General features: G+C 38.3%; 1 protein-coding gene across 1 annotated transcript; it reads right to left on the bottom strand.

The window, feature by feature from the left end:
- Positions 1-35,113: 35,113 nt before the first annotated feature.
- LOC123879921 (ras-related protein Rab-11A-like) lies at positions 35,114-49,173 on the bottom strand. The gene is made up of 6 exons (XM_045927780.1): positions 48,885-49,173; positions 48,321-48,442; positions 36,930-37,162; positions 36,383-36,498; positions 35,911-36,047; positions 35,114-35,362 (listed from the first exon to the last, which is right to left on the bottom strand). The coding sequence occupies exons 1-5, from the start codon at positions 48,922-48,924 to the stop codon at positions 35,917-35,919; spliced, it is 642 nt and encodes a 213-aa protein (XP_045783736.1). The 5' UTR covers positions 48,925-49,173; the 3' UTR covers positions 35,114-35,362; positions 35,911-35,916.
- Positions 49,174-67,868: the final 18,695 nt, after the last annotated feature.

Genomic DNA, 67,868 nt, shown 5'->3' with positions numbered 1-67,868 from the left:
GCCGGGCTCACTCGCCGGCGCGGTCTCCATGGGTTCCGGAGACAGGGCCGGCATATTTGGTGGAGTGAAGGCCGGTGTTTTCTCTCCTCTCCTTTGCGGCGGAGAGGGAAAACGGCCCACAGCGATGTTGTGCTGTGGGGCCGGGAAGCGCGGCGCGCGCGGCGACGGAGAAAGAGTCGCCGGCGCGGCGGGTTGGAGCGATGCGCGCGGCGCGGCGGTCGGTGTGGTCGCGGGCGCGGGCGCGGGTGCGGCGCGCGGGGCGGCGCTCGCGTCAGCGCGGGACGCGGCCGCTCCCGGGTCGGCGCGGGACGGCGCAGTGCGGGACTCGGCAGACGGCGCGGCTGCGCGCGGGTCGGGGCAAGGCGCCACGGCGCGGAGATCGGCGCGGGGCGCGGAAGCGCGCGGGTCGGCGGCGCGCGGATCGGCGGCGCGCGGGTCGGCTGAGCTAGCCGGCCAGGAGATGGCCGGCAGCGATGAGGCCGGGGAGGAAGGAGCCGGCGAAAGTGCGAGTGGGCTCGCGGCGAAGGACTCTTCGCCGGCGCCCACTGCCGGGCTGTGCAGGGCTGCTGCGGCGCGGGCGGCGAGAGTCGCCTGGCCCGACGCGATAATAGCCTCTAGGGTGTCCGATGATCGGACGAACACCCTGCGGCGGATGGGGCGCGGGCGCGTCGCGCGGCGCTGCGGAAGCGGCGGTGGCGGCATGAAGCACTTTCCGCGCGTTACCACCGGCTTCTTGAACGCATGCGCACAGCGCGAGTCGCGGACGCGAGAGCGCTATCGGAGCGCTGGCGGACGAAACGGTGGCGGTCCTTGCCTGGCGTGAGCCCGAGACAAGGGTGTCGGCACGTCGACCCCACCGGCCCAGCTCCCGGGGCTTGCCGCTTGTGGCAGACCGGGAGACTAGACCGGGAAGCACGAACGCGTGATTCCGAACCACCCCCGCTGGACGCAGTGAGTTTCGGACAGGCAAGTCGCGAAAATGGTCCGAAAGACTGTAAGCGGGCTCCGAACGCCGGTGCGCAAACGATTCGAGCGCACTCGACGGCAGACGGGCTCGTCATCGTCGGGCAGATTGAAAAATTATGTGCACGACGGAGCCGCGTTCCGCTGCAAGACTGGCGAAGTAACTACATGAGCGAGCAGAAAAGCGCTCTCGACCAATCAAGAGCGAGCATTCTAGGGTGAAAATTAGTTTTAACTTATGTTTTTATCTTATAAGAATTTGGCAAATTAATAAAGAATACATTGATTTAAAGTATAAGTATAGGTAGATAACTAAGAAAACTATGTAAAACCAATAATAAATAGAATCTAGGTCTAGTATTTGCGGAAATATAACTCGATATAGTTATTAAGGAAAAATGTAAATAACTTAGAAAGTATTGAATAATTGTAAATGTTTTTTGTTTATACGAATAAAGATTAGCGCGATCCCTAATCTGGGAAAAAACAGTACACCTAGGTTTTAGGCAAAAGGCTAAAACCTAGGACTTAAGGTTGTATAATTTCTTTAATCCATTACCCATAGATTAAATAGAAAACAGGAAAATAATATGTTGTAAACGATTCATTTGATCAAGATCTAGCCTTTTAAAACCAAAGACTGCAAATATAAGAAGTAAAGACCTAGGAAATCTAGATTCAAACACTAGAATTAATTTATGTAATTATTTAGTAAAGTAACATATGTAGAACATTTATTATAGGTAGTCTAGATAAATCTAGACGTCTAGCATACCAAATTGTACTTGTAACATGCATACTTTCGCTGCAACCGCGTCTCGCGAAATGAATGCGGGGACCTGGCGCGGGTGATATTTATAGCCTCGGTGGTGCGGGGCAGGGTCATATAAATATGCAAAATCCGAAATTCCGCCGTTATTCGGAAAATAGATGTCGCAGAGTAAGCATGCATGATTCTAGGTATTGTAAATAAACTAGACTAAGTATTAGTTAAGGAATCAACATAATATGTAAATAAAAAATGGGAAAAATAAAGGCTTAACCACAGAGGGGGTGAGGCAGCGAATATTCCAGATAATTGGGCAAAAATATATATAAACGCGGGGGTGTCTCGACTGGACATTCCACTGATCACCGTACAAGAGTCAGCGACAAGAAAATCGGAAAACTGGGAAAATCGCTGCCTCACTACGCCTGGCTGGAGACTGCAGAACGACATAACGCATTTTCAATGCACCCGCGCACATTTTCTGGTCCTTCGAGCCGGATCAAGGAAAATTCTACAGAACCAAGTGCGGGTCATCGAAAATCAAGAAAATGCCTACAAAGCGGTCTCAAGCCAACGCGTCGGAAAATATTGTTCCAGTCAGTGAGAATCATCCCGGCGGTGTGAGAAGTACCACTTCAAGACCTACTGCCACCAGCGGTGTGAGGGACTCCGTCTCAAGACCTACTGCTGCATCAAGCCGCGACACGTCAGCGGCCACATCGGAGAGTGCAGAACGCACCACAACCTCCGAGGGTACAGATCGTACCACCACAAGTGGATCAACCACGTCCACGGAAAATTCCACGGAAAACACGACATCTTCTAACGTCACGGCAAAACCAACAGGGGACTCCGGGCGCGCCATGCCGACGAAGTCACATCGCTCCGGATCAAGAAAGCTGAAAGAAGCTGAATTGAAGGAAAAACTGGCCGCCCTGAAGTTAGAAGAGATCCGAGCATCTATCGCTCTCGCTCAAGCACAATTGGAAAAGCATCACGCTGCCGCTACGGACGAAGAGGACCTGGCGTCAGCATCGGAAAATGAAGATGAAGGAAAAGAGGAACGTTCTAGCCACGTTCAAGAATGGCTGGAGGGAAAATCAGAAAAGGTGAACAATGAAGGACGAGGACAGGGCGCTCGCAGTCGACACGACGACGGGAAATGCGAACACCGGGAAGAAGAAAACCGGCCTGCGCGTCAGCCACTCAACGTGGATGTTACCTCACTGGCAACAGCTCTCAGTCAAGCAGTACGGACGACGAGAGACGCACCGAAGTACCTCCAGGAGCTGCCGGTGTTCAATGGGCAATCCGGTAGTTGGCTAACGTTTCGCGCTGCTTATGAAGAAACCAAGGGGTTATTTTCAAAAACGGAAAATGTATCAAGACTGCGCCGCAGCGTCAAGGGGGCGGCGCATGAAGCTATCAGCAGTCTACTCATCAGCTCACCAGATCCCAAGAATATCATGGAAGCTCTGGAAAGAAGATTTGGGAGACCTGATGCATTGGCAATAAGCGAAATACAGAAAATAAAATCGCTTGGAAAATTAAGTGATAGCCCACGTGACCTATGTATATTTGCAAATAAAGTATCGAATATAATAGCTACATTGGAAGCCTTGAAGAAAATTCAATATATGTACAATCCAGAGTTAGTGAAGGCCACGATAGAAAAATTAACGCCGATTTTACGAAAAGCGTGGTATGACTATGCTGCGAAGGAAAAGGAGGACATTCCTGATTTGAAGAAACTCGCGACATTTTTAAATGAAGAGGCGGACGAGTGCGGAGCGTACGCGCAACCTGAAGACATCTCAGGGTATAATGAGAGGTATACGAAGAAGAGGATCGAGCACACCTACTCCACGAAAGAGCAGAATACCAAGAAGGAACAATGTCCTGTTTGCAAATTAGACCACCAGTTACCCGAGTGCAAATGCTTCCGTGACGTCAACACGAATGAACGCTGGGAAATTGTAAAGAAGCATCGTATCTGTTTCCTATGTCTAAGAAGCCCGCATCGTCGGTCTACGTGCAGGGCCAAGAAGTGTGGTCACGACGGCTGCAGTATGTCGCATCATCGACTTCTCCATCACAAGAAAAGAGAGGCTTCACCGTCGCCGTCATCGCCGGTCGTCGCTGAAGTAACGTCTACGGTGGAAATCGTGAAAAACGCCAGCAATAGAAGCCGACAAGCATACTTGAAGATTGCACCGGTCACGCTGACGGGACCCACCGGTGCCCGCGTCGATACCTACGCCCTTATGGACGACGGCAGCACTATCACGTTGATCGACGAAAACCTGGCGGAAATATTGGAGCTCGATGGGCCGCGGGATCCTATGTGGGTACAAGGCCTTAATGAAACAGTGAGGCACGAAAACAGCCGACGCGTCGACGTCAAGATACGAGGACGGTTCAATGAAGAAGAGTTTACGTTACGAAACGCCCGCACAGTACAACGCCTTATGTTTACGAAACAGAATATCGAACAAAGAGAACTAAGGGACTGCGTCCACCTACAGGAAATTGAAGATAAATTGATATACAAGAACGCGAGCCCGAAGATACTTATCGGTCAAGATAACTGGGAGTTATTGTTGGCATTGGAGATCCGTACCGGTCGTCGAGATCAACCAGTGGCTTCAAATACACGACTAGGATGGGTTTTACACGGATGTCGCACGTCATATCACGAGAATGTCGCCTTCTGTGGTCACATTATACTCAAGGAACAAGATAACAAAATGGAAAATATGAGGAAGGAGTTCTTCAACATGGAAGCTCTCGGTATCGGTCCCAGAAGACAGAAGAGTGATCCAGAAGAACGCGCGATGAAAATTCAAAAGGAAAATAGTAGAAGATTGCCCGATGGCCGCTTCGAAACTTCGTTGCTATGGAAACAAGATGACTTCGTTGTACCTAACAACTACGATGACGCCTTCAAGCAATTGAAGACTTTAGAAAAAAAGTTAGACCGCGATCCGGTTCTCAAGGAAAAATACGACGCAACGAAAAGAAAACGTACGAAACCGAATCCCGCAGAAGATCCTAACTGGACAAGGGGCCGAAAAATTGAAAAGGACTCAAGTACAAGTGTGAAAAGAAGAGAAAAAAGAAAATTCGTGCATTTGGAATCAGATTACATTCTAAAAGCGGAAAAACTATGGGTGCGAGAAGTGCAAGCACAATCATACGCGAGTGAAAGAGAACGCATCATACGGGGAAACGCCCCCGGCCCACGTGACAAGCTCGCAAGTCTGAGTGTTTACCTGGAAAATGATGGGCTAATTCGTCTACGGGGAAGAATCAAAGCGACTACGGAAATCACCATGGAAACGGTCAACCCTGCTCTGCTAGATGGAAAACATAAATATACAAAAATGTATATTCAATATGTACACGAAAAAATGCATCACGGCGGCGTCGAGTTGACTGTGAACGAGTTACGACAACGATACTGGATCACGCGAATACGACCTACGGTGAAAAGTGTTATAAGGAGCTGTCCGATATGCAAATTAAAAAAAGCGAAGCCGATGACACCGTCGACGGGGGACCTACCACCGGCGCGCCTCACAGCATCTGGCGGACGAGTTTTGGAGACGTTGGGTGAAGGAGTACCTTCCCCAGCTACAACAGCGGCGGGAGCCCTACCATACCGGCTCTCACCCCAAAGTCGGCGATCTAGTCATCATCTGCGATCCAAATCTACCCAGGAACGTATGGCCACGAGGACGAGTATCTCGAGTATATCCAGGGCCGGACAACGAAGTACGCGTCGTGGACGTGACGACGAGCAACAGGCACGTGCTGAAAAGACCAAGCAAGAGGATCGTCGTGCTACCAGTATTAGAGCCGCATGCTGCGACCGGCGGGAGAAATGTGCACGACGAACCGCGCTCCGATGCAAAACCGGTGAAATAGCTACAGGAGCGAGCAGAAAGGCGCTCTCGACCAATCAGGAGCGAGCATTCTAAGATTGAAAATTATGTGCACGACGGAGCCGCGTTCCGCTGCAAGACTGGCGAAGTAACTACATGAGCGAGCAGAAAAGCGCTCTCGACCAATCAGGAGCGAGCATTCTAGGGTGAAAATTAGTTTTAACTTATGTTTTTATCTTATAAGAATTTGGCAAATTAATAAAGAATACATTGATTTAAAGTATAAGTATAGGTAGATAACTAAGAAAACTATGTAAAACCAATAATAAATAGAATCTAGGTCTAGTATTTGCGGAAATATAACTCGATATAGTTATTAAGGAAAAATGTAAATAACTTAGAAAGTATTGAATAATTGTAAATGTTTTTTGTTTATACGAATAAAGATTAGCGCGATCCCTAATCTGGGAAAAAACAGTACACCTAGGTTTTAGGCAAAAGGCTAAAACCTAGGACTTAAGGTTGTATAATTTCTTTAATCCATTACCCATAGATTAAATAGAAAACAGGAAAATAATATGTTGTAAACGATTCATTTGATCAAGATCTAGCCTTTTAAAACCAAAGACTGCAAATATAAGAAGTAAAGACCTAGGAAATCTAGATTCAAACACTAGAATTAATTTATGTAATTATTTAGTAAAGTAACATATGTAGAACATTTATTATAGGTAGTCTAGATAAATCTAGACGTCTAGCATACCAAATTGTACTTGTAACATGCATACTTTCGCTGCAACCGCGTCTCGCGAAATGAATGCGGGGACCTGGCGCGGGTGATATTTATAGCCTCGGTGGTGCGGGGCAGGGTCATATAAATATGCAAAATCCGAAATTCCGCCGTTATTCGGAAAATAGATGTCGCAGAGTAAGCATGCATGATTCTAGGTATTGTAAATAAACTAGACTAAGTATTAGTTAAGGAATCAACATAATATGTAAATAGAAAATGGGAAAAATAAAGGCTTAACCACAGAGGGGGTGAGGCAGCGAATATTCTAGATAATTGGGCAAAAATATATATAAACGCGGGGGTGTCTCGACTGGACATTCCACTGATCACCGAACAAGAGTCAGCGACAAGAAAATCGGAAAACTGGGAAAATCGCTGCCTCACTACGCCTGGCTGGAGACTGCAGAACGACATAGCGCATTTTTATTGCACCTCGGGGTTGGGGGCGAGGTTCGATACCCGGGGAAAGCTACCCCCCACAGATCCGAATATAAGATCACATTTGATCCTGATGACAGACAAGGGAAGAATGTTAACTGGATTAACAGACTCATGCCATTTATTTGCTTCAAGTTTTACATTTGGGAAACCAAGTAAGCGTCCTAAACTGTTTTCTACGTCAAAATGTACAGTTTTGGAACAAAAAAGCGAGCATGTTAAAGTATTATTATTTGGTTTTATTTCAATTTCACAGTTGTCTAACTTACTCGCAAGATATTCTCTTATGTCATATAAATCATAAGTACCATATGGAATTTTTAAATATTTACATTCATCACCATATGCAAATATGTTATTGCTATGATTTATGTTTGGTATTGAGTTCAGAGCAGAAAAATATAATAAACCGCATTCATATTCACCATCGAGAATAAGAGGAGGTTGAAAAAATGATTCCAACACAGATTTGTGCCCGGTAATAGTGATTGTTACAGACATGATCGTAAACTAAATATTTACTGATTTTACTGAACTATTTATACATTTTATTTTGTGTATTCCAAAAACTTCTTAAAAACTTTATACATAGATGACCACAGTTATAAGGATGACTACCTTGAAAATTTTTGTAATTATAACTCATACCAGTTCCTAAATATTGAATTAACTCTTTAGGTGGTTTTAAATTTCCATAGCTGTCAAAGTATTGAATTTCATTATTTACTTTTGCATAGGCTACCCAATGAGAGCCAGGATTATTGGAGCTATCCAAATTAACTATACCACATTCTTTTCGAAAAGGATGTTTTGGCATCTCATCTCTCATAAATACCCCTCGAAAGTAAGGAATGTCTTGCGAATGGTTGATGATGTCAATATTGGTGAGCGCTCGTTTGGGTAGCCTTTCTCTTAGTTTTTTCATTTGAAATGTAAATTCCTAAACTACCTCTATGCGGTTTGATATGCAAACCTTTGCCTATATGGAGGGTTTCCATTTTTTCATGATGCCTCTTTAATTCTGTAAAACGTTTTTTAGCGTCTTTCAAATCATTTATAACTTTAGCGATTCCTGCAGCACCACCAGCTAAGCTACCCGCAGCAGATAATCCGGCAAAAATAGGTATCAAAGGAAGTACTCCACCAGTTTTTGGAATTGGTATAATTCGAGGAAGTTTTATTGACGAGTCTTTAGTCAATTCTTTAGCTGCTGCTATGGCTAATTCTATAGCCATTTTCTTACATTTGGGTTTCATTTTTTGCACATGCTTTTTTGCATGAGCAACAACATGTTTAAAGTGTTTTTTCAAACCAGTGCCTGAAGCGGATTTTTTTGGCGACACTGTTTTAGAATTGTTGGCTTTACTAGTCAGTCCCGACCCGGTATACAATTTAGCTATCATAGCTTTATTAACTAAATTTGCTGCTATCTTTTCTCCCAAAGTTGCATCAGATGCTAAAGCACGTTGCTTAGCCCTTTTCATCAATATTTTATCAGCCTTATGACGATCACTTAATGAAGTTGACAAGTCGTATGCAATATCGTGTTGTTTACAATATTCATCCAATTTATTTACACCTTGATCTCCCCGTGCAAGCCTTTTATACAATTTTGTACCAGCACCACAGTAATTATATCCAGGTAGATGAAGTTCAAATGGTAAATGATTTATAAACCAATTCAGAATACTGCTCTCTTTCATTACTTTTATTACAATGAATGAAAAATAACTATACTATCACTTAAATAACAATAAATAAATTGGGAACTGGTTAGTTATAAAATATTCGTTCTATCTATCCAACTATTTTCACTCGATGGAAATCCTAACCACTTTACAAATATCTTGTTTCCTTTTCTTTTTAAAACTTTTTCAATAAGATAGACATTAGGATTTTCTGTTTTTTGAAGTTCTTCTTCATAAAATGAGCCCAAAATTGGCTGATGTTTAGCATCTTCTATAAGGTAAGTAACAGGATTCGTTTTCTGTACTTTTTTAATTTGGAATATTTCGGTGGACCAATTAGGAGTATAACCTTTTTCAAAAACACCTTTATACTTACTAATGCGCACAAAATCTCCAACTTTTAAATTTCTCTTCTTCAGGATTTTTAACTGTTTTCCTACATTAAATCTTTGAAGTATAAGTTTCTTATTATTTTCATTAACTTCGTTAGGAGATAAACCGATCGTTCTGTGTTTAGAGGTGTTATAATTTTCAACTATTTCTTCTAGCACACCTTTAGTCCAAGTGTAGTTTCCTTGGAAACTGAATTGTTTATACATTTTATTTTTTAAAGTTCTTATAAGTCTTTCAACTATAGAAGCTTTTTTAGTGGAATATGTAGAATAATGATTGATGTTAAATTTTTTGACTATCTTTTTAAAATTTTCGTTGTAAAACTCAGTTCCAAAATCTGTTTGAAGGTTTTTTGGAATACGTCCTTTCTTTAATATAGATTCAAACGCTTTAGAGACCTGATCTTTATTTTTAAACTTTAGTGGAAATGCCCAAGCATATTTTGAGAATGTATCAATTATAACTAAAATATATTTATAACCTGAATTTTGTTTCGAAAGAGATTTCATATCAATCAAGTCAGCTTGCCATAAATCGTCTATATCTCTCATGACAACATGTCGACGAGGAAAGTTTACTCTTGCATTTTTATGTATTTCATTTACGACGCTGTTTTTGCTCATGTTTTACTTTACTAGCCTCGGTGATTTCGATCAAATTACTTACTTTAATATTTATTTCTGTAATAAACTGATTAATTGATGATATTTTTTTTTGAAAGATTGTCTGCCAAAACATCAACGTATTCTTTTGTTACACAATCGTTAGAATCTACCGGTTGCGCAAGATTTTTTACTCTTTTATGCTGAGCATCCAAATTATTGTTTGTACACTTCAAAGCGCATTCTAATAACACTCCTTTCATTCTTCGCATCTTATTAACATGATGTCCAAACTTATCAACTTTCATGTTCAACCTGCTTATCAATACTGAACACGCTCCATAAATGTGCTTTCTTTTATTCTTTTATTATACCCGCTTCTTTTAACTCTTCAATAATCGAAAGAATTTCATTATCATGATTAGTGTTGCCAGCGTCTCTGGACGCAATAATCAATCTTAATCTTTCAATTAACTCATTAGGATCATCCCAATAGATGAGATCAGTATCAGTTTTGTATTTCTTTAAAACTGGTAGCCTACCACCGTACTTTAATTTGTTTGTTTCACACATATCCTTTTCATAAAATAATGGTTTGATGATTTGAGAATATTTTTTTCCTTTGTCACCTTTAATTTGATTAGCAGGATTGTAATCCCTTTTATGAGCACTAGTACTAATTAAGATATCTTTATATGTGATTTTATCACTTTCGGTTACTTTATTCAAGTTTGGTTTATTTCTTAATAAAAGTTCTATTAAACCAGCAGTTAGTTCATAACTTTTATCATCAATAGTAATAAAAGTCAATTTGTTTGAAGACATATCATCTACAGTTGAAAATTTGACGGGGGTATTTCCTATCATCAATTTTTTGTTAATGCGACGTATACCAAATGGTATAGATACATTGCTTTGCTCGCCAAACAGATCATTGTCTGCCAGTATTTCGGAAATGTTGACTTCATCACTTAGAAATTCCAAAGGTTCAGACATTTCCTCTTGTTTTTTCGGATTTTCTTCAAAGTTATTATCGTTGTGACTAATTTCAATATCACCATCTTGTTTTGAGTTTATATTTGGAATTTCAGGCGATTGATTATTTCCAACACTTGCGTTGTTACAATTAGTTTCGTGATAAGATTTGTTTGTAGCATATTTACTTAGTGTAACAATTGCTTTCAAAGGATCAGACAGTGGTTTAAATATTTTTTTCCGCCTCAGTTCTAACTCTTCATCTTCATCACGTAATCTTTTTACTTTACTTTTAATAGCCTTTACTGATTTAATTAACTCTTTTTTCAAACTTGTTTCCATTTCTTTTTTTAATTATTTTACACAACCATTGAACTATGTAGTAAAAATTAAAATGAAACTAATTTTAAATTACAATCTGTTTAAATCATTTCATTCAAAATTTTACAAAAACGTCGAAAGATTTTCTATATCTACCGTTATTTAATTCACAATCTTTGTTAATTATTAAACATGTGTATGGATCTTTCCATATATCTGAACATAATTTTTTGAAGTCTGACCAAGTCATGTCAGAATTGACATGTTCGTTATAGATGTGTTTCAAATTTATATCATCTTGTTTAAAAATTATTAAAAAATTTACGTTATCTCGAATTAATTGTTTTGGTATCTTAGAATATGTTTGAGTCAAATAAAAACAGTCGATGTTCTTATGTCTACCCATTGAAAAATAATCTCGGATATTTACTTGGTTCTCGCAAGTAACATCATCAAAAATAAATACAGAATTTTTCAAGGCTTCAGTAGGAGGAATAACCTCTTTATCATCTTTGAAGGTAAAGAGCTTAACAGCTGGAACCATGCTTAAAACTTTATTTAAAAAACAATATTTTGGTTGAAATGTTGTTTTAGAATATAGGTAAACATTTTGAAACTTGAGTCCATTTTGATGTAGTAATAAGCTTAACATTGTGTTTGTTTTGCCACAATTTGACGGTCCACATATTATACAGCGAATCGTATCGGGCAACAGCAAACTATGCCTTTTTTGGATTGATGACGCTTCTATATTTAAATTGTTAATTTCCAATGTTACTGGTTGTTTGATCAACTTCATTGTGTTTTCTGTTAAAAAAGATAAAATCCTGTTATAAAGTCTTCACATTATATTCTATATAATTTTATAACTAAAATGTAACATAATGTTAATAACCAATTTAAAGAAATGACACCATACACGTGTAAACTCGGAATGCGTTGCTGTGTCACTAAAGATTTGTTTTCACTTTGCTCAAATTACCCATTTGAGAATACAAGATTATATAAGATTTTACTATCGATGCATGTTCATTCCTGTTACAGCTCTCGGGAAAAACTTGGAATGTGATGCTGTGTCACTAAAGCATTATGTTTTCGTTTTGCTCAAATTACATCGTTTTAGATCGCAAGACAGTATTAGATTAATTATTATTTATTAAAGCTTCATTCCTGCTACAGCTCCCGAAGAAAACAGTAGCCGCGCTCATAATTTTATCATAATAAATATCGAGTATTTTACTTGGTAAGTTATTATAATTATTTTATAACAATGTGCTGACTTTTAATAAAGCATGTATTTTTTTACCGTTATTTATTAATTATTTTTCTTTTTGTTTCAGAATTATGTCGACTCCTATCTTACCCAACGAAAATCTAACAAATCCTTTTTACTACGCACAAGATGTAAACGGGTTCGCGGAAACTGAATTTCAGAGACTTTGCGAGGATTTAGCTCAAAAACAAGCAGCAGAACCAGTTCAAGCATCTAGTAAGGAGATGAAAAAAAGGAAAAAATGCAGTTTATCACTATTGAAGCCTGTTTCACCCCCGACTTCTACATCAACATCCTATGTTATTCGCAAAGCAACTGGAAGACGGCTTCATTTAATAAAAATAAATATTTATGGACTAAATGGAGGAGAACAAGATGAAAATATAAATGGTGATACTCCTAGTGTTAGTGCACAGTATGTAGTCAAGGATAATTACGATGAAGTTATGGATGCTACAGAAAATTTGATAGGTAAAATAATGTCAAAAATTACTCACTCCATATAAATGTGAACTAATGTTGAAATGTAATTTGCTTATTTTTAAATATCATCATATTTTTTGTTTATAAAAATAGTGTTTTTTAGAGTAAGGAGCTGTACTAGCATGAATTCATTATATTATGAAATAAACGTGGTTTAAAGAATAAAATTGATTTTTTTTTTAATTTATAAATTATTAATTGAAAACATTATGATTGTACTAAGTACCTAATAATATTAACGTATTCCATGTAAATATTAGGTAGTACAATCAAGTTTTTTCAAATATTTCAAGGGTTCGATTCCCTTAAATGTAAAGGTTTTTAATTTTGCTTAATGTTTGCTTACTGCATTTTCATTTCTTGACCAAGGTGATAAGGATATAATGTTGAAATTGAAGGTCTATATAAACAAACGTAAAGGTCAGTAAGCAAACATTATCACCTGCTATGATATCACTATAACTCAAGTTATTGATCTCGATAAATATAAAAATAAAAAACTAAAAGGTAAAATAATAAAATGTAAGTGATGATGAGTAGTAAATATTTATTTCAATATTTGCATGCATACATGAACAATCAAAATTGCACAGTAATGAATAACATAAAATCTAGTACAAATTAACAACTAAAAAATTGTACTGTAGTGCCCCCACGGCAACGTTTTAAATTGCTTCTTTAAAATTTGTCTTTTATCATCTTCACTATTTAAAACTAACTTATTAATTTTTTGGGTATATACATTATGATTTTTAGATCTAATAACACACATATTCTTTCTGACTGATTGATTGTAGTATAACACATTTTTGTATTTATCTATATCCAACCTTTTGGTAACAGATGTTGTCACTCCTTTTGCCTTTTTAATAGACATTATTTGTGATTCAATACAATACAATTTTGCTCGTAAGCCAACAAATTCAACAATAACATCTCCACCCATCTCATCTTTAAAAAACCCCGGAATTTTCATATTTGCTTGAGGGATATTGTAAACATTTTTATCGCTAAAATTGCTGGTATCGAAAAACTTAATATTCTTTTTCATGTCTGAATAAAAATCATCAGTATATATGCGATATAGTAAGCTATCAGTATCAGTATAACAAAGTTCAATATTTTCTTTATATAATGGTTTCATTATAGAATAGTGAAAGTTATATAAATGTGTTTTAGCTAACTCTAAAACAGTAAACCCCACATAAATTGGTCTATCCAAAATTAATTTCGTTTGTTCTAATTGGATTGCCACCAAATTATCTGTAAATATCGACAAACATTTAAAGTTAGGCGCACTTACATACTTTTCTGCTCCAATAATCCTGTTTGTCTTATTATTCTTATCTGTCCATGTATTAACAAGTTTTACATTTACTTGTTTTCTTTTATTTTCTATGGTTTTACCAAAAATAGCATTATTTTGTTTTTTGAAAAAGTCTTTTTCAAATTCAGACTCTGCTTTTTGCCTCAAAGAGGTATTCAATTCAATATATGGTTTCAAAAATTCTTTTTGTTCAAATGATAGAATTCTATGAATTTTTAACAATTTTAGACCGTTTTTAAGACATTCTTTTAAATGGATGTAGTGAATAACATAGGAACATTTGTCGTATAAATTTGCAATAAGCTTGGCATTTCTATGACCAAAAGGTGTAAATTTTTCAGCAGCAAATGGTAAATCTGAGTGAGCGTCATGTATTTCAGATGGATAACTAAGATCTACTTCAAGTATATAACCAATGTTACTATCAACAGTAATAGAATCAATTTCAAATGTCTCAATTTGGTCTTTGTTCAAAAATTTAAAATTACTTGTAGGAAGTTTCATCATCATTGCATAACCATACAGGTTCACACAGTCTAAATATACCAAAAAGCTACTTGATTTGTTGATATCATAGTCAGACATATATTTATTGTTAGCTTTAGCATATCTTAAAGAACACTGAGCTAGACCACCTCGTATACCTTTTTCAATCATTTGATACATCTCCACATCAGTTATAAGGTCTAATTTTACATTGGTATGCAAAAGCATTGCATCCCAACTTAAAGAAGGTGAAGAAACATAATAGCACGGATCTAAGCAATAGGTTGCTAAGCTAATTTTCCTGAATTTTTCGAAACTATCTGCTAGTAATAGTACATCACATTTTAAATATAAATCTGTATATTCGCCTAAATTTTTTATTTTAAAAGTTTTCCAAACTTTCATTGCATGTTTATAATCTTCTTCCGAAATAAGTTCTGCAGTAAGTTTATTAAAAAAATGTTTTCGTTTTGGTAACTCAGTTTCATCGTAACGTTTTAAAGAGTCTATATAATCATAGCAGTAGACACCCTTTCTGCAAATCAAATCAAATAAATACTGATCACTGTAATACCTACGCAAGTTTACGAAGTCGTCTTGATGTAAAGATCTAGCTAATTTATCTAAGCTACAACTGAGAAAATTAAAAGAATCGATGAATTTCAATTGAGCAGCAGTTTTTGAATCAACTGATATAAATTTTGTGAACGATATGTATTTTTCTTTATTTTTTGGAATAATATTTATACGACCGTTAATACTCGCTAACTCTTTAATAAAAAGATGGCAATCGTAATTACTTAAATTATGAAATATAATAGGTATAAAAGGACATTTCTTTGCACTCAAGTTGCAAATGTTGTGAGCCGCGCCTCTATATTCCCCTGTAAAATGATCATGATCTGCTACAATTTTATCTGTGGATGTAAATTTTTGTTTACATATACAGCAAACTTTTGCATTATGAAAACATTTCTTTTCAGTTTCAGTAAGTAGTTTCATGGGATTATTTTCTAACAAAATTGCATGTAATCGTTTGACATCATTTGAAATTGTTTCTACAAATTTTTGAGCACAGTTAGCTCCTATGTATGAAACCAGTTCATTAAGTTCAGGTTTAGACTCACAACAAATATAGTACGCGAAAGATGTGGCTTCATGAACCTGTATGGTTTCAGTATGCCCAGATTTACTTTTATCAGAATATTCTCTTAATAAACTTTCAAAATCACCATAAATCACAATTGGTATTCTTTGAGTTCTTTCATAATTATCAAAATATAATTTACTATTTTTCTCTGGAAGAACAGTTTTAATTCTAGCACAATTATGTTTGCATAATTTTTCTTCTGAATTGAAATAAATGAAGCACTCCTCACATAAAAAAATTTTAGACTTATTTTTAGTAAGTTGACTATGAACCAACCGTTCAAAGTTTCTTATCAAACAAAAATGTCTTTTATTGTTTTTAGTAATGTAAAGCAAATTAACATGAGCAAGTTTACGCTTGCTGGTTTTGTACAGAGGTCCATTAATATCACCATTTTTTTCTAAACTGTATATATTAACACTTATGTCAGAATTATTATTTTCAAATAATGTGATATCCTCAAAAGATGGTGGAAACGACATACCATCTATTTTTAAAACTTTTGAATAATGAGGATATGAAGATACTCTATTACAGTTTTTATTGGTGGGATACATATGTGCTAATATACTCCACAGAAAACACTTATCATCACTATTTTTAATATTTACACAAGATCTAGTTTTCAGAATTTTTATTGGTAGTGGAATATAGGAGCCTGTCCTTAAAGGATTGTATTTATTAATGTTTACTTCTAAATTATTCAAAGAGTCAAAAGACCAGCCTGATTCTGAATGTTCAAACTCTGATAATTTGTTAAGCAGGCTTTTTACACACTCTAAATATATATATTTTTTATGTTTGTGGATTGAAAAATTTGTACATATTTAGTATTAAACGACTTCAAAGATTTTTCATTATTTTTTGGCAAAGTAAAAGTCGCAAATAGTTCAAAATTTATTTTAAGAGCATTATGTTTCTCAAGACTTCTTTTTACTAAATTACATATCGTATTTACAACTTCAGATAAAAATTGCTCAGGTAACAAAAATTTTTTTGATGGACATACACGATAGCTTAGTATTCTGTTCTTAAAAGCAGTTCCAATTATTTGAACATTATCGAATTCTGTGCGAAGTAAACAATTAGACTTATGAATATAACTTTTTTTGTGTGAAAAGTATTTTGGCACTGTTATATTACAAATATCACAAAAAGTCATTATGAGATTATACTAAGTAAGAGTACTTATTATTTGAAGTTAGTAAAATACAGTTAAAATTTTCATGCTGGGTATAGTGTAGGTTTAACCCCTTTAAAATCTTCCTTAGCAGCAGCGACCAAGCGATTCGTTGCCTGCCAAATTTCTGAGTTGGTATCCATACATGACTTATAAGTAAAAAGGGCGTGACGCCATCGATTACCCGGGCTTATCTTTGATGCTTCAGCAGCGTTATAGATGCGGAGTTCTAAGTAATAATCGCCTTCCGTTATTAATTTCTCTGGTTTTCGCTGGGTAGAATACCCTGATGCTATTTTCTTGGTGATAAAATTTTTAAGTGGTTCAAGCTTTTGCACCACTTCTTCTTCGTACTGAAAAGACAAAAATAATATTTTTAGTTATTAAAAAATATTAACTCACTTAATAAAATGTTTATAGGTTTCCATCAATAAATTCAACAACCCAGAGTTGAGTTGCGAAACCTCTCCTAAAGCTAACAATTTATTTGATCCAGCTCAAGAATCGAACTTTAGACCTTAGGCTCCATATTCAAACGTGCGAAACTAATATTAACTAATAATTAAATATAATGATGTAAAAAACCATTAATATCTTCTCAAAGAGTTTAGTTGATGCTTATATTCAGTCAGAATTCTAATATTTCTTGAAAACAATTGTAATAATATTAAAATTTTACCTTGAAATAAAATTTCTATTATGTTTCCTAAGACGTCCGAAGTCCATTTAAGAAGAGTACATCGCTCCTTCCACGCGCTTTCGCTAGATCTCGTTGATTTCCGTCACGGAACCCGTGCCTTCAACGCCGCCAACAGCCGTTCTGTGAACTAACTAACACAAGCCACAACAAGCCACCATATTTCGTCATTGTTCGGTTCATAATGATTAATGATGTGTACGGTAAGATATAATAGTAGCACCAGGAAGACATCATCTGGACTTCGGACGTCTTAGGAAACATAATAGAAATTTTATTTCAAGGTAAAATTTTAATATTATGTGTTCCGTTTGACGTCCGAAGTCCATTTATGAAGAGACCTGTTTGTTATCTCCTGGTGGCTTGTGAAAAGGAAAAACGCAACAATGTGATAACTTTATGTTATGTAAATTAAAAACGTTAGTATTAGATATTTAAATAACCATATAGGTATGTAAGTAATCCTTAACCGACAACTGTTAATGGATGATAACAGTAACAGAAAATTGACAGTAAAATTTTCTTGATACTGGAAAATATTGAATATCTACACTATTCGCCTTATTATTCGATTTCGCACTCCTATAATTCATGATAACAGAGAACTGAAAATTGGTAGTAAAACTTTACTCGATATTAGAAAACATTGAATAAGGAACTTAGATTTGAAATCTGTCTTTTTATGATAATGTATTCTTTACCACCAACTTGCTTTAGAATAATTAATAGAATAAACTTAAGCCCAAAGGAGGGCATTGTGGATTGAAAGCTATTTGATTTAGTCTGTAGCAGCTTCGGAAAATAGATTCTAAACCCAACTTAGTTATGTTAAATATTAGCATAATATATAACTTAGCTAAATAATAGCTGAACTATCTGGCCTGTATGTCTCTCAAGCTAATAAGTTAGTTGGAGATCATCTAAATTTGTTAAAAACAAATATTAAAATAAAAAGATTAATCAGGAGAAGGTCAGCTCAGATTCAAAATTATTATAAAATTATCTCCATTTATAATACCAAAAGTAGGATTCTTATATCAACTTTTTTATTTGATTCCTGTTACCTGCAAGTATGTACCTACAGAATATCCTTGCATCCCATATAAGAAGTTTAGGTGGAATCAGTTCAGCTAAAGCCACTGCTTTTATGGTATGAATAACCGTATAAAATTTTAACATTCGAACCTGTCTCACAAATAGAAGCTATCGCTGATTTAGGTTCATAATATTATACAAGTATGGTATTATGTACACTAGCCGTTTATATATTTCTTTATCTGTTACAACGTAATCCAAAAGATACCTATTGAGGTGAACTGAGACCGTCGGAAAACAGATTCTCTAGCCACTATACAAGCTCGGCTCGCACTCTTTCAGAAAATGATGTTTGGTTTTGCTAGCATGCTTCCGAACACAATTTCAGTGACTTAGAAACGTACGGCAAGCAACCTTCCCCGGTGGGTGATGAAGGTCGCAAAGTTGAGATACCCTAAAAGGCGTTGCGCCTGTTTGAGGGTCCCACTGCCGGTTTCTAAGAGAGACCACAGACTCTGACCAACTTTTGTTATCCCGTCTGGGGGTGGGGACTCCTGTTGAGGTGGGTGTCCGATTTTACTCCCCAATACTCGCGGTTGAAAGCGATCTCCTTTGCGTCGTGATCGATTATTCGACATTGAAACCTAGGCTGGTTAAGAGTGATAGCCAGTAAGGTTATGAGCTTTCAAAATTTTCATGGACTGGTGACAATGTGAAGTCGTCCAAATACACCAGTAGGCGAAAGCATTTGTCGCGCAATACTTGAGCAACCCAATTTGACACAAAGGCGAACAACTTTTGGTGCGGTCGCCAGACATAAGGATAAGAAAGTTATGTTTCAAAACCAACATACCGATTTGGTGATTTATGTTTTAGGCGCAATAATAAGCCAGACTTTTGAGCATAGAGTCGTCCGTTTAAAAACTGGCATTTGAATGGTCAAGAAAACCAAACGCATGAATATGTATCGGTTGCAATATTCTTGGGTATCAGTCCATTCAGTCAGTTTAGTTGGTTACGTGACCTGGTACACATATCTATGGCGGCGCCTCCACCTGAACCAATTTTATCTCTTAAGAGAGAGAGAGAGAGAGAGAGAGAGAAATATCAAGGACAAGAGCGAATTACACTTTAGGCCGTAGGGCTACGCGAGCCAAATTGCACTTTATTTGCATTGTGACGAGTCATTATTTATTGTAAGGTTAATTTTTTTTTAAATTGATTTGAACTGTCAACAATAATATAAAACTATTAATTAATCCAATGAAGGCAGTTTGATAAAATCTATATTTGGCTCCTTTAACGTCCTACAATCCGTTGCTAGAAGGTCAACAAGACTGAACCTGCATGAATACGGGTGTTTAGAAGGTTTCAGTCCAGTCTCCATCCGAGACTCGGAGCGACATCGCACCCCCTCGGCACTTGGACTGCGAACTGGACAACTAGATGTTGTGACAGCAATTCCGCTCCAATTAAATTAGTCTTTTTAAATTAAAACTCTCTGACAACCTCCACGCATTGAACCAATGTTCCATGCGAAGGTTTTGGGAGGACATTCCAATAATTCGATAAAAACATTCAAATAATACCCGCTTTTCTGAGTGACGCCAATATTATTAAAACGTATTTGCAGAGTGAGCGTTCTGTAAGGTACTAAGTAAATGTTGTCACGCTTGACCACAATAACACCCGATGGAAAGAGATGATGCGGTCCAAGATGGGACGCGTTCATATAGAAAATGCTCATTCACTCTTATTCTAAGGACACCCGAACTACAATTTGGCAGGAAATACAGATCGCGGAAAAGTATTCCAAACCTTAGTCAAGTATCTTGAACAGCGATGAAATAGACGATGTAGTTTGCAAGGCTGGTTTTAGTAGATACCTGATTTTATCAAAACCCCGAATTTGTAAGGTAATGCTGCGAAAGGACGGTACTTTGATACTCTTTTAGAAATTTTTAAAGTTGAAGGAACCAATGGAGATTGATTTAAAAGAATTCGGGCTTAGTTACGTAGGTAGTTCGTAAAAGGTGTATACTTACCTGTCTTAATACTGTTTGAGACAGTCGCCCGAAACAACTTTTTAGAGTAATTTTCATGATTTTTATTTTATAAACTGTTTTCATATGGCTCCCCCTTTTTCTTTCCATCAGAGAAGTCACTTTGTTGACGATAAAAGGTATTTCCTAAGATATAGATAGTGTTGAAAAACTTTGGACATACCTACCCTCAATTTTTTGATATTTTTCTATACAACTTACATTCAATATTATTCTTATTGTTAAATATTGTGAAATTGTATTTCGAAGAAGAGAGTAGTTCTAAAATTCTTACGAAAGTGCTAGACACTTTAAAAGTTATTGATTCGTCCATATAATCTGAAGAATTGAACTTATTTGACAATGCCGCACACTACGTCACATATTTTGAAACCACGAAATATTACCAATATTTTGCCTGGGGCGTAAAAAAGGGAACCCGTTAAACACTAGTAGTTGCTTCAGTAAGAAAATATGAAGCCTAGTAGGTAGTTGAATTTAGTAAATTCGGTTCGGGCATTGGTAATTTAGCACAAAATATTTCAATTTGACTCACCCTTTGGAAGGTAACTCAAACCTTAGTTTCAACTTTTACGAGGCACAATGTGCTCTGAGCTGCTACGGCGCCCTGATTGACTGCGGCGCCCCACGCAGCTGCGGTGCCTTGAGCGATGCGGCGGCTGCCGCGCTCCGAGCGGCTGCGGTGACCTGAGCCACTACGGCGTTCTTGACGAATTTTCACTTCCCACTCACACATTTCACACTTCACACACCACACGATGACGAGTTTTCTGGCCGAACTATTTTGTCGGCCTCGGACGGCACGGAAATTTCACCATTTTTAAAGATCACTACTTCTCGATGAGAGAAAGGGATCAAAAAAAAAAAATATATATATAACGGAGGCCGAGGGTGTTATCAGGTTATCGTGGGCATATTTTCACTTTTTTATTACTTTGTAGGCGCTTCTAATGATTATTAAGATTGAAGCATGATCTAACCACTAGTAAACCTGGATAATAACTAAGCGGATATGTCAGGATAGCAACCTTTAGATTAACCGAGCCTTCGTGGGCGTACTAACGATATTCTTGGACTATCAAGTGATATTGAACTACCTTCGACTACAACCATGATAACTCTCACTTACTGCATGTCACAACTACCAGCGTAACTAGGTAAACCTAACCTAACCTACCTAGACCGGCTCCTTCCACCCCTACACCGGTCCCAAACCAACCATCTAACCTAATCACCACAATAACAACTCGTTCAACCACCAGCACCACTTTAGGTAACCTCTACTCTAAAACCTACAGTACGACACTCACACACCGTATCTACTGAGAAGTGTCCTCGGCAACAACCGGACGAATAATAATGAATCGCCAATCGCTACGCTAATATTCTGATAATAAAATGCTCAATTTCTGATAATAAAATGCGAGAGTGAATTCTGAACACAGCAACGCGTGCCGATCAAAATCCAACTCTGACAGTGACAGCTAAAAACAAATATGGCTGCGTTCTTCACGTAACGTTACTTTTCACGGAGTCTATGACATTAAAACCTCTTTTTAATATTGACTCTACGACACGGCCATTCTGACCGGCGTACGTCCTCGTACGCTAAATGTCACAAAGCATGTGAGGACAAAACCATAACCACAAATCATTATACCGCTCGTTCATCCTGACTAGCAGTTAACTGTCAATCAACATCTTTCTCATTCTAAACCTGGACATCAATGTCCCCTCAACCACTCAATTCTAGTGGACCGGACATCAGTGTCCCCTCAGTCACTAAACCTCCGTAAACCAGAAACATTACAATAATTAACGTACAATGCTATTGGTTATGATTCTGACCATCACGGCTTTTTCTAGGGCTCTTTGGCTTGACTAATTCATCACATCTCAACACTTAGGAAGTTGACACAACCAACCTAGGTTAAGGAATCACTTTCAACTGATCATCTGTCTAAAACATAGGCTAACACTGCGAGAAGAACCAAAACCTAATTACAAGAACCTATCTACTGACATGTCGCGACGCGAAATTTAGTTGAACCGATTCTAAACTACAGTTCATATGATTAGAGCGCAATTGCTATTGCAACTCTTAATCAATCATGATCTAAACATTATTCAAAACGAATTTACCACTGGTTCGGAATGCCACAACCTAGCGAGAAGAACCAGCAAGAAACTCGGTGGCGTCTAACTGAGTCATTAAAAACAAAATTTTTTTTTTTTTTTGTTGTTGTTAAGGATATGTGGTGAACTGTAACTGTCGTCCTTAGTAACACGCTGAACGAACCTAAGTTCGCAAACAGATGTCGCTCTACAATTCAGCAGTACAACCATTTCATAACAGACGGTGCTTTAAACAATGGCCACTTTAATGTTAGTCTCCTATACGGCCAGAACTGACATGTCACACGTCCCTGTGTGATGCTCGTGTAAAAGAGAAAACTTGCTATAATCAAAGGCTCGGCTTTTCCTGATTAACTTTTAGTAAAAGAGTTCATTACGTAACAAAGTACAACGCTAGTGCTAAACAACAAGTTCATAGTAACTCATGTCACCTAAACCGAGTGACGAATGACGATAAACTAGTCGTTACTATCACCTAAATCGAGCAATAGTAACTCATGCTACCTAAATCAAGTAACAGTAATTCATGCCACCTAAATCGAGTGACGATAAACTTGTCGTTACTATCACCTAAATCGAGCAATAGTAACTCATGCCACCTAAATCGAGTGACGATAAACTTGTCGTTACTATCACCTAAATCGAGCAATAGTAACTCATGCCACCTAAATCGAGTGACGATAAACTTGTCGTTACTATCACCTAAATCGAGCAATAGTAACTCATGCCACCTCCATCGAGTGACGGTAGTCGTTACTAGAAGTAGTAACTCATGCCACCTCCATCGAGTGACGGTAGTCGTTACTAGAAGTAGTAACTCATGCCACCTCCATCGAGTGACGGTAGTCGTTACTAGAAGTAGTAACTCATGCCACCTCCATCGAGTGACGGTAATCATGCCACCTATATCGAGTGACGATAGTCGTTACTAGAAGTAGTAACTCATGCCACCTCCATCGAGTGACGATAAACATGCTACACTACACTGCGCATTGCCACAACGGATCTCTACACTACGCCACGCGTTTGCAAACAAGAGATCGCCAGACTCTACTAGAATCATCTACCACAGTCATATTCCACTGTCGATCACATCATTTCATTAATTTTCTCACGAACTTAATTGTCGTTCGTCAAGTGAAAGGCGACAGAGACCACGTTAAACCATTTTACTAGGATCTACTAAATGAAACTTAAGTTTTCGGTCGTCCTTGAACGCGGTAATCCTTTGACAAAAGTATCTGATTATTCAACAAGCAATGGAAATAGTCGCGATCTATACTCAGCTATCCGTGTCAAAATTCTTAAAATCAATATTCGAATTAGAAATACTACATTCACCAACAATCTTGCATTTAAAATAAAAAAGTATGTACCCGCAGTTATCGTAATTGAAAAACTACGTACGTAAAATATCACGACCTTTCACGATATCAAAATGTCAAAACTAATTGTATCAGATGAGTTCATGAAACCAAATTTCTAAACTAACTCCATCAATCGATGACGAACACTGACTCGATATGTGATATTTCGCATTAACACATCACAATCACATCACATCACAAAACAGAGTCACTGATTTACTTGATTGAAAACTCTCGTCTAAATTAGGTTGAAAAACTTTCAACGTTGTAGAATTAAATCGGTTATTCCCATAAAACGACGGTGGTTCGATATTGCTTTGTTTACGTTTTAAAATAGAAAAACACCTTCAATTCCTGTTGCAACATGTTCCGCGAGGTAATATCGGTAGTAAGAGCCAGTTTTTGCAAGCGATAACCAAATCATTTTAAAATAAACAAGCACGTAAGACACACCGCTGTCTTCTCATTATTATTTTCAATGCAGAGGGTACTTTTAATTACCTTGATTAAATTCTTTTAGCTTTCTAAGACTAGTGACTCACTAAATTAATCATCAGACTTCTCTGGAGCCCTAGGGCATCCCACTTCTGATAACGGAGGCCGAGGGTGTTATCAGGTTATCGTGGGCATATTTTCACTTTTTTATTACTTTGTAGGCGCTTCTAATGATTATTAAGATTGAAGCATGATCTAACCACTAGTAAACCTGGATAATAACTAAGCGGATATGTCAGGATAGCAACCTTTAGATTAACCGAGCCTTCGTGGGCGTACTAACGATATTCTTGGACTATCAAGTGATATTGAACTACCTTCGACTACAACCATGATAACTCTCACTTACTGCATGTCACAACTACCAGCGTAACTAGGTAAACCTAACCTAACCTACCTAGACCGGCTCCTTCCACCCCTACACCGGTCCCAAACCAACCATCTAACCTAATCACCACAATAACAACTCGTTCAACCACCAGCACCACTTTAGGTAACCTCTACTCTAAAACCTACAGTACGACACTCACACACCGTATCTACTGAGAAGTGTCCTCGGCAACAACCGGACGAATAATAATGAATCGCCAATCGCTACGCTAATATTCTGATAATAAAATGCTCAATTTCTGATAATAAAATGCGAGAGTGAATTCTGAACACAGCAACGCGTGCCGATCAAAATCCAACTCTGACAGTGACAGCTAAAAACAAATATGGCTGCGTTCTTCACGTAACGTTACTTTTCACGGAGTCTATGACATTAAAACCTCTTTTTAATATTGACTCTACGACATATATATACGATTCAATCTACGAATCGCATGCACAAATTCACTTACGTAACGGAAAAATATTTAGTAAAAAACCAAAATTTTCTACTTAAATAATCATAAAACTTTTTACTTCTATCTCAAAAGTTTTATATAAAATCTAACGACTTGCGTGGTCGAAAGACGACGCAACAATGACGAAATATGGTGGCTTGTTGTGGCTTGTGTTAGTTAGTTCACAGAACGGCTGTTGGCGGCGTTGAAGGCACGGGTTCCGTGACGGAAATCAACGAGATCTAGCGAAAGCGCGTGGAAGGAGCGATGTACTCTTCTTAAATGGACTTCGGACGTCAAACGGAACACATAATATTATATTTACCGTAAAAATAAAGTGTAATAACTCACCTCAGACTCCCATGAAGGACGTACAGCCTTGACAGGCTTTTTTTGAAGCGCTTTCTTACGCTTTACAGGTGGTTCCGGTTCAGATTCTGAATCTGACTGCCGCCTTTTTGATTTCTTCGTTTTATTGAGTGATTTACTCTTTGAAGTTGAATTTGAAGCTATAGGTAATTCGTCATCCGAATCAAAAGGATTATTACTAAAGCTCGAAGCCCTGTTATAGAAAAAACATTTTTTTTAATGTTGTTACATCATACTATTAACTAGTTCTGAAACAATTAAAGATTTTTTTGGTGAAATGAAATTTAAACATGTATGTATGTCGGCGGTACCGACTTTTAGCTGTCAATACTTTGCTCACTGAGCATTACGTCATCTCCCCACTGTCGTCGTTGGACTATAAAATCAGACACGCTGTGCGTAGCGAGGCATTATTCGTCCGGTTGTTGCCGAGAACACTTCTCAGTAGGAATAGTCTGTCGTGCTGTAGGTTTTAGAGTAGTGGTTACCTAAAGTGGTACTGTTGGTTAAACGAGTTGTTATTGTGGTGGTTAGGTTAGATGGTTGGTTTGGGACCGGTGTAAGGGGTGGAGGAGCCGGTCTAGGTAGGTTAGGTTAGGTTTACCTGGTTACGCTGGTAGTTGTGACATGCAGTAAACGGAAGTATTGTTCTTAACACGTCTGAAGATCGCCTAGTAATCGAAGCAGACCCTAAGGATCTTCGCCTGCCTTCATCAATTCTTAAACAATCCTCGGCTCGATCCGACATCAGAAGCGGGATGAACCGTGGAGCCTCTTCAGCTCCACCTAACCACATCGAAGAAAATAGCTGGTTTGTTGCAAGGTCGAGCCAAAACTCTTGGAGATACGTGAATCAATTACCAAAGCTTGGAATATCTGGAAACGAGTGGTTAATGGTGACAAAGACAAGGACATCCGATTCAAGTCCAGGAGGTGAAAGCTACGCAGTACTAAAGGTAATCTGCACTTTTTCAAAATCTTAATATTGCCGCTTTGTGTGTGTGACGTAAGTTGAGGACAGGGGCCTCCTTACTTCTGTGTTTTGTGACGTTTGTGTTTTGTGACGTAAGTTGAGGACAGGGGCCTCCTTACTTTTGTGTTTTGTGACGTTTGTGTTTTGTGACGTAAGTTGAGGACAGGGGCCTCCTTACTTCTGTGTTTTGTGACGTTTGTGTTTTGTGACGTAAGTTGAGGACAGGGGCCTCCTTACTTCTGTGTTTTGTAAGTTGAGGACAGGGGCCTCCTTACTTCTGTGTTTTGTGACGTAAGTTGAGGACAGGGGCCTCCTTACTTCTGTGTTTTGTGACGTAAGTTGAGGACAGGGGCCTCCTTACTTCTGTGTTTTGTGACGTAAGTTGAGGACAGGGGCCTCCTTACTTTCACTATTAGTCGTGTCCAACGAGGATGAGGGCTTCCGTGCGTAATCTGTTTCGTACAACGGTACTGTGTTCTTTTTTTTTTCTTTGGCAGATCGAGGGCGACCTGTGGTCAGAATGGCCATGTCGGCGCTGATTAACGAAGGCGAGCACGAACAATATCGGACAATCCATGAATCAGGGACGATGGGGACGGACCGGTCACCAGCTAGCTCCCGAGGACGGTCGCGCGTCAGAATGGCCGTGACGCGACGATGTTAAAAGAGTTTTACTGTCATAGACACCGCACAGTTACAGTTAACCACATATCCTTAACAACAACCAAAAAAAAAAAAAAAAAAATTTTGTTTTTAAGTTCAGTTAGATGCCAAGAAATTAATGACTCAGTTAGACGCCACCGAGTTTCTTGCTGGTTCTTCTCGCTAGGTTGTGGCATTTCGAACCAGTGGTAAATTCGTTTTGAATAATGTTTAGATCATGATTGATTAAGAGTTGCAATAGCAATTGCGCTCTAATCATATGAACTGTAGTTTAGAATCGTTTCAACTAAATTTCGCGTCGCGACATGTCAGTAGATAGGTTCTTGTAATTAGGTTTTGGTTCTTCTCGCAGTGTTAGCCTATGTTTTAGACAGATGATCAGTTGAAAGTGATTTCTTAACCTAGGTTGGTTGTGTCAACTTCCTAAGTGTTGAGATGTGATGAATTAGTCAAGCCAAAGAGCCCTAGAAAAAGCCGTGGTGGTCAGAATCATAACCAATAGCATTGTACGTTAATTATTGTAATGTTTCTGGTTTACGGAGGTTTACTGACTGAGGGGACGCTGATGTCCGGTCCACTAGTGTTGAGTGGTTGAGGGGACATTGATGTCCAGGTTTAGAATGAGAAAGATGTTCATTGACAGTTAACTGCTAGTCAGGATAGACGAGCGGTATAGTGATTTTGTGGTTATGGTTTTGTCCTCACATGCTTTGTGACATTTAGCGTACGAGGACGTACGCAGGTCAGAATGGCCGTGTCGGCGGTACCGACTTTTAGCTGTCAATACTTTGCTCACTGAGCATTACGTCATCTCCCCACTGTCGTCGTTGGACTATAAAATCAGACACGCTGTGCGTAGCGAGGCATTATTCGTCCGGTTGCTGCCGAGAACACTTCTCAGTAGGAATAGTCTGTCGTGCTGTAGGTTTTAGAGTAGTGGTTACCTAAAGTGGTACTGTTGGTTAAACGAGTTGTTATTGTGGTGGTTAGGTTAGATGGTTGGTTTGGGACCGGTGTAAGGGGTGGAGGAGCCGGTCTAGGTAGGTTAGGTTAGGTTTACCTGGTTACGCTGGTAGTTGTGACATGCAGTAAACGGAAGTATTGTTCTTAACACGTCTGAAGATCGCCTAGTAATCGAAGCAGACCCTAAGGATCTTCGCCTGCCTTCATCAATTCTTAAACAATCCTCGGCTCGATCCGACATGTACTTAATGTAACTTTTTAAAATACTATTAGGTAAGAAGTTAATATTAAAAAATATATTATTTTTCTGTAGATGCAACAACTCTTTCATTAAAATATGTAAAAAAATAAAAATAAAAAAATACATACATACTGAAGCTAAACAACTGCTTATTTTTAAATTTAAAAAATGATTTTTTAAGTGAATTAAGTAAACGTTTGCTCGTTGAAGTGCTCACAAAAGAAATGCGTAGTGAAAACAGTGCTTACAGAATTTAGGTTCTTCTAATAGTCAATCAATAAAGTCAAAAGTTCATAGTATTTGCATAGAATAATGACTCTTAAACATAAAAGTAATTAGAATGACATTCAAAGATCTCATTATTACACACATACATAAGATGCCGCATGCATGTTTAGGATTCCCTATTAGGAAGCAAACTGCAAATATGCAATCCTGCAATACGAGTCATTAGACACCGAAAAGAATCACTTTTTAGTTAACACATGATGTATCCCGACTATACCTACTTTGATATTATTTTTTAACACTCATGGCGTCTGTTCTGTATTTCTACATTAGATAAGTATATGCATATTATGCACTATGTAGGTAATGTTTACAGCAGTTGAAATAGTGTAATGCCAAAATACAATATAGTATTTAATTAGTTACTTACCAAAAGCGGATCGATTAATAATAATAATTTTATAAAAATTATCGCCTATTTAGAGACTAAAAAGTACTTATACTTACTTATATGAAATATGATTTTATCGACAAAAATAGTTAGGTAGAAAAGTGTTAATGTAAGTATTTTATGGAATAGTAGGTCTATCAACCGAACTCGATCTACTCTATGAGTCATGATAGCATAGTGATTAAGACGCCCGCTGCCTCCGGTTATAAGTCGGGCAGGGGTTCGATCCCAGGCATGCACCTCTGACTCGGACACTTGCTTTAGTGGGATACCATAACACTAGAATGAATGAATGAATGAATTGGATGAAAATTAATACTACAACACTTGAATTTTAACCTTCTATTATAAGAGTGTGGTTAGTAATTATTATTGATACTTATATACCGACATACTTACCTGTTCCGGCATAGCATGCTTTCCATCCTAAACTGACACACCACTTACCATTTTTGAATACTTGAATAAATGAATGAATGAATGATTGAACGATTGTCTTTGAACCTTTATACCGCAACATTTGAATGTTCGGTAAGGGAGTGTGGTCACTAATTATACTTATATTAATAAACTGACAAACGTACCTGTTCCGGTTTAGTATGCTTCCATCTTAAACTGACACACCACTTACCATGAATTGAATACTTGAATAAATGAATAAATGAATGATTGAATAATTGAACGATCGTGTTTGAACCTTTATACCGCAACACTTGAATTTTGACTTTACGATAAAGGAGTGTGGTTACTAATTACTTATATTAATAAACTGACATACCTGTTCCGCTTTAACATGCTCCCATCTTAAACGGAACCTCTGCTTAACATAAATTTAAGATGAGTGCTACATTAATTGCATTAGGTAGGTTCTTAAGGGTTCCAGTACAAAATATAAATTATTCTAAATAATCTAATCGATGCTTAAGAATAGAATTTCTATAAAATATTCCAACTCAGTATCGTAACTAGTTGCATCACTTGAGAATGTGCTAAATCAACCATTGAATCATCTTTCTACATGAGTTAGTAACAATAACCTGATCATTCTCTTGTAACTGATATCTATTGTGAAAATATTGTGTGTTCTAGCTTAAGTCTTATAGATCCGGCGCGCGCTGGCGCGCCGCGTCATCTAGAGACTTGAGCTAGAACACACAATATTACCCTACTAACGGGGACTTAAAAAAACAAATTTCTGACTTATGTCTACAAGTAAACTGCCTAAAATCATTATGTAAGAGTCCAATTTCCCCGCAACTAAAAACTCCTCTTAGCGGTAAGAAGCATAAGAAGGTGAAATCTTGTACTCAGCACTCATCAAATAAAAAATCTAGCTTTATGGAGAGGGAAGCACAAGCAGAAAGTTACCAATCTAATGCATGTGAGAATATACAGTTGCAAAACCCGTTAGAAACCCCAAATATTGACAAAATTGAGCCAACTATTCATCAGGAGAACTATAATGTACCCTCCAAAAAAACTGCATATATTGTGGGTGGCAGTCAATGCATAGGTATGTCGGAGGCACTCAGGAAAATTAGAGTAAATAACACCTATGAACAAATTCAAATCAATTCATTTATTAAGCCAGGTGCGAGCACTGAAGAAATCATAAAAACATTGAATCTTTTTCCAGTTACACAGGAGGATAAAATAATCTTATGTGTCGGGCAACATGATTCTAACCCTATAAAAATAATGACGGAGTTGTCTGCTTTTCTCAAATCTGCTCAATTTAAGTGTCCTATTATAATTCTAAGTGTATATAGTAATATTTATTTAAACGAGTTATTTTGTGGATTACAATGAACAGTTTCAGAATAATGTATACCAATTATGTAAAAAAGTCAGTTCTGTTCTTGATCAGATCTACTATGACTCAAAATACTTAAGTTTCATGAAACAATCCCCACATACGATTAGACAAAAAAAAATTAATGGCAATAATAATTATGAAACGCAGTCAAAACGGGAGTTAGGCCCTAAAATTGGCACAATACCATATTACTTCCCCATAGTTAAAAAAAATACTGTGAGCAATGATGCCAAAACAAATAAACCTAAAATTCAACACAAACATATTTCTTCCACTCCTTCAAGTTCAAAGCTCAATGCAGGTAATGGTAAAAAATTTTTTCGAGACTAAAAAAAACAAATACTTTAGAGTTCAATGTATCAAAATATTGCAAGTATTTGTAGCAAAAAAAATGCTCTAGAAGTTGCGATTACTCAATTACGGGAAGATAGTAAACAACCTGATATAATTTGTTTGAGCGAAACTTTTGTTGAGGTAGGAAGCGAATTAAACATAAGTATAAGTGAATACAACCTAGCGTCTATATATTGTAGAGCAAAAAAACAAAAACGTGGCGGTGTCTGCATTTTGACAAAAAAAAGGCATACATTTTAAGCCATTAAACATATTGAAAGATTATATTTCGGATGGAATTTTTGAATGTTGCGGTATCGATCTCCCTAGCTATAACGTGACTATTATTTGTTTGTACAGAACACCTAACTCTAATGTCTTCTCATTCTTAGATATTCTAGATAATGCCTTGCATACTTTAGTAACAAAAATTAAGAACAAGAAAATAAATCTTACAGGTGACCTGAACATAAATATCTTAAATAATAATAAGGATACGAGTCGCTTACTCGACATAACAAAAAATTATAATCTAACAGTCCACATTGACAAACCTACGCGAAAAAATACATGCATCGATAACATAATAAGCAATTTACCTAATGCCTTTGGTGAACTATTACATTTAGGGCTATCTGATCACGACACTGCACAGATGCTTACTGTACCAGTAAATAATAAAGAAAACTCTATAAAACATTACTTTTTATATAATAGGGATTACAGTAAGGATAACATTGAAAAATTCCGCAAATATTTGCAAAGCATATCCTTTTCAGAAGTATATAGCAACGATAACTTTAACGCGGGTTTTGATGACTTCTATAGTATGTTTACATTACTATATTATTTATGTTTCCCAGTGATGCGAATAAAAATATCAAATGAATCATCTGGTCCAAAATGGATAACCAAAGGACTTGAAATTAGCTGCAAAACAAAAAGGATATTACAGAACAAATATTACAAAAATAAAACCAAGACTACTAGGGACGGTTACTCACATTACTCACAAATGTTAAGACGATGTTTTAGATTGGCTGAAAAAAAAAATAACTATAAACATATAACAAATGCTAAAAACAAGTGTAAAGCATCATGGGACATCATTGCAGAGTGTGCCAATAAAAATATAACCAAAGATCACATTAAAGAGATAACTATTAACGGGCAAAATATAACTAATCCACGCGACATGGCTCAAATTTTCAATACTTACTATATAAACCTTACGAACAAGGAAAATCCGAAATGTAACAATACTAACAAAAAAACTATACTCAGCACCATATTTCTAAAGCCTTATGCGGTGAAAGAAGTTGAACAAATCATAGCGTCACTAAACAATACTAATACCGTAGGGCCAGATGATATAAAAACAAAAATACTGAAATATTGCAAACAGGAACTAGCACCAATACTTACACACCTAATAAATCAATCATTTTATCAAGGGTCTTTTCCAAATTTGTTAAAACTATCTATTGTTAAACCACTGTATAAAAAAGGTGATAGAGACCAAATATGCAACTATCGCCCCATAACACTGGTGTCAGTTATGTCTAAAATATTTGAAAAAGCCATGTACAAACGCGTAACAGAGTTTGCAAATAAATTAGAAATTTTTAGAACAGAACAATACGGCTTTCAATCTAAAAAATCGACAACTCAAGCATGCTTTAACTTAGTTGACCAAATAATTAAAAATATAGACGCAAAGAAACTTACGGTTGCCATTTTTATTGATATGACTAAGGCTTTCGATTTCGTCTCACACAAAATCCTATTACACAAACTTGATAATTTTGGAATCAGAGGGCCAGCATTAAAATGGATTGAATCATTCTTAACAGACAGGAAACAATGTGTTGCAATTGAAAATATAAATGAAAATAATGACTAGTTAATATTAAATCGACTTTCGAAACTAATAAATACGGAGTACCACAAGGTACGGTACTAGGGCCTTTACTCTTCCTGTTTTATATTAACGATTTACCTGACATTACCAATCATAATATGACACTTTTCGCTGACGATATATCTATAATTTTGACATGCAATAATAATGACATTTGTACATTTGAATCTGACATTAACAATACTATAAAATTAATAATAGAATGGTTAGAAAGCAATAATTTACATATCAATATTAATAAAACAAACTTCATTCAATTTAGGAATTATAATAAAAAACGTGCTAATCTTAATATTAACTACAAAGGGGAAAAGATCAATGAAGTAGAAGAATGCAAATTTCTAGGTATACAAATTGACCAACATTGCTCTTGGAAAAGCCATGTCAGTAACATATGTAATAGAATAGATTAAACAGATTCGTGTATGTACTACGCAGATTAAGTCTTACAGCTAGTATTCAAAGCAGCTTCTGTACTCCGCTATGGACTTATTATTTGGGGAAATTCACCAAACGTTAATAAGGTATTCATTGTCCAAAAAAAATGCCTTAGAGCAATTCTAAGCATGGCACCCTACGATTCATGCAAACCGGTATTTTTAAAGCTCAAAGTATTGCCACTGCCATGCTTGTACATTTTAGAAATTTCAAAATTTGTCAAATTGAACAAACATATTTTCAAGACCATGTGCGAAACAACTCAAACTCGATCTTTAAGATATCCTAATAAACTAATTCTTACAAGAGCACCAAAGACAATATTATTTAACAAAAACTGCTACGCCATGGCAGTTAAAATCTTTAATAAATTGCCATCAAACATAAAATCACTTCCAATAAAACAATTTACGCAAAAGTTGAAAAAATGGCTGCAAGGAAAAAATTTCTATTCTTTAGAAGAATATTTCCAACATGATAAAAAACAATTTTGATTTGATTGACATCTTTACGACATTTTATTTATTAATGAGTTCATGACATTGATCCATGTTCATGACTGGCTTTTTCATTTTTTAATCGGACATTTTAATTATTTGACACTATCTTCATTATGTGTTTACTTATCTGTTTTAACTTTAATATCTGATCTGATTTGTTTTATTTTTTTTGTTAAAATCTAGTTCAATTTGTATCCAAGTGTATCTAATAATAATAAATTAATGCATGTCATATAAACTGCATGCAAATCTACATTTATGAAATAATGATTATATCACTTCATTTATAATTAACATTCAAAATATTTGTACGCCGATACGGCTAATGTGTTTGAACTATGTAATAATTACCAACATCTTGTAACACACATTATGCAAATAAAGGATTATTATTATTATTATTATTAGGGTACCCTAGTCAGTTTTCCACGTCCAGGTCTTTCTATAGTTCTAGATGTTTACGCACATGGAAAGTTCACAAAAAAGTCCCACACAAAATTGTTCGGGAGAATCGAACTTGATATTGCTTGAAATCCGTAAAAGGCGCACCATACGCGGCCTATACGAACTTGTGACCGCGAACTGACAACGAAATCATAACACGAGTGAAAAACCTTACTCCAAAAGGTCTAAAGCGACGGGCAAAGTGGGTCGCTTACGCGTTTCTCAGAGGTTTCGACGTTTGTTTATCTTTTACTAGCGACCCGCCCCGGTTTCACACATGTTCAATGCAGATACCTACTAATAATATGGTGTCAGTGTGGATTACATGCATTACGAAATTAGACGTTTACACATGCAATTGATGATGAAATGAAATGTTGTGAAACCAATTTCGTAATGTAAATTCCGCTTAACAGTAACACTGCCCATCATTCTTTAGGTTATTAGAGACTTGTATTACAACTGCCTTAGCATTTTTACTAGAAACGTGTATAGATCAAACCTTGCTCGAGTGTAGTAGTTACAATGGCAGGTTGTATATGAAGTGCTGGCAACATGTCTGTCTGTGTGTATTGCTTGTTAGAGGTGGAGCCGGCTGGTGGCGTTTGGGAATGATTCATTAACTTGCGTTTGTATTCCGTTCACTTCTCTCTTCCACTCCAAAGTTAACTGGACTTCTGAAACAAAAAATTCACTTGAAACTTTCAACATCTCGTTTGATTTTTTCCTGAGGTTTGAAGTCATGAATTCCTGAGGTTATGAAGTCATGAATTCCTGGCGTTGTGAAGTCATGAATTCCTGAGGTTGTGAAGTCATGAATTTCTGAGGTTGTGAAGTTATGAATTCCTGAGGTTGTGAAGTTATGAATTCCTAAGGTTGTGAAGTCATGAATTGCTGAGGTTGTGAAGTCATGAATTGCTGAGGTTGTGAAATCAGGAATTCCTAAGGTTGTGAAGTCTGAATTCCTGAGGTCGTGAAACCGTCGGCAACGGGGTTGTGCGTGTGATTAGCGGGCATACGCCGATTCTTTTGTCTTGTCTGTCTGTTATCGTTTTATGAAAGACAGCCTTAGGTTGAAATACATAGAGCGCACTTTGACTTTGCTTAGACTGAGATTCAGTTAAAACGAGACAGATTTATGCCTGAGCAATGTCAAAGTGCGCTCTATAGATCTCAGCCTTAGTGTTTATGTGCTGGTTGTGTGTGTGTTTGTCTGTGTACACACCTCGCACTACTGGCAGCACAGCTTGCGCACAGAGTCGGCGCCTGATGGCCGCACGTCGGCCGGCTCCGCGTCGGGCCGGATGACGTCACCCTCGGGCGGGTCGCGCATTTGCTTCTGCGATACGATCCTGTAGATCTCTGCCAACAAATACACAAACATACATACAATGTATTCAGAGCATCAAATGTTTGTAGCGACGTAGATTTTTTTTATTCCGATAGAAGTTAGCCCTTGACTGTGATTTCACCTTGTGGTAAGTGATGATGCAGCCAAAGATGGAAGCGGGTTAACTTGGAAGGAGTATTATGGCCCTTTCATAGTTTTAATACTAAATTAATCAAATCAATCAATGAATTAGGGTGGAAGTCAAAATCAATAAAACTGAGCCCGTTCTGTTCCACAAGCGCCTTGCTTCTTCTGTACGAGAGTGAGATGTGGTGGCGTGTGGAATAAGTGAGAACAACATAGTTACCGGTTAATATGTTTTGGAAGGCCGGCTCTACGTTGGTGGAGTCGAGCGCGGACGTCTCAATAAAACAGAGCCCGTTCCGTTCCGCGAACGCCTTCGCTTCTTCTGTTGGGACTGACCTGCAAACGTTCAAATACACATTCAGTTGCCAACTAAATTTTAATGTGAAACCACATCTTTCCCATTCAAATTTAAGATGTTCTTTCTGGTAACTTTAAGGCCATCTTGGGTACCATACGCGCCTTAAAGTCACCAGACCATCTTAAAAAATAGGCCATTTTGAGCCTTGAAATTTGAGTTCTTGCTAATGAATTTGATTTCGGGGAATTGGAGTAGGTAAAGAGGCAGACTTGGAATTCTGGTAAATAGACGTAACAGTAGCTAGACGGACTCGTCGAAGAGTCTAAAAATGTCCATCAACCACTGTTTGGATCAGTAATTTTAGAAAATACCGGTCTATGTCAATGTTCATAGTGCCGCCTATGGACTAATTCTCGCATGCATACACGCTCAGAATACACAGTAGAGTATTGTATTCTATAGTTCTCACCTAAGGTGCCTGAGATCGCTCTTGTTGCCCACGAGCATGATGAGGATATTCTGGTCGGCGTGGTCGCGCAGCTCGCGCAGCCATCGCTCCACGTTCTCGTACGAGAGATGCTTGGCGATGTCGTACACCAGTAGTGCACCCACCGCGCCGCGGTAGTACGCTGACGTCATCGCGCGATACCTCTCCTGGCCCGCCGTGTCCCATATCTGGGCCGTTATGGTTTTGCCGTCCACCTTCAAACAACAGATGATACATTGATACAAAGACCGACCCGTACTGTAGCGATGGGCGATTCGATTGATGTAATTATTCGATAACAATCGAATAACAGTAACCACTCGAAAATCTATCGATTGTTTTCGATTACTAAAGTGCGCGCGCTATTGCAAAGCGCGCGGATCTGGGACGAATGGATAATCTAATGCTGATTTAGATTTTCGATTTATTCGTTCCACTGCCAGATCGTGCGATTCGCATTCGTAAATTTAACAATTGAAAACAGGATTTTTAAAAACTTAAATCTACGCGCACGAAGCCGCGGGAATCAGCTAGTAAATAGTAGTTTAAAACAATCATTAGTTATGATGACTTATTTATATAATATATGCACCTAATCAACCTCGTATGTCTATTTTTAGAAATCTCGGACGCCGCATACTGGTTCAATTAAATCTAATCATCTTCAACAATAGACTTCACACATTCCGGAAGGGGTCCCTTCTAGTCATACTGATGTATTACGTTTCCAACAAAATAACTATGAAATCATGATCAAATACATCTGGGATTGTTCAAAATCATTGATCGACTTCGATCCTTATGTCGTCAACATTCCATCTACACACACAAAACGTTTTGCACCATCATTCCTCATACCCATGGCTAAGGTTTAAAATACTCTTCCGCGATCTGTTTTCTACCAATTACAGTCTAGGTATCTGTGCTTTGAAACAAGTGTGAATAGGCAATGTATAAATAAACGCGTCCCATCTTGGGCCACATCATCACTTTCAATCAGGTGTGATTGTGGTCAAGCGTGTGCCTATAGGTATTGAATATAAAAACCTTTACTTTATATTACAGTCGGTTAGTAAAATCAACAGTAGGCACACTCTAATCTAAACTCTAATGTATTAATGAGGTATCTGTATAGAAGCAATTACGATATGAAAAAATTGAGAACGCTAAGAGGTCATACGCATAATTCATAATGGGGTCATTGACACATCCACTGTGAGTTTGTGCGATTTGAATTTTTAATCGAAAGGACTTTCGGCGTTCTCTCGCGAGAGAACCTTTTTCCGTTATACTTATTGGTACAGCAATAGACTAACGGAACATTTTTTGTATACTTAAGTAGGCTACTTGGCTCTACAAAGAAACTACTACATGGGTCTTACAAAGAAACTTGTAAATCTAATCGGCCATATAGTAAGAAGTTTTTGATTTATCGTGCAAAATGTCGGAAAAAATATCCGAGTACGGAACCCTTGGTGCGCGAGTCTGACTCGCACTTGGCTGGTTTTTTTTCCTTCTTGACCATTGACCTAGTGCTAATCGCTGACAGACTATCTAAGTGGCCCACGCAACGTCCAACTCCTTGACTAAGCGACGCACTCGTCGACCACGCGAGGTTCACTGGGGACAACGCAGTGTCCACCCATGGAACACCTGTCGACAGTGGACGCCAAAGGACGAGGCGGTGCTGGTCAGGTGCCGGGTGGCTCTAATCCATATCCATACTGATATTATTAATGCGAGAGTGTGTCTGTCTGCCTGCTAGCTTTTCACGGTTCAACAGTTTAACCGATTTTGATAAAATTTGGTATAGTTAGCTTACACACCCCAGGGTGGAAGCTAACTATCAGGGACATAGGCTACTTTTCATCCTGGGAAATCAAAGAGTTCCCACGGGATTCATTCAACCGATTTATATGAAAGATACAGAAGTAGCTTGCATCCCGACAATTGACATGGGTAACTTTTTCATTCCGGAAAAGCAGAGTTCCCACCGGATTGTTGAAAAAACCTCAATCCACGCGGACGAAGTCGCGGGCATCATCTAGTGAGCTACATATTATGACCCTTAATTTACATTCTGATAATGGAGTGAGTACGGACATAAGGATACTTTCGTAACAGAAAATCAAGGAATTACCACATGATTATTTAAAACCTAAATCCAGGCGGATGAAGTCGCGGGCACCATGTAGTTATTTATAAATCTAATGGTAAGATAACGTCATTTGCCTATCGAACAAACAAGCTCTGTTGTATCGGTACTCTTGGGGGTTGAGTCTATAATAGACAACACGAAACGTTTGCTATGCACTTATCAAGGTCAAAACAAGGTTTGGTTGCTTGAATTTAACTGAACAGCTTTTTTGTTTGACCTCCTCATTCTTGGACACGTCTGCTTCCGATGATATATCTACGATAACTATACCATCTTACAAATCCACCAACTGACTATTATTGTCCTACTAGCTGATGCCCGCGACTTCGTTCGCGTGGATGTAGGTTTTTTAAAATTCCCGTGGGAACTCTTTGATTTTCAGGGATAAAAAGTAGCCTATGTGCCAATCCAGGATATTATCTATCTCCATTCCGAATTTCAGCCAAATCCGTCGAGTGGTTTTTGCGTGAAGGAGTAACAAACATACACACACACACACACACACACACACACACACACACACACATACAAACTTTCGCCTTTATAATATTAGTGTGATTGTAAAAATTTTAACATAATCACACTAATATTATAAAGGAGAAAGTTTTTGTGTGTGTGTGTGTGTGTGTGTGTGTGTGTGTGTGTGTGTGTTTGTTACTCCTTCACGCAAAAACTACTGGACGGATTGGGCTGAAATTTAAAATGGAGATAGATTAGACCCTGGATTAGCACATAGGCTACTTTTATCCCGGAAAATCAAAGAGTTCCCGCGGGAATTTTAAAAACCTACATCCACGCGAACGAAGTCGCGGGCATCAGCTAGTAATGTATGATAGAAAGTGATGAGATAGCTTTAGGTCATCATCATCTATCCTTCGTCGGCTCACTACTGAGCACGGGTCTCCTCTCAGAATGAAAAGGAGTTGGCCATAGTCCACCATGCTAACCAAGTGCAGATTGGCAAACTTCACACACCTTTGAAAACATTATGGAGAACTCGAGGCATGGAGTTTTCTTCGCGATGCATGCTGTTTACCTTGATACCTATTTAATTGTTCGAACCGCATATTATAATTCTGAAAAGTTAGAGGTGCGTGCCCGGGATCGAGCCCCCGACCTCCTGAATTAAAGGCGGAAGTCTTAACCACTAGGCTATCATCACTTATACAAGTAGATAAGTAACCCTTGTTTTGATTGCACGAAGTAATGCCACGCATTTCCGTGCTCACCTTAGACGACATGGGGAGGTTATTTAAGTCCGTGCGAGTCTGACACACCCTGCCAGCCGGCAGAAGTCTGTAGGGATTTTTTCCTCCCCCAAAGAAAAAAACCGGCCAAGTGCGAGTCGGATTCGCGCACCGAGGGTTCCGAACTTGGGTATTTTTTTTTCGACATTTTGCACGATAAATCAAAAACATTATGCATAAAAATAAATAAAAATCTGTTTTACACTGTACAGGTAAAGCCCTTTCATATGATACTCCACTTGGTATAGTTATCTTACTTTGAAAATTGCAACACGTTTTAATTTTTTTTTTAATTGATACAACCACAAATTCACGGTTTTCGGATTTATTCATTTACTTGTGCTATAAGACCTACCTACCTGCCAAATTTCATGATTCTAGGTCAACGGGAAGTACCCTATAGGTTTCTTGACGGACAGACAAACGGACGGACAGACAAACAGACAGACAACAAAGTGATCCTATAAGGGTTCCGTTTTTCCTTTTGAGGTACGGAATCCTAAAAAGACGTTTGTTTTGACCCGCGATAGATGTTTTGTTTTGACCATGTCTAAAAAAGTTCTATGAATCATCATGCCTAAATAGTTTAGTATAGTTACTGAAAACCAGAACGTATGTTAATAGGATCAGAGTCCTAATGAGGTCAGACACACATTCTGATGTAATTCGCATTACAAGCAATGAAAGCATCTCAGTGACCTTTGTTGTTATCGCGATTCGCAGATTTCACGTCAGAATACCATAATGTGGGTTTATATCTATGTGCATTTCTAAGAAGTGTGTTTCCACTAGATTACAACATAGGGTTTTTACAGGGGCGGAGATCAACAAATTCTAGAAAGACCGGCAACGGATTGGACATTCCCCCGGTGCTGCAAATGTTCATGGGCAGCGGTAATCACTTAACATCAGGTGATCCGCTTGCTTGTTTGCTTGCTATTTTTTTTAAAGTGGTGGTTTTTTTAAAGGCAACCTAGTGCCTGAGAGACGTGTGGCCTAGTTGTGACAACGCATATCAATTGATTGCGATTGTTAAGCAACGTTGATCCAAGTCGGTAACTGGATGGGTGACCGACTTTGGAGGTTCGTGTTTGGCCTTTTCGCTCCCTCTGTGCCTCGGAGAGCACGTTAAGCCCTCGGGTCCCGGTATTATCATCTGATTATAACTGTAAAAACCTAAAAATCGCGTGCTATTAGTGAGTTGTATGCGGAAGGATGTGGGAACCCACCGCATAATTGTCCCAGGAGAACTCCTACCATTATGTGATTAATGGAAAGGAGTCACGACCCTCAGCGATGAAGGAATACAACTATAATGAACCTAGTGCCTAACTGCCTAGTGGTAAGAAGCAGTGATAGCCTATTGGTTAAGACTTCAGCTTCCTATTTGGAGGAGTCCAGAGTTCAATCCTGGGCACGCATCAAATGTAGACTAACCCTTTTCATTCTGAGGGAGACCAATGCTCGGTACTGAGCCAATAAGTTGTTGAGAAGATGATGATAATGAATATACTGGAGTAACCAACCAGAGCTTTACCAGTTAGGTAGTTAGGTAGTAGTTAGTACTAGTTTTGGTTATTTACTACCTTTGTAAAAACTTTCAGGTTAGGAAATTGATTAAAAAACCCTCAATCCTTGTCAGCCTGGGTGGCTTGATAGGATTCTGGAGAGAGCTCAGCTGGTTGGAATGATTCGGCAGGAAGCTGCACTGTAGTCACTGTAGGTCACATACCCTGGACTAATATGTCTAAGTGTGAATAAGAAACCCAGGACAAAAAGAATATAACCCTATAATATTAAGGGTGTGAACAACTTTATGTATAAAAATAAAATAAAAAATAAAAATCCTTTACTTCGACCATAAAATTGATCATAATTGTTAGTAATAACACACCTTAAAACTAATGTTAGTGATCTTATATCTATCTAATTACTTAATCCTAATACTATATCTAAGACAGGCTTGATTAGTCAGCATGTGCACCATATGACAATGGTTCAGGTACTGACAATCAAACCTGTCAGCAAATGCCCTCAGGATGGCATTGGAACTAGCCCGTACCCTGCGCACCAGGGATGTGCACCGCTTACGCATGGTAGTATAAAAGCAATCCACATGCGCATCCGCGAACATACCCGACGCGCTGCAGTAACGAGGCAGGCCCAATAGCATCCTGAATGCATTATTGTACTGGACACGCAGGGCATTGTACTGTTTCTGCGTGTAGTCCACCCACAGGCTACTCGTGTAAAAAGAAGTGCAGTAAGCTCTAAAGAGCGTTACTTTTACAGGAATAGTACAACGAGCAAACCTGCGAGCGATCATGTTCGCTCTAATAGACAATGCCCTGCGTTCTCTCTCTATGTCAGCATCGTCTTTCATCGTCAGGTCAAAAGACACCAGATGCCCTAGGTATTTGAACTGAAACACCCTCTTTAAGGGGGTACCGTATAACTTAATGGGTGGTACGTTTGAGGGCACTGGTTTCCCCTTGGCCTGAAAGACCATGCATTCGCTTTTTTTTACATTATACGTTAACCCGTGACTGCGGGCGTAGCTTTCACACATGCTTAACAATTTTGCCAAGCCACAAACAGAAGCACTGAGCAACACCATGTCATCTGCGTAACTGATGTTGTTGAGACATACTCCGTCAATATGCCAACCAACATGAGTAGTGCTAAGCGACTCTATCAGTGCGTTGACATAAAGGTTAAAGAGCTTAGGGGAAGTTAAGCCCCCCTGTCGCACGCCGCACTCTAACCTATATGGCTGCGAATACGTTTCGGACCATCTCACGACATTGACCTGGTTTCGATACCAATATTTGAAGATCCTAGTAACTTCTTCGGGCAGTCCGGTGTCTTTCAATTTCTGCCATAGGATATCGTAACTTACCAGGTCAAATGCCTTGCTAAGGTCCAGAAAACACGCATAAATAGGCGTTCGTCTGTCCGTATAGTACTTTACAGTTTGCTTTAAACATAATATGGCCGACTCTGTTGATAAACCTGGCCTGAAGCCAAACTGATTGTCGTGTAGGAGTATATGTTTATCCAGCTGGATGTTAAGCAAACTGTCAAGCACTTTCGCCACAACCGCGGCAAGTGAGATAGGCCTGTAGTTGGCTTTATCAGATATGTCCCCAGTTTTGTTTTTCACAATTGGCACCACCACAGTTCTCATCAGTGCAGCGGGTAAGTACGAATGCGCTATACATAAGTTGTACAACATGGAAAGTACTCTAGGTAAGTGAGGACCCGCATGCTGCAGATGTTCAATACTCAGCCCGTCATGGCCAGGAGACTTTCCACGCGACATAGAAGTTATAGCATTATTGACATCCTTAGCTGTAAAACGGATTCCAATCTCCTGGCCACACGTACACTCATCACTGACGGACTGTGATGGTCCCAACGGTGAAGTCACTGTGAAATGTTCTTTAAACATGTCTGCTATAAGACTATGCTCATTAATACCACTCACGCTCACTGGTAGGCCAGGCCTACCGTTTGATTTATTGGTGGATTTCCAAAAGTTACGAAAATCATTTTTCGCATGCTGTGAAGCCAAGATATTCATCCTTATTTGTTCGCTGTGGTTCTGACACCACCGTAAGCGTGACTTAAATAGACTGCGACTTCGATGCATGTCGTCATAGACCCTACCATATTTTGGTTTACCCCACCAGACCCATATTAAAAACTTCGACCGGGCCTCCCTGTGTGCATCGCGAACATACCTGTTCCACCCCGCCACAGGACGCTTCCCAACGCGCGATCTTACAGTTTTGGATTCAGTGGCAGCCACAGACAGAACATTTACAATGTCGCTATACAATTTATCGATAAGTAATGTGTGATCGATACGCCCGCAAACACAATCACTACACGAACGAAATTCCTCGGGAAAATCAATAGCTTTTAATTTTTCATGACATAGTTTCGTATAAATCACTATTTCTTCCGGTTTTCTATCTCCCCATAGAATCTCGCTCGGCATGTTACATACACTCGTCAACTTTGGTTTAACCATATCCAAGTCACACTCAATAATCAACGGATAATGGTCGGACCAATACACATCGTACTTTACATATACATTGGAAATTGACGAATAAGCCGAGTTGGTCGTCACGCAGTGATCAAGCCACCGCCTCGACCCGTGGGCTTCACTCACAAACGTGTATGTGTCCGACCTTATGCCTAAAATCTGTACATCCACACATGACCACTCTTGCTCGTCACAAAAACACGTCAACTCGTTATAAAAACGTTCATTCGGATGGGCGTTAAAGTCGCCAAGGATGTAAACACATTCTACGTTCATACTGTTAATAATAGCACTCACCGAACTGAGGCAATCAGTGAATTCCGTAAGGTTCACCATTTTATCTGTAGGCATATAAATACTAAACACTAAAATAGACCTATCGCCCAGCACTATTTCTATGGCACATATTCGTGGATTATCACAACACACGACCGACACATTTTGGAAAATATTTTTATTCCATAGCAGCGCTACACCTCCATAAGGCCGGCCGCACACCATGCCCGCCGCCGCATCCATTGCAGAAGTGCCCGTGCTGCCGAAACGCTCATCAATCCCGCTAAGAAACTGAATATCATGCCCAAATAACCACGTTTCTTGAAGTGCTATCACACTCGCCGACTGACACAAAAGCCTCACATTGTCAACTGAGCGCTTAATACTTTTACAGTTGAAGCTTACTAAATTGCAGGTGAATCTTTTATCCATTAACAGTCGGGGTAGGGCCGTTCACGGTATTCGTCGCCACACCGTTCGCACCATTGCTGTTATTTCGCTTGAAATTGACGAAACGCCTGAATATTACTCCCTCCGGCCAGAGTGTTGCATCTAAAAATATTTCTATTTTCCGCTCTGATACAAAAAATTTGTACGCGTTATAGTCCTTGTTTCCTCGTAAAAAGGAAATCTTTTCGAGATTGATATGCTCTTTCGTTTTGTTATAGACGTAATCCATAATATCCTTCTCCGTGGTATCTTTGTGTATCATGGTAATAAAAATTGGGACTTTTCTGTCGGCGGCTTTAAAGTTACAATTCTCGTCATTGGAGACCCCCGCGACTCCCTGGTAACGATACGATCTCGTTTTCGGTTTCCGACGCTGTACAACATTCCATTCGCCTTCTGTCTTAGTCACCTCAGCGAACGACAACACACCCGCTGCCCGGATCGGAGCCGTCTCGCTGGCCGGCTGAGCGCTCGGCGCACTCACCGCTGGTTGCGATGACACATCACCCGCGCCGCCCGCGCCCGCGGCGCTCACCTGTTCCGCGGCGCGCGCGCCTTCGCCGCTCAGGATACGTTGAGATTTATAACTACCCTCCGCACTACCTTCCATATAATTTATGCTCCTATAGTTTAAACTAAGATCTCTCGGAGATGACGACTCAACGTTAGGACGATCGCTGTGATTTGTAATGATCGTATCATCGAGTTGCGACAATCCAATGGGCCCACTGTCCCGATATGCGCCTCTTTTCATGTTCACCTTTGCAGCTGAGAAGGGCGGCGATGTATATCGGTGACTTTGGCACTCAGTTCTCACTTTTTCCAGCTGGTCGATAGTTACATATGACGACTTAATATCTTTTATCTCGGCCTGCACAACGGCCAGATCCTTAAGTAGTTTTGAGACGTCAAGGTGATCAAACGTAATCGGGGGTAACTTATCTAAGTCTCTCGCTACGAACACTGGCAAAACATCAGGGTCAGTGCCCTTAAAAAGACTGATTATGTCGTTTAAAAAACGGTTTTCTTTGCCTTTTCCTCTCCTCGCAGTTTTACGCAGATCCTGCGGTAGGGAATCGACGAGCAATTTATAACTTTCCTCGATCTCCTCCGATGAGAAGGTCGCGGCACAAATCCTCACAATGCTGTCTTCATCAGCCACAGACAATTTTGCTTTTACGTACGTTAATAATTCACATATTACGACCCTACAATTATTGCACGATAACGTCATTTTTCAAAACTGCAGCGCCGCCGTACAGCAGGCACACTCCACACGACCGATACGGGGCGCGGCGCTCGCGCAACTGATGAATATAGAACTGGCTAATGATTATAGAACTGGCTAAGTTTTTAACTTCAATATATTATGAACTCTAAATACAAAACATAAATAACCAAATACTATATTTGGAGAGGAGCCAAATATGTCACAAACATTATAACAGACCATAACCACCCCTTTCTAGAGCACTTATAAAGGAGACATTTCCTCTAATGGGATTTTTATAGGACAAATTAAAAAAACACCAAAGTCTTGAGATAAATCAAGAACTCATAACATAGTAGTGATAATAAAACTACGGAAACAAAGTATTTTTAGTTCTTTGTGCTTTGATGATTCATTGAAGAATGACACTGTAATAATATCTATAATTTTTATTCATCACAAATGTATGACTAATTTATTTTTTGTTAATGGTAAGATTGATAAGTTACCTGCGATAATACCTCCAAACTAAAAAAATTGTTAGCGTCCCTCTGTGTACACTTCATTGTCTGTCAAGACTCAATAGCTGTCAAGGGAATCAAACAATATAGGGTACTTAAGGGGCCCTAGAATCATGGAATTTGGCAGGTAGCAATGTCCTATATCATAGCTAAAGGGGGAAATCCAAAAACTGTGAATTTGTTGTTACATCACAACCAATATTAATGATTCTTGAAAATTCAACCCCTAAGGATGAGGGGTAAAATAGGAGTTCGAAATTTGTGTAGTCCATGTGGACGAAGTCACAGGCATAAGCTAGTATCAGCATAAGTTTCATTTGGCCACACCACAATAAGCATAACTACTGTGAAACACCCTGCGACTCCTGAATGAGACCTTAGCTACCATAACAGATGAAAGTACACTTACATTCACATTTCACTATTTTAATTAAACATGAGTAAAAATCACAATAACTTAAATCATTATGCCCAGTTATGATTAATAGATTAGCATGAGCAAATCAGATGTAGATAACAAATTATATCTAACATGAGATAACTAATTGCATTGGTTAGTTGTAAGCAGATACATGTTAATTTATTTACCAAAATTAATTACTTGAAATCTACAAACTATACAATAATATTTTGATACTAAAAAGTGGTTTGTTTTAATAGCAGAATATGTACTTTTATTAAATTTCTCTTAAATGAAGTAATTTACACGAAGATGCTAAGGTTCACTTCATGATAGATAAACCAAACATAAAGGTTATTGTGGTTATTGTCATTATCTTAGAAAAACTGTTCATACACTTAAACAATAACAATGTTGTGAAACAAAGAAGCAGATTTCAAATTCCTTACATACTATGTGATTCACAGATCATACAGCTAAAAACAAATATGTAGCTTTGTCTTTAACTTTGCCTGTGTGAAATTCAGCTTGAGATATTTCTAGACCAATTTGGTCAAAGTTAGAGGATCCTGAAGTCTAACTTATATGCTTGGAAAGATAGTGACTATTTTTTTTTTGTACACAATCTCTAACTAAACTAAGTTAACAGGCCTAAATCTAATGATATCCCTTTCCGCATATGAAAAAGAGAGCAATACTTTTAGACAGATTTAGCATGTAGATTGTAGCATGTAGCTATTTCTCATGTATGTAATCTCTAAAACTAAAATACCAGCTCTTAATGTATTACTGTCTCTTTCATAATGATTCATGCTGAAAAAGACAGGAGCAGATTTAAACTTGTCAATTGAGTTCAGTTTAGAGATTGAGTACAATTTTGGTGGAATTATTGTAGAATGTCTAATGGCAGTACAAAGAGAGAGAAGCTACAACAACAACAACCACATTGTGTACTACATACTAGCCACATTGTTCTGTGTTAACTATACAATTTTTTGCATAATGCCAAATAAACAAACTATTAGGTACATTGTGTAATAAATAGTAGATTATTTACCTCTATACTTTTTGTTGCAAACTCCACACCTATTGTAGATTTTGATTCTAAATTGAATTCATTTCTAGTAAAACGTGAGACGAGACTGCTCTTTCCGGCTCCTGAATCGCCAATCAAAACAACTGTAAAAAAAGCACTGAGCTAAGTATATTAAGTTTCAATAACTTCGCAAATAACAACGTAAACAAAACAATAATTCAATATTCGTACTACGTTCCTTTTTTGGCAAATAAATTGATCTGAGATGACTGACGAAGGTGACTCATGGTGTACGAAACTTTATAGAAAATCGATCACCAAGAATCTAATCAGCTGATATCAAACAAAGCGAAACTTTCACAAAACTCCAAAATGACACTTATCGTTTATGAATTACGTGAATTAACCTCGCTTTTACTAAATTCTCATTGAAAATATGCGAAAAATTCGATATCCAAGTCAATAATCTACGTCATTCCAAACGAAACAATAGTCATCGTAAAACCAAAAACTCAACAACTTATCAACTATAAATCATTCTTATAAGTTTATAGTAGGTTTAGCAGGCATTAATACTAAACTTACCTTTGAATAAATAATCGTATTCGTCCTCTCTTGTACCCATTTTGATTATTACTAGTTGTTCCTTCGACGTCAAAATCGGTCAACTAATAATGTCAAGTTATGCGTATAGTAAACAAAATAATTGTACACAAAAATATCACAGGCTTTTTAAACACACCACAGCTCACAAAATATCACTTTAACTATCGGATTAATTGAAAAAAGACGGGTTTAAAACTAAATTAAATCTTAAATTGTCACTGGAACAAGATGGCGGATTATTTTACGCCCCTGTTTTGCGTTCAGAAATCAAATGTTTTGATTTGACGTTTTTGTTTTGTTGGGCCTGTCAAGTCGAGGGCGAAGTAAATGCATCAGTCCATCCCTCTCGTTTTGTACCGTGGCTCCCTTTGTCTCGTTCAACCCGACTATGTACATTTGATTTGTATATAATGAGAGTATATATCTATGAGAGTATGAGATCTCAGTATATAATCGAATTTAATTGGTTCATTTGAAATGCACCTAAATTTTTATTGGCTATTTGCATTTGAATGAGCCAATAAGAAGCCACCACTATTTCGAATCAACCAATAAGTTAAGATTAAACGAAAAAAAAAACATGGCTGTTGTGTGTCATTTTCAACAATAATTTTCACCATAATCACCTTGACCTCCATTTTTTCTAAACGATTTTATTGGTGCGAGAATTTGAAAGATTGGACCCGGTGCTTCGCTTCAGTTTTAACAGGATCCTTTTATATTTATTATTTCCTAATTCTTTTTTAGTTTGTTTTGTGTAAAAGATGTACCTATAGTATGATTTACGCTTGGTATTCTGCTAAAATCTGATCTTAGGGCAATCTATTGCATAAAGATAGCGTAAACAGAATTTTTGTCCTCAAGTGCTAAAATTTATTCGCGATAAGGCAGTGTTGTGTTCCTGGGTGTAAAAACACCTCCAATTTACGCAAGGTACCGTTTACGAAGGTAACGTGGAAGGCATGGTTAGTTCGATGTCCATTTCTTCGCAAATATTCCCGTAAGTCATTAAAGAATGTTAAGATTTGCGAACTTCATTTTTTACCTCAACATGTTAAATCTCACAGACTAACGGCAGATGCAATTCCTACATTGCATCTGCCTAAGCAAAATATAGCTACATCTTCTCGAAACGAGCAATTTTTGGAAGTATTTCCTCTTCAATCTGGCCAACCTCTCAGTGTAAGAATTGTTAATCCATCAGTCTCTCTGATAGACACAGTTAATGTTCAAACTGACTTTGATTACAATAAACAATCTGTTTTTCCACCTACAAATGATCAAGTCCCATGTGTTCAAAGTAGAGATATTACTGAACGTGATTTTGAACCTAACAATCAGAGTATTGTTACACCAAGTAATGAGCAAGTCCAGTGTGTGGCTTCTCAAATAAATAAAGAAACTACTGAACCTGATTTTTACGTACAGTCTGATTCTATGACAGATTCTATAACTACAAATGTAGTACATTCCTGTAGTACAAGTACAGAAACTCAAAACCAATCTACAGAGCCAGAACTAACAGTTGGTCAACTGAGTCCTCTTCCATCTAACACCATGCCTTCTGATGTTATATCTGCGATACAAAGAACTCCAGTACGTGTAAAATCACATTCTAGACGTCATAAGTCCCATGTAAAGTCAGATTTAATTCCTAGAGTTCGTTTAGGTCAAAATGAGACCCCTCGTAAGCAAAAGCTACGTGTGGGGAATGAAATGTTAAAAATGAAGTTACGAAATTTGACTTTGAGATTTAATAAATTAAAATCAAAGACACTGTCATGGTCTACTCAAGTAAAACTTTTCATCAAAAAGTATCGTCTACTGAGTAATTTTGGAAAAATATTGGTCGACTCACAATTAAGATTATCTGGTGTAAAAGGAAAAGGTTCTAGATACACAGACGATGAAAAAATTTTTGCACTTTATATTATATTATTTTATTATACTATATATAGCTCAATTACCACTGACTGACTCACTCATTGACATAATTGTTCTCCTAGAAAGAGAAGGAAAATGATATAGTGATGTAGGGGAGATGTGTTCGGATTCGGGAACCCTCTGGGGAAAAATTATGACTTTTCGGAAAAACAAGATGGCGGCCGACGTGATTTTTGCAGCTCCGTTGTTTTCCAACCGATTTCGTTGAATTTTGCAATATTTGAAGAAAATAGTAAACGATTAATGGGAAATGTCGAAAAAATTGAAAAAACAAGATGGCGGCCGAACCGTAGCGTTTTCAAAATTTTGATTTTTCGACCCCGAACCGCGGCGCCACAGATCCGAAACGGGAAATCGATAATAATTATTTTTTTCTGGTTTCGTCTACGATTATCCTGTATTTTGACAGAACGGGAGTGATTTTTAAAAATTCAAGATGGCGGCTGTCGTGGCGGCCATTATGTTAGAGGTACGAAAAAACGCAATTTTAAAAGTTAAATATCTGAAAGTTGGCAACATCGGAGCGATTCGGCTTCTATGTAGCGATTGTACGTATGGGCTCGAGGTATAGATTGGAGGAAAAAAATTACCCCATTTTTCGGGAATTTTCAAGATTTTCGGGAAACTGTAAAAAATCGAAATACGGACTTTTCGCAAAATCCGAGTATGAGCGATTATGTGTTTTGATCATACAAATGACATTTGAGTATTTTTGTCGCCGGAGACTGGCAACACTGGAATTTATCAAAGAAAAAGTGATTTTCGACGTGGTCTTTTTTTAGGGGCGATCGTTTCGCGTGGGTGCGAGCGAGAGGAGAGATTGAAACGTCATCGGGAGCGGTATATCCTGTAGTTATTGGAAAAGTTGTACAACGATGTAATTTATTTCTGCAAAACGAGTTGGCGGCCATTTTGTATTTTTTTTAATTTTTCGAAATTTTGATCACGTTTTTGAGGCAGTTGGCAACATTTTGGAAAGTCAATATGTATGAATCGATTGTGTATCTCGGCTGGCAGTATGGAGATATGCAACCGGTGTTGCCACTTTTGGGGAGATTTTCGAGATTCGAGACTAAGAAACTCCTGTAAAATTTTGTATGAAAAATTTTTTTTTCACTGATGGTATCGTATAGAAAACAAAAACTTAGTAAGCCAAAATTATGGAGACAGCTGATGATTGAGGATTTCAGAGACGGGTGTAGGGTCCGCTTAAGGTATTGAAGATAGGTGGGGGGTGCTCGAGCAAATGTCATTCATGACGTCATCCAATTGCCAAAAAGCTGAAAAAAATTTCAAAATGGCGAAAAAAAGATGGCCGCCATACAAATTTCGCTGGCGTCCAGCTCGGAGGGTATAAAAGATGGAGGTGCGGTTTCTTGGCAAAAGAGGATCAGGATCCAAAGGTTTACTCGATGAATATAAAAAAAAATCAAAATGGCGGAATTATATTTTCCATACATTTTGTATGGCGAATATTGAATGCCTCATTCTCCTAGAAAGAGACAAGAAACGATACGATAATGTAGGGGAGATATGTTTTGAAGCGCGATATGAGTAGGGAAAAATTATGACATTTCAGAAAAACAAGATGGCGGCCTATATGATTTTTGCAACTCTTTTGTTTTCCAACCGATTTCGTTGAAACTCGCAATCTTTGAAGAATGTAGTATGATTAATAGAAAAAGTGGAAAATTTTGGAAAAACAAGATGGCCGCCGTACAAATTTCGTCGGTGTCTATCTCGGAGGCTATAAAAGATGGAAGAGTGGTTTCTTGGCAAAAGATGATCAGGGTCCGAAGGTCTACTCGGTGGAACAAACTCTGCATGCTCGCGGACCACTTTAGTGGTCCGCGCACCCACGCACCCTACTAAATTATTATCCTAATTTACAAAAAATAATATGGATATCGTTTTCAGGGTTTTTCTGGGTGCTGATTTTGATAACGACATTTATTTTCAAATCCAAGATGGCGGACTTACATTTTCTACAAAAAATAGAAATGCCTGTCATTTTATGGGGTTTTTCGAGGTGAATTATGTATTTTAATAAATCAATTTGGTTTTATATAATAAAGTTTACCTTACCACGTCACGTGAGCTGCTTTAGCAGCTCGCGCACCGAGCAAAAACTATTATTATATTATACTATATATAGCTCGATTACCACTCACTCACTCACTGACTCATTGACATAATTGTTCTCCTAGAAAGAGATGGAAAATGATATAATGATGTAGGGGAAATGTGTTCGGGTGGGGAATTCGACTGGGGAAAAATTATGACATTTCGGAAAAACAAGATGGCGGCCGACGTGATTTTTGCAGCTCCGTTGTTTTCCAACCGATTTCGTCGAATTTTGCAAACTTTGAAGAAAGTAGTAAACGATTAATGGGAAATGTCGAAAAAATTGAAAAAACAAGATGGCGGCCGAATCGTAGCGTTTTCAAAATTTTGATTTTTCGACCCCGAACCGCGGCGCCACAGATCCAAGACGGGGTAGTTGAGGATAATTATTTTTTCCTATTTCGCCCACGATTATCCTGTATTTTGACAGAAAGGGAGTGGTTTTTAAAAATTCAAGATGGCGGCTGTCATGGCGGCCGTTAGGTTAGAGGTACGAAAAAACGCAATTTTAAAAGTTAAATATCCCAAAGTTGGCAACATCGGAGCGATTCGGCTTCTTTGAAGCGATTGTACGTATAGGCTCGAGGTATAGATTGGAGGAAAAAAATTACCCCATTTTTGGGGAAATTTCAAGATTTTCGGGAAATTGTACAAAATCGAAATACGGGCTTTTTGAAAAATCTGAGTATGAGCGATTACGTGTTTTGCTCGTACAAATGACATTTGCGTACTTTTGTCACCGAAGACTGGCAACACTGGAATTTATCAAGAAAAAGTGATTTTCGACGTGGTGTTTTTTCAGGGGCGATCGTTTCACGTGGGTGCGAGCGAGAGGAGAGATTGCAACGTCATCGGAAGCGGTATATCCTGTTGTTATTGGAAAAGTTGTACAACGTTGTAATTTATTTCTGTAAAACGAGTTGGCGGCCATTTTGTATTTTTTTGAATTTTTCGAAATTTTGATCACGTTTTTGAGGCAGTTGGCAACATTTTGGAAAGTCAATATGTATGAATCGATTGTGTATCTCGGCTGGCAGTATCGAGATATGCAACCGGTGTTGCCACTATTGGGGAGATTTTCGAGATTTTCAACTAAGAAACTCCTGTAAAATTTTGTATGAAAAATTTTTTTTTCACTGATGGTGTCGTATAGAAAACAAAAAGTTAGTAAGCCAAAATTATGGAGAGAGCTGATGATTGAGGGTTTCGGAGACGGGTGGAAGGCCCGCTTAAGGTATTGAAGATAGGTTGGGGGTGCTCGAGCAAATGTCATTCATGACGTCATCCAATTGCCAAATAGCTGGAAAAAAATTCAAAATGGCGAAGAAAAGATGGCCGCCATACAAATTTCGCCGGTGTCCAGCTCGGAGGGTATAAAAGATGGAAGTGTGGTTTCTTGGCAAGAGATGATCAGGGTCCGACGGTCTACTCGATGAATAGAAAAAAAATTCAAAATGGCGGAATTTATTTTTACATACATTTTGTATGGCGAATATTGAATGTCTCATTCTCCTAGAAAGAGACGGATAACGATACGATAATGTAAGGGAGATATGTTTTGGTGCGCGATATGAGTAGGGAAAAATTATGACATTTCAGAAAAACAAGATGGCGGCCTATATGATTTTTGCAACTCTTTTGTTTTCCAACCGATTTCGTTGAAACTCGCAATCTTTAAAGAATGTAGTAAACGATTAATAGAAAAAATGGAAAATTTTGGAAAAACAAGATGGCCGCCGTACAAATTTCGTCGGTGTCTATCTCGGAGAATATAAAAGATGGAAGACTGGTTTCTTGGCAAAAGATGATTAGGGTCCGAAGGTCTACTCGGTGGAACAAATCCTGCATGCTCGCGGACCACTTTAGTGGTCCGCGCACCCACGCACCCTACTTTATTAACCTCAACTACCCCGTTTTTACAAAAAATGATATGGATGTCGTTTTCAGAGTTTTCCAGGTTGCTCATTTTGATAACGACATTTATTTTGAAATCCAAGATGGCGGACATGCATTTTTTAAGAAAAAAATCGATATGGGTGTCGTTTTATTGTGTTTTCGCGGTTAATTTTGTATCTTAATAAATAAATTTGGTTTAGTATAATAAAGTTAACCCAACCACGTCACGCGAGCTGCTTTAGCAGCTCGCGCACCGAGCAAAACACTAGTTATACTATATATAGCTCGATTACCACTCACTCACTGACTGACTCATTGACATAATTGTTCTCCTAGAAAGAGACGGAAAATGATATAGTGATGTAGGGGAATTGTGTTCGGTTTCGGGAACCCTCTGGGGAAAAATTATGACCTTTCGGAAAAACAAGATGGCGGCCGAGGTGATTTTTGCAGCTCCGTTGTTTTCCAACGGATTTCGTTGAGTTTTGCAATCTTTAAAGAAAGTAGTAAACGGTTAATAGAAAATGTAGAAAAAATTGGAAAAACAAGATGGCGGCCGAGCCGCAGCGTTTTGAAAATTTTGATTTTTCGACCCCGAACCGCGGCGCCACAGATCCGAAACGGGATGTCGATAGTAATAAATTTTTTCTTGTTTTGCTTGCAATGATCCTGAATTTTGACAAAACGGGAGTGATTTTTAAAAATTCAAGATGGCGGCTGTCATGGCGGCCGTTAAGTTAGAGGTACGAAAAAACGCAATTTTAAAAGTTAAATATCTCAAAGTTGGCAACATCGGAGCGATTCGGCTTCTATGAAGCGGTTGTACGTATTGATTCGAGGTATAGATCGGTGGGAAAAAATTACTTCATTTTTAGGGAAATTTCAAGATTTTCGGGAAATTGTAAAAAATAGAAATACGCACTTTTAGCAAAATCCGAGTATGAGTGATTACGTGTTTTGCTCGTACAAATGACATTTGGGTATTTTTGTCACCGGAGACTGGCAACACTGGAATTTATCAAAGTAAAAGTGATTTTCGACACGGTCTTTTTCACGGTATCCCCTTTCGTGTGGGTGCGAGCGAGAGGAAAGATTGAAACGTCATCGGGAGCAGTATATCCTGTAGTTAATAGGAAAATTATGAAACCGTGTAAAATCTTTGTGTGAAATAAGTTGGCGGCCATTTTGTATTTTTTTTAATTTTTCGAAATTTTGATCACGTTTTTGAGGCAGTTGGCAACATTTTGGAAAGTCAATATGTATGAATCGATTGTGTGACTCAGTCGGCAATATCGAAATATAGAAACAGTGTTGCCACTTTTGGGGAGATTTACGAGATTTTCAACTAAGAAACTCCTGTAAAATTTTGTATGAAAAATTTTTTTTTCACTGATGGTGTTATATAGAAAACAAAAACTTAGTAAGCCAAAATTATGGAGAGAGCTGATGATTGAGGATATTGGAGACGGGTGAAGGGTCCGCTCAAGGTATTGAAGATAGGTGGGGCGTGCTCGAGCAAATGTCATTCATGACGTCATCCAATTGCCAAAAAACTGAAAAAAAATTCAAAATGGCGAAGAAAAGATGGCCGCCATACAAATTTCGCCGGTGTCCAGCTCGGAGGGTATAAAAGATGGAAGTGTGGTTTCGTGGCATGAGATGATCAGGGTCCGAAGGTCTACTTGATGAATAGAAAAAAAATTCAAAATGGCGGAATTTATTTTCCCATAGAAAATGTATGGCGAATATTGAATGTCTCATTCTCCTAGAAAGAGACGGAAAACGATACATTGATGTATGGGAGATATGTTCGGATGCGCGATATGAGTACGGAAAAATTATGACATTTCAGAAAAACAAGATGGCGGCCTATATGATTTTTGCAACTCTTTTGTTTTCCAACCGATTTCGTTGAAACTCGCAATCTTTGAAGAAAGTAGTAAATGATTAATAGAAAAAGTGGAAAATTTTGGAAAAACAAGATGGCCGCCGTACAAATTTCGTCGGTGTCTATCTCGGAGGCTATAAAAGATGGAAGAGTGGTTTCTTGGCAAAATATGATCAGGATCCGGAGGTCTACTCAGTGAAACAAACTCTACATGCTCGCGGACCACTTTAGTGGTCCGCGCACCCACGCACCCTACTTTATTAACCTCAACTACCCCGTTTTTACAAAAAATGATATGGATGTCGTTTTCAGAGTTTTCCAGGGTGCTGATTTTGATAATGACATTCATTTTTAGATCCAAGCTGGTGGACATGCACTTTTTAAGAAAAAATTGATATGGGTGTGGGTTTTATGTGTTTTTGTGGTGAATTGTGTATCTTAATAAATAAATTTGGTTAAATATAATAAAGTCAACATAACCACGTCACGCGAGCTGCTTTAGCAGCTCGCGCACCGAGCAAAACACTAGTTATACTATATATAGCTCGATTACCACTGACTGACTGACTCATTGACATAATTGTTCTCCTAGAAAGAGACGGAAAATGATATAGTGATGTAGGGGAGATGTGGTCGGATTCGGGAGTCCTCTGGGGAAAAATTATGACATTTTGGAAAAACAAGATGGCGGCCGAGGTGATTTTCGCAGCTCCGTTGTATTCCAACCGATTTCGTTGAATTTTGCAATCTTTAAAGAAAGTAGTAAACGGTTAATAGAAAATGTAGAAAAAATTGGAAAAACAAGATGGCGGCCGAGCCGCAGCGTTTTGAAAATTTTGATTTTTCGACCCCGAGCCGCGGCGCCACAGATCCAAGACGGGGTAATCGAGGATAATATTTTTTTTTGGTTTCGCCCACGATTATCCTCTATTTTGACAAAATGGGAGTGATTTTTAAAAATTCAAGATAACGGCTGTCGTGGCGGCCATTATGTTAGAGGTACGAAAAAACGCAATTTTAAAAGTTAAATATCTCAAAGTTGGCAACATCGGACCGTTTTTGTTTCCATGAAGCTATTGTACGTATAGGCTCGAGGTATAGATTGGAGGAAAAAAATTACCCCATTTTTAGGGAAATTTCAAGATTTTCGGGAAATTGTAAAAAATCGAAATACGGACTTTTCGCAAAATGCGAGTATGAGCGATTACGTGTTTTGATTGTACAAATGACATTTGGGTATTTTTGTCGCCGAAGACTGGCAACACTGGAATTTATCAAAGAAAAAGTGATTTTCGACGTGGTCTTTTTCACGGAATCCCCTTTCGCGTGGGTACGAGTGAGAGGAGAGATTGAAACGTCATCGGGAGCGGTATATCCTGTAGTTAATAGGAAAATTATGAAACCGTGTAAAATCTTTCTATGACACGAGTTGGCGGCCATTTTGTATTTTTTTTAATTTTTCGAAATTTTGATCACGTTTTTGAGGCAGTTGGCAACATTTTGGAAAGTCAATATGTATGAATCGATTGTGTATCTCGGCTGGCAGTATGGAGATATGCAACCGGTGTTGCCACATTTGGGGAGATTTTCGAGATTTTCAACTAGAAAACTCCTGTAAAATTTTGTATGTAAATTTTTTTTTCCACTGATGGTATCGTATAGAAAACAAAAAGTTAGTAAGCCAAAATTATGGAGAGAGCTGATGATTGAGGATATCGGAGACGGGTGAAGGGTCCGCTTAAGGTATTGAAGATAGGTGGGGGGTGCTCGAGCAAATGTCATTCATGACGTCATCCAATTGCCAAAAAGCTGAAAAAAAAATCAAAATGGCGAAAAAAAGATGGCCGCCATACTAATTTCGCCGGCGTCCAGCTCGGAGGGTATAAAAGATGGAGGTGCGGTTTCTTGGCAAAAGAGGATCAGGATCCAAAGGTTTACTCGATGAATAGAAAAAAAATTCAAAATGGCGGAATTTAATTTTCCATACATTTTGTATGGCGAATATTGAATGCCTCATTCTCCTAGAAAGAGACGGATAACGATACGATAATGTAGGGGAGATATGTTTTGGTGCGCGATATGAGTAGGGAAAAATTACGACATTTCAGAAAAACAAGATGGCGGCCTATATGATTTTTGCAACTCTTTTGTTTTCCAACCGATTTCGTTGAAACTCGCAATCTTTAAAGAATGTAGTAAACGATCAATAGAAAAAGTGGAAAATTTTGGAAAAACAAGATGGCCGCCGTACAAATTTCGTCGGTGTCTATCTCGGAGAATATAAAAGATGGAAAAGTGGTTTCTTGGCAAAAGATGATTAGGGTCCGAAGGTCTACTCGGTGGAACAAACTCTGCATGCTCGCGGACCACTTTAGTGGTCCGCGCACCCACGCACCCTACTTTATTAACCTCAACTACCCCGTTTTTACAAAAAATGATATGGATGTCGTTTTCAGAGTTTTCCAGGTTGCTCATTTTGATAACGACATTTATTTTGAAATCCAAGATGGCGGACATGCATTTTTTAAGAAAAAATCGATATGGGTGTCGTTTTATTGTGTTTTCGCAGTTAATTTTGTATCTTAATAAATACTATCGTTTTAATACTTGTCAACCCAACCACGTCACGTGAGCTGCTTTAGCAGCTCGCGCACCGAGCAAAAACTAGTTATACTATATATAGCTCAATTACCACTCACTCACTGACTCATTGACATAATTGTTCTCCTAGAAAGAGACGGAAAATGATATAGTGATGAAGGGGAGTTGTGTTCGGATGGGGGATTCGACTGGGGAAAAATTATGACATTTCAGAAAAACAAGATGGCGGCCGATGTGATTTTTGCAGCTCCGTTGTTTTCCAATCGATTTTGTTGAATTTTGCAAACTTTGTAGAAAGTAGTAAATGATTAACAGAAAATGTGGAAAAAATTGGAAAAACAAGATGGCGGCCGAGCCGTAGCGTTTTCAAAATTTTCATTTTTCGACCCCGAACCGCGGCGCCACAGATCCGAAACGGGGTACTCGAGGATAATTATTTTTCTTGGTTTCTCCCACGATTATCCTGTATTTTGACGAAACGGGAGTGATTTAAAAAAATTCAAGATGGCGGCTGTCATGGCGGCCGTTTTGTTCGAGGTACGAAAAAACGCAATTTTAAAAGTTAAATATCTCAAAGTTGGCGACATCGGAGCGATTCGGCTTCTATGAAGCGGTTGTACGTATTGACTCGCGGTATAGATCGGTGGGAAAAAATTACCCCATTTTTAGGGAAAATTCAAGATTTTCGGGAAATTGTAAAAAATAGAAATACGCACTTTTAGCAAAATCCGAGTATGAGTGATTACGTGTTTTGCTCGTACAAATGACATTTGGGTATTTTTGTCACCGGAGACTGGCAACACTGGAATTTATCAAAGTAAAAGTGATTTTCGACACGGTCTATTTCACGGTATCCCCTTTCGCGTGGGTGCGAGCGAGAGGAAAGATTGAAACGTCATCGGAAGCAGTATGTCCTGTAGTTAATAGGAAAATTATGAAACCGTGTAAAATCTTTCTGTGAAATGAGTTGGCGGCCATTTTGTATTTTTTTTAATTTTTCGAAATTTTGATCACGTTTTTGAGGCAGTTGGCAACATTTTGGAAAGTCAATATGTACGAATCGATTGTGTATCTCGGCTGGCAGTATGGAGATATGCAACCGGTGTTGCCACTTTTGGGGAGATTTTCGAGATTTTCAACTAAGAAACTCCTGTAAAATTTTGTATGAAAAATTTTTTTTTCACTGATGCTGTCGTATAGAAAACAAAAACTTAGTAAGCCAAAATTATGGAGAGAGCTGATGATCGAGGATGTCGGAGACGGGTGAAGGGTCCGCTCAAGGTATTGAAGATAGGTGGGGGGTGCTCGACCAAATGTCATTCATGACATCATCCAATTGCCAAAAAGCTGAAAAAAAATTCAAAATAGCGAAGAAAAGATGGCCGCCATACAAATTTCGCCGGCGTCCAGCTCGGAGGGTATAAAAGATGGAGGTGCGGTTTCTTGGCAAAAGAGGATCAGGATCCAAAGGTCTACTCGATGAATAGAAAAAAAATTCAAAATGGCGGAATTTATTTTCCCATACATTTTGTATGGCGAATATTGAATGTCTCATTCTCCTAGAAAGAGACAGAAAACGATACAATAATGTAGGGGAGATGTGTTTGGGTGGGGGAGGCGAGTAGGGCAAAAATTATGACCACTTTAGTGGTCCGCGCACCCACGCACCCTACTTTATTAACCTCAACTACCCCGTTTTTACAAAAAATGATATGGATGTTGTTTTCAGAGTTTTCCAGGGTGCTGATTTTGATAACGACATTTATTTTTAAATCCAAGATGGCGGGCGTGCAGTTTTTAAGAAAAAAATTGATATAAGTGTCGTTTTATGGGGTTTTCGGGGTAATTTGTGTATCTTAATAAAAAAAATCGGTTTAATACAACTCATAAACCTAACCACGTCACGCGAGCTGCTTTAGCAGCTCGCGCACCGAGCAAAATACTAGTTATTATTATACTATATATAGCTCGATTACCACTCACTGACTGACTCATTGACATAATTGTTCTCCTAGAAAGAGACGGAAAATGATATAATGATGTAGGGGAGTTGTGTTCGGTTTCGGGAACCCTTTGGGGAAAAATTATGACATTTCGGAAAAACAAGATGGCGGCCGACGTGATTTTTGCAGCTCCGTTGTTTTCCAACCGATTTCGTTGAATTTTGCAATCTTTGAAGAAAGTAGTAAACGGTTAATAGAAAATGTGAAAAAAATTGGAAAAACAAGATGGCGGCCGAACCGTAGCGTTTTGAAAATTTTGAATTTTCGACCCCGAACCGCGGCGCCACAGATCCAAGACGGGGTAGTCGAGGATAACTATTTTTTCGTGTTTCGCCCACGTTTATCCTGTATTTTGACAGAACGGGAGTGGTTTTAAAAAATTCAAGATGGCGGCTGTCATGGCGGCCGTTTTGTTCGAGGTACGAAAAAATGCAATTTTAAAAGTTATATATCTCAAAGTTGGCAACATCGGAGCGATTCGACTTCTATGAAGCGGTTGTACGTATAGATTCGAGGTATAGATCGGTGGGAAAAAATTACCCCATTTTTAGGGAAATTTCAAGATTTTCGGGAAATTGTAAAAAATCGAAATACGCACTTTTAGCAAAACTCAAGTATGAGCGATTACGTGTTTTGCTCGTACAAATGACATTTGGGTATTTTTACTGCCGGAGGCTGGCAACACTGGAATTTATCAAAGTAAAAGTGATTTTCGACACGGTCTTTTTCACGGTATCCCCTTTCGCGTGGGTGCGAGCGAGAGGAAAGATTGAAACGTCATCGGGCGCGGTATATCCTGTAGTTAATAGGAAAATTATGAAACCGTGTAAAATCTTTCTGTGAAACGAGTTGGCGGCCATTTTGTATTTTTTTTAATTTTTCGAAATTTTGATCACGTTTTTGAGGCAGTTGGCAACATTTTGGAAAGTCGACATGTATAAATCGATTGTGTGACTCAACCAGCAGTATCGAAATATGTAAACAGTGTTGCCACATTTGGGGAGATTTTCGAGATTCTCCCCAAAAACTCCTCCTGTAAAATTTTGTATGAAATTTTTTTTCCCACTGATGGTTTCGTATAGAAAACAAAAAAAAAATCGAGGAAAAATTTGGAAATAGCTGATGATCGAGGATGTCGGAGACGGGTGATGGGTCCGCTCAAGGTATTGAAGATAGGTGGGGGGTGCTCGACCAAATGTCATTTATGACGTCATCCAATTGCCAAAAAGCTGAAAAAAAATTCAAAATGGCGAAAAAAAGATGGCCGCCATACAAATTTTGCCGGCGTCCAGCTCGGAGGGTATAAAAGATGGAAGTGTGGTTTCTTGGCAAGAGATGATCAGGGTCCGAAGGTCTACTCGATTAATAGAAAAAAAATTCAAAATGGCGGAATTTATTTTTACATACATTTTGTATGGCGAATATTGAATGTCTCATTCTCCTAGAAAGAGACGGAAAACGATACAATAATGTAGGGGAGATGTGTTTGGGTGGGGGAGGCGAGTAGGGCAAAAATTATGACATTTCAGAAAAACAAGATGGCGGCCTGTATGATTTTTGCGACTCTTTTGTTTTCCAACCGATTTCGTTGAAACTCGCAATCTTTGAAGAATGTAGTAAACGATTAATAGAAAAAGTGGAAAATTTTGGAAAAACAAGATGGCCGCCGTACAAATTTCGTCGGTGTCTATCTCGGAGGCTATAAAAGATGGAAGAGTGGTTTCTTGGCAAAAGATGATCAGGGTCCGAAGGTCTACTCGGTGAAACAAACTCTGCATGCTCGCGGACCACTTTAGTGGTCCGCGCACCCACGCACCCTACTTTATTAACCTCAACTACCCCGTTTTTACAAAAAATGATATGGATGTTGTTTTCAGAGTTTTCCAGGGTGCTGATTTTGATAACGACATTTATTTTTAAATCCAAGATGGCGGGCGTGCACTTTTTAAGAAAAAAATTGATATAAGTGTCGTTTTATGGGGTTTTCGGGGTAATTTGTGTATCTTAATAAAAAAATCGGTTTAATACAACTCATAAACCTAACCACGTCACGCGAGCTGCTTTAGCAGCTCGCGCACCGAGCAAAATACTAGTTATACTATATATAGCTCGATTACCACTGACTCACTGACTCACTCATTGACATAATTGTTCTCCTAGAAAGAGAAGGAAAATGATATAGTGATGTAGGGGAGTTGTGTTCGGTTTCAGGAACCCTCTGGGGAAAAATTATGACATTTCGGAAAAACAAGATGGCGGCCGAGGTGATTTTTGCAGCTCCGTTGTTTTCCAACCGATTTTGTCGAATTTCGCAATCTTTGAAGAAAGTAGTAAACGGTTAATAGAAAATGTGAAAAAAATTGGAAAAACAAGATGGTGGCCGAGCTGGAGTGTTTTCAAAATTTTCATTTTTCGATCCCTAACCGCGGCGCCACTGATCCAAGACGGAGAAGTCGAGGATAATTATTTTTTCGTGTTTCGCCCATGATTATCCTGTATTTTGACAGAACGGGAGTTGTTTCTAAAAATTCAAGATGGCGGCTGTCATGGCGGCCGTTTTGTTCGAGGTACGAAAAAACGCAATTTTAAAATTCGAATATCTCAAAGTTGCAAGCAACATCGGAGCGATTCGGCTTCTATCAAGCGATTGTACGTATAGACTCGGGGTATAGATTGGAGGAAAAAAATTACCCCACTTTTAGGGAAATTTCAAGATTTTCGGGAAATTGTAAAAAATAGAAATACGCACTTTTAGCAAAATCCGAGTATGAGTGATTATGTGTTTTGCTCGTACAAATGACATTTGGGTATTTTTGTCACCGGAGACTGGCAACACTGGAATTTATCAAAGTAAAAGTGATTTTCGACACGGTCTTTTTCACGGTATCCCCTTTCGCGTGGGTGCGAGCGAGAGGAGAGATTGAAACGTCATCGGGCGCGGTATATCCTGTAGTTAATAGGAAAATTATGAAACCGTGTAAAATTTTTCTGTGAAACGAGTTGGCGGCCATTTTGTATTTTTTTTCATTTTTCGAAATTTTGACCACGTTTTTGAGGCAGTTGGCAACATTTTGGAAAGTCAATATGTATGAATCGATTGTGTATCTCGGCTGGCAGTATCGAGATATGCAACCGGTGTTGCCACTTTTGGGGAGATTTTCGAGATTTTCGACTAAGAAACTCCTGTAAAATTTTGTATGAAAAATTTTTTTTTCACTGATGGTGTTATATAGAAAACAAAAACTTAGTAAGCCAAAATTATGGAGAGAGCTGATGATTGAGGATATCGGAGACGGGTGAAGGGCCCGCTTAAGGTATTGAAGATAGGTGGGGGGTGCTCGAGCAAATGTCATTCATGACATCATCCAATTGCCAAAAAGCTGAAAAAAAATTCAAAATGGCGAAGAAAAGATGGCCGCCATACAAATTTCGCCGGTGTCCAGCTCTAAGGGTATAAAAGATGGAAATGGGGTTTCTTGGAAGAAGATGATCAGGATCTAAAGGTCTACTCGATGAATAGAAAAAAAATCAAAATGGCGGATTTTTTTTTCCCTTAGAAAATGTATGACGAATATTGGATGTCTCATTCTACTGGAAAGAGACAAAAAACGATACAATAATGTAGAGGAGATGTGTTTGGGTGGGGGAGGCGAGTAGGGAAAAATTACGACATTTCAGAAAAACAAGATGGCGGCCTATATGATTTTTGCAACTCTATTGTTTTTCGACCGATTTCGTTGAAACTCACAATCTTTGAAGAAAGTACCAAACGATTAATAGAAAAAGTGGAAAATTTTGGAAAAACAAGATGGCCGCCGTACAAATTTTGTCGGTGTCTATCTCGGAGGCTATAAAAGATGGAAGAGTGGTTTCTTGGCAAAAGATGATCAGGGTCTGAAGGTCTACTCGGTGGAACAAACTCTGCATGCTCGCGGACCACTTTAGTGGTCCGCGCACCCACGCACCCTACTTTATTAACCCATTATAGCCTAGCGGTGCCATATGGCACCCAATTTCGTATGTTTAAATTGTCGGGCCCTGTCCTTGTAATAAGAGGTGAAGTCAAGTGGTTTGTTGTCAATGCTATGCTAGAGGGACATAGCCATTACTCCATTTACTTTGTTTTGTCTCATAAGCTTTTTGTGACCTGCACGAGCATCTGTAAATCAGTGATGTGAAATTGCTGCCAATAATGGATGCAACATTCTAGTAAGGGGATCATATTTTTTTTATTTTGAGTAATGTAACACTTTTATTCATTTACACTTGATGCCAAACCTTGCATTGACTTGTTCATATCCTAAAACTGTCGTATTTTGTTTTATTGTTTGGATTATGGCATGTTAAAATATATGGATGCCGTACGGCACCGCTAGGTCATTATGTTGTCTTTTTATTATGTATACTAAAAATCTAATTTATGTATTTTCTTTGGTTATTCCTTATGTAATGGCTTTTTGTTTCAATGAAGATTGTACATGAGGCACTTGCTATACTAGAAGAAGACGATGAACTCAAGCCTCAATTGCTATAAATTAAAGCTCCAGACCCTATAATCCAATCTGACAAAGATAAGGGTGGTTTCATAAATAATCCCACTGGTTGGCAACTCAATGCTAGATGTGAAGTGGTGCTAGGCTCTACATATTCTGTTCATACCTATTTCAGTTAAAAAATACGCCACGACGTGGTGGGCGTCTACAGCTTCAAACACCAAGCAAAAACATCTAAAAAATACTGGCAATCGGGTCTGACAGCATATGTTATGACAGCAGAAATCATTTATTGGTACCCAGCGAGTCATGTCGCAAGTGGGTTACACTATTGTCACAGTCAGACTAGACTACAGTGCAATAAATGCATCGTGGGGCTCTGTGCACCCTGCAACCTACAAGCTTCCTACAAATAATATGTAATTTTATGGAAATATATGTAAATGTTCATGTAATATATTGGATCTTTTAATCAATTACGAACCTTGAACTATACAAGAGCTAATACCTTAATAATTCTTATCAAATTGTGGAAGAATATTTTGGTAACAATCAGTTATAAGAAATTTATGAGACATTTGAAAAGACACGGTAGGAACCTAGCGGTGCCATGCAGCATCCATGGTTATTTCCAGAAGTAAGACTTGCACCAAAATTCTGATGATTAGATCTCACTAATAGGGTCCATAATAACAACATATCAATGAAAAACTCAATTCTGAGACCTTAAAATAATTCAGGCTATAATGGGTTAACCTCAACTACCCCGTTTTTACAAAAAATGATAGGGATGTCGTTTTCAGAGGTTTCCAGAGCGCTAATTTTGATAATGACATTTATTTTGAAATCCAAGATGGCGGGCATGCACTTTTTAAGAAAAAAATTGATATAGGTGTCGTTTTATGGGGTTTTCGGGGTAATTTGTGTATCTTAATAAAAAAAATCGGTTTAATACAACTCATAAACCTAACTACGTCACGAGAGCTGCTTTAGCAGCTCGCGCACCGAGCAAAACACTAGTTATACTATATATAGCTCGATTACCACTCACTGACTCACTCATTGACATAATTGTTCTCCTAGAAAGAGACGGAAAATGATATAATGATGTAGGGGAGTTGTGTTCGGATTCGGGAACCCTCTGGGGAAAAATTATGACATTTCAGAAAAACAAGATGGCGGCCGATGTGATTTTTGCAGCTCCGTTGTTTTCCAACCGATTTCGTTGAATTTTGCAATCTTTGAAGAAAGTAGTAAACGGTTAATAGAAAATGTGAAAAAAATTGGAAAAACAAGATGGCGGCCGAACCGTAGCGTTTTGAAAATTTTGAATTTTCGACCCCGAACCGCGGCGCCACAGATCCAAGACGGGGTAATCGAGGATAATTATTTTTTCTGGTTTCGCCCACGATTATCCTGTGTTTTGAATGAATGAATGGGAGTAGTTTCTAAAAATTCAAGATGGCGGCTGTCATGGCGGCCGTTATGTTAGAGGTACGAAAAAACGCAACTTTAAAAGTTAAATATCTCAAAGTTGGCAACATTGGAGCGATTCGGTTTCTATGAAGCGATTGTACGTATAGACTCGATGTATAGATTGGTGGGGAAAAATTACCCCATTTTTCGGGAAATTTCAAGATTTTTGCGAAAATGTAAAAAATCGAAATACGGACTTTTCGCAAAATCCGAGTATGAGCGATTAAGTGTTTTGCTCGTACAAATGAAATTTGGGTATTTTTGTCACCGGAGACTGGCAACACTGGAATTTATCAAAGTAAAAGTGATTTTCGACACGGTCTTTTTCACGGTATCCCCTTTCGCGTGGGTGCAAGCGAGAGGAAAGATTGAAACGTCATCGGGAGCGGTATATCCTGTAGTTAATAGGAAAATTATGAAACGGTGTAAAATTTTTCTGTGAAACGAGTTGGCGGCCATTTTGTATTTTTTTTTACTTTTCGAAATTTTGATTACGTTTTTGAGGCAGTTGGCAACATTTTGGAAAGTCAGAATGTAT

The sequence above is a fragment of the Maniola jurtina genome, chromosome W (genome assembly GCF_905333055.1).
Source record: "Maniola jurtina chromosome W, ilManJurt1.1, whole genome shotgun sequence".
Classification (NCBI taxonomy): Eukaryota; Metazoa; Arthropoda; class Insecta; order Lepidoptera; family Nymphalidae; genus Maniola; species Maniola jurtina.
Note: the sequence above shows the minus strand (reverse complement) of the source record. Positions and strands in the feature narration are given on the sequence as shown.

Coding starts and splice junctions, on each gene's coding strand:
- LOC123879921 (XM_045927780.1), bottom strand. CDS start 48,924: ATGGGTACAAGAGAGGACGAATACGATTATTTATTCAAAG. Junction 37,163..48,320: donor TTGCAACAAAAAGTATAGAG/GTAAATAATCTA, acceptor TGTTGTTTGAAG/GTGGACGGCAAAACCATAAC. Junction 36,499..36,929: donor AGCGATCTCAGGCACCTTAG/GTGAGAACTATA, acceptor GAACGTTTGCAG/GTCAGTCCCAACAGAAGAAG.